This window comes from Rhipicephalus sanguineus, chromosome 11 (assembly GCF_013339695.2).
Source record: "Rhipicephalus sanguineus isolate Rsan-2018 chromosome 11, BIME_Rsan_1.4, whole genome shotgun sequence".
Classification (NCBI taxonomy): domain Eukaryota; kingdom Metazoa; phylum Arthropoda; class Arachnida; order Ixodida; family Ixodidae; genus Rhipicephalus; species Rhipicephalus sanguineus.
The window spans coordinates 78,829,629-78,900,188 of NC_051186.1; the positions used below are offsets into that span (position 1 = coordinate 78,829,629).

The 70,560-nt window shown below is 48.3% G+C and overlaps 2 protein-coding genes across 2 annotated transcripts; both read right to left on the bottom strand.

The window, feature by feature from the left end:
• Positions 1-11,015: 11,015 nt before the first annotated feature.
• On the bottom strand, positions 11,016-20,132 carry LOC119373681 (uncharacterized). Its single transcript, XM_037643743.2, has 5 exons — positions 19,805-20,132; positions 17,683-17,834; positions 15,376-15,443; positions 13,802-13,888; positions 11,016-11,166 (listed from the first exon to the last, which is right to left on the bottom strand). The coding sequence occupies exons 1-5, from the start codon at positions 19,898-19,900 to the stop codon at positions 11,042-11,044; spliced, it is 528 nt and encodes a 175-aa protein (XP_037499671.1). The 5' UTR covers positions 19,901-20,132; the 3' UTR covers positions 11,016-11,041.
• An 11,212-nt stretch (positions 20,133-31,344) lies between these two features.
• LOC119373710 (uncharacterized) lies at positions 31,345-42,798 on the bottom strand. The gene is made up of 5 exons (XM_037643774.2): positions 42,616-42,798; positions 40,393-40,547; positions 37,910-37,977; positions 37,334-37,420; positions 31,345-31,482 (listed from the first exon to the last, which is right to left on the bottom strand). Exons 1-5 carry the CDS (start codon positions 42,715-42,717, stop codon positions 31,355-31,357), a joined length of 540 nt encoding a protein of 179 aa, XP_037499702.1. The 5' UTR covers positions 42,718-42,798; the 3' UTR covers positions 31,345-31,354.
• Positions 42,799-70,560: the final 27,762 nt, after the last annotated feature.

A 70,560-nucleotide genomic window follows, 5' to 3' on the forward strand; every position in this document is an offset into this window, starting at 1 on the left:
GCAGAAAAACAACCATCACCGATGTGACGCTTGAATTCCCTTGAAGACCTCCTAATCATGCCTAGAATCAGAAGTAATCCCGACCATCCTATTCAGCCCTGAAACGAACACCGGTACAATTCATGCAGGAAAAGTGCAGCGGAAGTCTTCATGTTTACACAGACTGCTCAGTTTCATCTGCAAGCACATCAGGAGTTTTGGTCATTTGCACGACATCCTCAGCCATAAAAGTTAAGACATCACATCATCAGCAGCCTGTCTACGCCCACTGCAGGGCAAAAGCCTCTCACATGGGCCGCCAATCAACCCGGTCCTGTGCTTTCTGCTGCCACGTTATACCTACAAACTTCTTAATCTCATCTACCCACCTAATTTTCTGTCTCCCCCTCACGCGTTTGCCATCTCTTGGAATCCAGTCATGCAGTTACCCTTAATCACCACCGGTTATCCTGCCGACGTGCTACGTGCCGGGCGATATCCATTTCCTCTTCTTGATTTCAACTATGATATCCTTAACCCCCCTTTGTTCCCTGACCAACTCTGCTCTCTTCCTGTCTCTTAAGGTTACACCTATCATTTTCCTTTCCATCGCTCGCTGCGACGTCCTCAATTTAAGTTGAACCCTCTTTGTAAGTCTCCAGGTTTCTGCTCCGTAGATAAGTACCGGTAAGATGCAGCTGTTATATACCTTCCTCTTGAGGGATAGTGGTAGACTACCATTCATGATTTGATAATGCTTGCCGGATGAGCCCCATCCCATCCTTATTCTTCTAGTTATTTCAATCTCATGGTTCGGCTCCGCGGTTACTACCTGTCCTAAGTAGGCGTACTCCTTTACAACTTCCAGTGTCTCGCCACCTATCGCAAAGCGCTGTTCTCTGTCAAGATTGTTCCACATTACTTTAGTTTTATGCATATTATTTTGAGACCTACTCTTCTACTTTCCGTATTCAGTTCAGTAATCATGAGCTGCAATTCGTCTCCCGCGTTACTCATCAATGCAATGGCATCAGCGAATCGCAGGTTACTGAGATACTCTCCATTAACTCTTATCCCTAATTCTTCCCAATCTAGGGCCCTCAAAACCTCCTGTAAACACACGGTGAATAACACGAACACACAAAAACTGACATATGAACCGACTTTGAGGATTGTCGTTTTCTATCTCTGTTATTCATTTCTTTAACCATTTTACCCAGAAAAAGGTATCCGGCAGGTATATGAGCCGGGTCATCTCCCTTTCTGTCTATCTATTGTTGTTCCTTCCTACCACCTTGTTTTAAAATCCACGGATTCATCGTTAAGGCTGATGACGTTGGCATGACATCTTTCTAAAACTATCTTGGGTAACCTTGGATGGAAAAATTCTAAAAGCTTCATTGAGTTTTGATATATTTGCTGAAAACGAGGAGCAGTATACTAACAAATTGTTCCTACTTTTATTAGAAGAATCGCTGTTTTAAAGATAAAACATATAGCTAGGGAAATGGTAACAAAATATTTAAATGAAGGCTACAGTTGTGTGTATCACGCAATTTTCTATTTTTTTTTTCATGAGGGCCGAAGAAAAGTTTCAAGGGCAGCATATATTGCAGTTGTGTGATGATAGCTTCCCGGGTGTCATTATGTAAGATCTTTGTCCTTCAATTCCGTTTATTCTGAGGCTGGCTGATGATTGATCTCACCGCCATAGATTTTTATTAGCCAATTAGAAAAGACAGAAAGCATGCAAAAGAAAAATTATATTTCCATGACATTCAGTAATTGTGTTTTCTGACCGGCCGTTGACCCCATACAAGGAGAAGTGTTGCAGTCAGCGAGGCAGCGCAATTGCTAGGCCTTCAAGGCACAGATAAAGTGGTCAGCTAGACCATCATGCTGAGGCAGGCACCACACGTGCTGTATTTCAGCGGTTGCGGGCTTCCGTCTGCTCTGCAGAAAAGCAGTCGGAAAGGCAGGCTTTGAAGGCAGCGCTATCGTTGCCGATAGGGCGTCGGTGTCAAAACGAAGACGATGTCAGCCTTCGTGGCAAAATTCATCACGTGGCTCCCACCGACCTATGGTTTTGCGGCTCAATGCGAAGCATATTCTCGCATCAGCAATCGTGGCAAACTATTTGGTGCTGGAAAGAAAAACTTATTCACTGCCCCCTGTAAAATCTTTCGTTGTTGCTGATGTCATACTCGTGACTAGACCACACCACTCGTTCAATCCCGAGGTGCTTATCATATAGGTATCACAAAAACGACTACTCTATAACTTGAGGCAGACGACTTCCTTCTGAGGTACCTTATGACTTTCAGACATACCGAAGCATTTGTGGCCTCATTGTCTAATATTGGGTTACACTTCTTGAATTGTGCTAGTAGAAAAGAGGGTGTCGAAGTGGCCCCTTCAACAGCAAGAACATGAGGTTCAGCAGGGACGTTCTATAGCAGTGTGGGGGAGCAGCCATCCCCCGCAATATAATTGAGGAAGTGGCAATCAATGGGTGAGGCTCTGAAGAAAATGCAGCAGATCGCACGCCTTGTGAGAATCGGTTTCATGCGAAGCAGGCCGACAGTAGTTACATGCTGGATTCCTTGGCCTTGAGCCAGGCGTTAATTACGAGCTGGATCGACGTGTTTTTGTAAATGGAGGAGTTGTGTGCTCATCGTGGGCCTACCAGGCAGGCCGACTAGACTGACGTCTAAATGATAACTTATGGTCTGACGTAGTATCGGCACTCACGTTAGAGCACAGACGTCTGTGTTATCGAAACGAAGTGCATGTGACGGGGCGATGATGTGAATATCACACGTGTATTTGCTCAGCGTGTACTCCTCCGGGGCCAAGGAACGCTTGAATATAGCTTTCTGAATCATAGGAATACAAATGTAATGCTGATTGGAGTGCTATAAAAGCGGAGCCAACACTGGAGTCACAACTTACGTTAACCCGACATCACGCATGTATCATAGGGATACATATGTATTGTTTATTGCTTTGTTATAAAAATAGATAGCCAGCACTACAACCACAATTGCCGTTGCAGCGACATTGCGCCTGCATAAAGTTTTTTCCAGAGCAGGTAGAATATCTGATGGCCACGCAGAATGCTTGGGTTCGATTCCTGCTGGGAACCTAATGTTTATTCTTTCTTTCGTCGGGTAAACGCTGCCGGTGTCTGTTTTTCTTAGCGCTCTCGCATTTAAAATACCAATGCCTGTTCTCGCCGCCCCTGGGTACATATAAACTGTCCACCACCTGCGGCACATAACCGTATACCACGGGCCGTGGCGTACGGGCATGTACCACACGTATCTGGAGGAAAGGGTTTGACGACGTATGCGACAGCATTTTCACGTTATTCATGTCATGACCACAGTCATATTCGTCAAACCCTCATACCATCCCATGCCAATTTTCGTCTACAGCAAGTTAAAGGGAAGCTGAAGCACTTTAAAAAAATGACTTTGGAATGTGTAATCATAGTGTGATCCTTGCGGAATTCGAAAACCAATGTAAGAGTTCACAGAAGTGAACGGAAATGGCATTTCTTGGCAAAAAAAAACAGTGGCTGCAGCCGCAGGCCTTCTTGACCTGCTGAGCGAAGGCGGTGACGTCAACTTCGTTGTGCCACGTCATCGGTGCCATCAGCTCTGTAAAAGCATGGCCTTCGCGATCAGTTCCACCAACGCGCGCAGCCAGTAGTAGTCACGGAGGCCACGGCTCCGCCAAAACCACGGTGGTAGAATAAAACAGTGGCCCATCGAGCGCCGTGAGCGCGTCGCCGTACTGCTCGAGTTGCTAGCGGCCGCCGCTCGGTTCACGACGAGTTTCTGGGACGAAAGACGCGCCCCGAAAGCTCTCGCTGTGCTGTAAAAACCGGTTTCTCTAGCTAATTTCGAGGCTTTAAACGGTTGTTTGTGCTTTTACTAGCTTGCAGTGGCTGTCTGCGAGCTTCGACGGCAAAAGTAAGAGCGCCAGGCTTTATGAAGCTTAAATTTTTTTTAATCGGCGCGGGTAGTCCCGATATATGTCATGGATGTACGATTACTATCTATGTGTATGTATCATGTCTTTCTTTTGTATATGGAACTTTTATTTATTCATCTTTTTGGGCCCGCAACTAGCCTTTGGCTATGGGTCCAACCAGTTTTGATATTTCTGTATGTTTTACGTCTGCAAATAAAGAATTGAATTGAATTGAATTGACTGTGACAGGGTGCCGATTGCAAGAGACGCGCGTGTATTTTTTTTTTTCGAAAGCGTGAAAATTCCTACCGGCGATTGTACAGTGTAAAAAAAAAAGCATTTGGTTTTCACGTTATCGTATGTATGTCGGAGGACTGTAGCTGGCGGTCTTTCCGTGGAATTGCATTTCTCCACAACTGCAGTCGCTTTTCGTCTTTCGGCGCGGAGAAAAGACACAGCTTTTCTTTGCACGTTTTGTAGTCAGATTTGCAATTTGGAGCGAGGCATTTTCGTCCCATGGTGGCCGCCGCATCAGCGGCACAGATCGAGCCACCGTGGTTTCAACCGTGGTTCCAGCTTACAAAGTGAGCGGAAACACCGATGCGGTTGTGCGCGTTGGTTTGACAGAGCGCAACAAACGCGACGCATCAGAGCGGATCTCAAGCCATGGGATCAGCTAATCGCGACCACCGTGATCTGGCCGTGATCATGACTCGAAGGCTGATTGCGACTTTGCGACGCTGGTTGCGTCGCATAGGGACGCTCTTGCTCTTCGGACGCTTGCACCCACGGACGCCTCCGCATTTATCGAAGATGACCAAGCAGAAAGGAAGAGACGCGGCTGCAACGCTGGTTGCGTTGCATGTTTTCATTAGTGGCGCGTCCGTTCTAAGCGACGGCAACTCTTCAGTGTTGCTCAAGGCCTCTCTGGTGTAATCCGCGGATCTCTTTCTCCAAAGTTAAACATGTAAATTGCAGTTTAAATGCTCACGACGCACGCTGGCCACATGCTTTCAAATGCGTCGGAGCAGAGATATCGGCCCAGAGTGCACCTGCTGCCACCTTGCAGAAAAGCGGCGGCAACTCCATTGTCTCCGTGACACGCGCGACGTATTGGCGGAGCGGCGCGTCGGGCTGGTGTGGCCACCTGTTATTCTACCACCGTACCACCGTGGCCAAAACTACCGACTATGACGTAGTTCCGGTTAGTTCATTTCCACGCCCACACTTTTGGCGCTCGCTTGGGGGGAGCAAGACGAACTTTTATTTCGTGTATTTTAAAGCTCCTGCTGCCACAACAGCAAAAAAATTACGCCATCGTCAACAATAATGTTGGTCCTTGTTAACAACAAAGTTTTACCGAATTGTAAAACCACTTTAGCATCCCTTTAAGGAGGCGATCACGAGAGCACCCAGACGCAGGCGGCTAGATAGATAGATATATACGTATGTAGATGCAAACGCTCAAAGTGCCTACGGTTCGCTAAGAAATGCTTCGCATTTAATACGTGCTAGAGCTATCATCCTTAGCGGTATCGTTCGTGCTGCGTCTGGAAAATTTGGGCGCATATTTCCGAAAACAGCGATTGCGGTGTTCTGGCGCTAAAGCCCCAACGATTTTTTAAAACGATATCATGGTCAGGAGCTTCACTTGAGTGTCTTTATCGTCTTTGCCAATTGACTTGGCTAAAAGTTCCTTGTTCGCGTCTAGCTTGCAGCGGCCTACCTTCGAAAGCGGGAGTTGTAGTATATAGTCTCAGTATGTCGATCAGTGACTACTTTTGCGCGGGTTAGCAGGAAGTACGGAAATGATGAGAAGAGGGAGGAAGAAAACAAAAATACTTGATATAACTTTGACCACCAGTTCGCTGTCTCCGTTTAATGTACATTCATACAGGACTGTTTCTAAGCAAAGTCTTGTGAAACTTACCCTAAAGGCATCCACAGGTCCCCGACTATCCGGGAATACGCTGCCAGCCACCACAGTTGCTAGTGCGATGCATGCTACCAGGTTCAACGAGGCCATTTTCATGCCCCAAGTTCCTTCGATGTTTATTGTTTCACGGGAGGCGTTAATCTGCTGAACCGAAGGACGTGCGTTCTCTCTTATATATGACAACGGGAGATAAAGGTCTCGGGAGGTTCGTGCTGACAATTTATACATATGCGCAAGAAGAAGCTCACTGACACTACCTGTAAACAAAAAGCAACAAGCCACTTCAAGTGTCGTTGCTCAAACCACCGCTTATCTACTTGTCCTTAACATCAGCGTGTTCGTCGCACATTGTGTTTGGGCTTTCTTGTCTTTTCACAACCTGGGCTTTCGATGAATCTTAAGCCACATCTAAGCAACTATGTATAACCTCCCGAGTCCCGGGTTAACGTTAGGTGCACGATATTTTTCAGAAAGTTCAGTATAGCTCGAATAGACCACGTAGTCAAAAAGTGTTAAAGCTTAGCTTAGGAAAAGTTGGGGTTTCTATGTTGTGACCGCTGCCATTTTGGACTAGTATTCCAGGCGCGCCGCTGCATTGATTTTGCCCACACTTGACAGAGTGCGCTAGTAGACGTTGAAAAAACTAAGAAAATACTTTTCAACGGCAAATAGTGGGTGCTGGGGTTGGAGCAGACGACAACGAGTTGTCCAATATATTGGACAGTTCCCCATAGTCGGGACTCAAGAGGATAAACAAGGCGCCACAGCTCTCGTACTTTCTTCTAGTAGCCTGGCTTGCGGTTTTTTTGAAAATAATTGTTTTTCGTGTATGATTTTAATCTCATGAAACAGTCAGTACACGTGAAGAAAAATTAGAACATATTTAAGTCTGGTTATGGAAAGTATGCGTTCGCACTGAATTAACGACTGCTACTGAAGTTTGAATAGGTTATATATGAGTTGCGTGTGAATTAGTATAGTAATGTCGTGATGAATATTCACGTTGCTCGAGATTTCCAATTAACACCAGTATTGCAGCAGCCCCACTACGACATGTTCGAATAGATTCGCTCGCTAAAATAACCTATGAAGTCATGGCGTATGCAACGTAGCGTATTGACATGATACAGCTAGTTTTCGGGAGCTAACATGATCAGAATGAGAACCACATTTTGCTGCTTATTACAAAACACGTCAGAGGCAGCAGTGAATCCGTGGCGCGGAGAAGTCTTCGCGTTTCAATTTCCACCTTTCTTGCCTTGGAAAAATCAAACGTCATCTTAGTTAGCCTTTGTTAACACAAATGCAGAATGTCCATATCAAAAAGACGACATTCGGGCCAGGTTCTAAAACATTTAATGAACATTCTGCAGCGGTTCCAGGTATGCATAAGCGTTGGCGCGCCAAGAAAGGTGGCGTCCGCACGCTGAGACATGGGCGAGGACGTATATTTTGATTATTTATTTGTTTATTTTCACATTCTACAGCCCATTTGGAAAGCTATTGCAGTGATTGGTACAAATGATAAATAACAACAAAAGCCGGTAAACATGCGTGATGCCTTCAGCGTAATCCAAATAGATTCAACGATCAAATAAGCAGAAATATATCAACAATGAAAAGCAGACGGCATACGTAAAAATATTACAGGATTATTGTACACAGCCTGTTAGAGCATTCCAAAACTCGTGTACGGATAATTAACGAATATGATTCCGGATATTGTTTCACATTTCTATGGTCCGATTTGCCTCTGAAGGATGAATGCTTTTGGTGCGTTGCAAAGATTGGACGATCGGCCACACTCCGTACGGATGCTGCTGGAGCACCGTCCTCATCGCTCGTCGGCTCACAAGGCAGATAAATCACTTTTGTGCTTTTTAAGGACTACGGGTAATTTTGACAACTGTACAGTGCAACCGCCACATATGTGTCAGCACATTTACTGATAATTTCCTTCCTTCCTTCCCTCCTCTCTCTCTCGTCTTTCCACTTCCCTTTCGCCCCAGCGAAGGGTAGCCAGCCGGACAGGCGTCTGGTTAACCTGCTTTCTCCCTTCCTCCTATGGCCCGGGGAAAAATTATATTTCAGAAAGTCAGGATGAGAATGAAACACAGATACGCTCAGTACATGGTTGTTTTAGTGAATGTAAATCTGGCATGTGTTTGTGGTTATTTGGGGAATATTGCGGTGGCTTAAAGAGCGGGTGAAAAGGCTTCGAGACTAATAATAATATTATCTGGGGTTTAACGTCCCAAAACCAAGATATGATTATGAGGGACGCCGTAGTGGAGGGCTCCGGAAATTTCGACCCCCTGGGGTTCTTTAACGTGCACCTAAATCTAAGTACACGGGCCTCAAACATTTTCGCCTCTATCGAAAATGCAGCCGCCGCGGCCGGGATTCGATCCCGCGATCTAAGCTTCGAGACTCAGTGTCACGTTTAGAAAGTGAAGTTACACAAAGGTGCGCTAAATGCGATGGTCATGAAAATTACAATATTGCGTCGGTAGGTCAAGCCAATGACTTTTTTTCTGACTTGATTCAATTCGCTATATGTCATCAATGTTATGATGCCAAAAAGCGGGAGCGCGCCCGAGAATTGGTCTGATGAGAGTTTTGCATCTTAGTAATCTTGTTTTCTTGGTAGCTAAACGTAATGAACACTTAAATTATCCAAGCTTTTTCGGGGCTTTGATGGAAGTTATGCTAATGCGATTAGACCTGGATAAGTTCGTGCTAAAAAGATAGCCAAGGTACTTGTATTCGTATACACCGTGTTCTAGGCAATCATTAAATGAATAATTAAGCATTGATGGCAGCGATGGCTGCTGTAATTTGAAAATTAATATTCATCTGCCAGTTCTCACACCAGTTGCAAACGTTTCAAAAGGAGCCATTCAGTGCATGAGGATCATGAGGTCCATTGATTACGTTATACCGAACACAACCATCAATGAAAACACAAATTTTAGTGACTACTACATCTCACGATCATCATAACAATCATCATCAGTCTATTTTACGTGCACTGCAGGACAAAACCATCACAGGTTAAAATGCCGAAGGACGTTATTGGCGAACCAGTGTATTGCTTCGAAATATACCCACATAAGTGTCCCAGACAACGCCCGTAATTTCTGTTATTGTGAAAGGCCTGCAAAATATCACATACAATGGTGTACTTTTTCGAAGAATGTTAACCGAATACTCTCAAACAACCGCATACTAAAGCTGGTTCTTGTGAATTCCTTCATCTTCCCACTGCGTCCTAGTGAAATAAATATTGTTGCGTTACCTATCAACGCAAGTTAACTTCAGATAAGTTCAGGAATAAATGCAAGTACTGCAATTCTAAAAAAAGATGACATTTGCGTCGACTTAAAGGCTATCTATGTACGTAGGTGTCCCCAGGACAGTACCCGTTGTAGGTGTAGGTGATGGGCACAACAGGCCGCGTTTGCTTCACTTTTTCTCTGCAGCGCTGTGAAAAGAATGGAGGTTTCGGCCGCCGAGGTGTACTTTGCATATATCAGCATTGCGTTTACGGTGCTTACGTTGCAAGCTCTAAACAAGAGAACTTGTTGAGCATGTACCGCACTGATATTTTTCCTGCCGCGTACAGGATAAATTGGCACGTATAGGGTTGCACTTAAAATATTGTGGAACTTTCACTCCACATTCTGCTTGAAAACTTAATTTTTCTACATAACCGACATATTCAATCTCCCGGGCGCTTCGAATAGCCAGCGTCAGCACGATTATCGAGCTGCCGTATTAGGAAGGAAGAAACAAGCGGAAAGACAGGGAAGTTAGCCAGTTCTTAGACCGGCTGGCTACCCTGTGCTGGCGAAAGGGGTAAGGGGGATAAAAGACGATAGAAGAGAGATGTTGAAAAAAAGGACAGCAAGAAAAAGAAAAAAAGAGAGGGAAAAAAAGGAAACGAGAATATGACACTACTTAGAGTCTGTCTCTAAGACCAGTTGTCCGCAAGAAGCGCAATAATGCTTTTAAAGTCTTCTGTGCTGTCGACGGACTCGGTCAAGGTCCCAAAACCCTTTGTTCCGACAAAGGGCGATTGTCAAGTTTATCTAGCGCATTCGAAAGTTCTTGTCTTGGTGCACTGAAACGGGGACACTATCACAGAAGATGGGAGATCGTTTCTTCGCAGCTGAAGTAATTACATGTAGAGTTGTTGGCCATTCCAATCAGACAGGAGTAGGCATTCGTGAATGCCACGCCAATCCGCAGGCGGCACAGAAGCGTCTCCTCAGCTCGCGATATTCCTGACGGAAGACGGAGCTGGAGATTGGGATCCAAGCTGTGTGGACGAGCGTTATTTTTTCACTTTGCATTGAGGCAATCAATAGCTAGAGAAGAAAAAAAATGTATGCAGCTTCGTTTGGAAGATATGGTTGGCAACTGAATCTGAAGGGTGAGATTAAATAGAAACAATGCATTGTTTTGGGTTTTTTTTAAATATTAGCTATTCGATCATACTTTTAATATATTATTGGTGATAGCACACTATGTATTTGTGTCTTGTAGTGTTATTTATCTCTTAATTTATTTCTTTTTGCAGAAATGTTACTGTTACATATATTACACTTATTATTTATTTATTTATTCAGGTCTATTCCTTTGTTTTTTACCTGGTTACTTCCTTTAACCTATAGTTTTTATCGGTAAGAAATATTCATGGCACCCCACTACGCAATGTCCGTAAAAGAATCCTCGTATATTTCTGTTATCAGTGGCTCTGGGATATTTCCGGAACCGTCCTTATGATTACGCCGATTCAAGTTTGAATGTCTTATGAGCGAACTGAAAAGTTAATGTGCCGGGGAACCAGAAGATTCTGGCGGATGTCGATCGCCGAGGTCGCCGAGGGAGTCTGCAGAATTGCATCTCTTAACGAATGCCCGACTTCGCGGCAAGCGCATCCATCCCACGGTAAAGATAGCAAAGACAAGCAGCTGTGTGCAGAACGCGCTCGCATTTGAAAGCGAAAATTGGATAAAAAACAAATTGCAGTGACTCTACGTGGTAACACTTCACCTAGAGATTGCCAGCGGTGCATTTCTCGTCTTTTTCGCCACTGCGAAGAGTTAACGAGAGCTCAGTGGAGCACTGCGGAACGCGATTTTATTAGTCGTCCTTGCAGAGGTCGTTCTCATACGTTGGCACTCTGACGTCGCAGTTCTCTTCGTATTTGTCCAAGCAGTTTTGTGGCACTGAGTGAGCGACCCTACGTTTCACCCACAGCATGCAATCTGTAAAAAAATGACCAGAAATGAATAGTTCAGTACAGATGGTGAGAAGAAGCGACAGAACACGAATCCTGACGACTGAATAAAAGCAAGAAGGAAGAGCAAGCGCGAAAACTTCACAAAAGAGGAGTTGCTAATAAACTAACAGTTCCATAATTTCATACCAATATTCCCACATCCAGAAGCTCATGAACATGAATTCAAAATATTTATATAAAGGGTGAATGATTATAGTATGACGACGTACCGAAGGACTCCATCTCTTTCAAAGCTAGGTTCAATAACTTGTTTCTTTTGTCCGTGCATTCAAAACTTCTATCCCCATTACAGACAAAAATCAGCAGTTGTTCCGTGTACGAATACAACTGTTGAGCGAAGCTCCTTAGAAATGGGACGCAAACGACAATGTACGTTTTGAAACTGTTTATTTGCGCCGCGCGCCTTGCTTTTTGCGCAACGCGTGCCGAACGCGCCTTGTTTTTTTGTGTTTTTTTTGCGCCGCGCGCGCCAGACGTCGCCCGCGCTTATTGTCTTTTTGCGCCGGCGCCGGGTGGGGAGAGCGTCTGCTACTACCTTCGAAAAGGCGTCCGTAGTGCGCTAGAATGATGGTTGTCATTTCACAATCTACAATAAAGGTGGTGAAAGCGAAAACGACCATTATAACCGGTTGTGCACAGAGCTTATTTCGTATAACCTCGAATTTCTGGTGCGCTAGAACAAAACCGCTCAAGGCCTAAACATTTCCTCCGAAATCATTGGCCACTGCAACATAAAGCGATGCTTAAGAGAAGTTCATGATGAAACAAGCGCAAAATATACGAAGACTCAGAAAGGACACAGGACGGAGCGCTCCGTCCTGTGTCCTTTCTGAGTCTTCGTATATTTTGCGCTTGTTTCATCATGAACCTATACCAACACGCCCAACTGGCAGTCAGCTTAAGAGAAGGGAGCTTAAACGGTGACGGCGGGGCGCGGGCCTGAGGAGCTTCGCTCCTAAAAATTGTAAGTGTCCTTAACTACGCTTAAGGGAGGTAATGTAGCTAGTTGGACTAATTTCCTGTGATGGCAGCTCTGTTTGTAATGTACAGCTTCTGTAAACTTATGTGCTGTATGATCGCGATAGACCACTAGGACCACAAGTTGTTACCGTCGTACACCTCCATTGTACGCGACCGGAGCGAGTGCAAGCAAGTGCAAGCGCGCACGCGCTTACTCTTTGGGGTATCCGGCCAGGCGACTGCGCATGTGTCTGAATGCGCCAGCGCTAGCGAGCGCCGAACGAGAGCACAGCGAGCAGGGCACGCCACGTGCCTCACTAGCACGTATCATAAGCGCAGTGGATCGTACGGTCGTGCATGGATGGATGGAAGGATGAATGCTATGAGCGTACCCTTTATAATGGGGTGGTGATGTGCGCCACCATGCTCGACAAAAAGGAAAAAAAAGCAATTTTTTTTAAGTTGGCCTAATGCCTTGTCTACTTCAATTAATTCGATCTTACTATAGAAAAAGAAGAACAAATTCACAACCCAGCTCTCTGCCCCTTATACGGCAGAGTGACCTCATTTTTCCAACTATTTATTTTTGTCTTTTCTCTCTATTTCTTCTGCCATCAATACATCAACCTTTTCTTACTTATTTCTATGGCGGATGTGTTCAGCTTTCAATTGTTGTCCCTAAAACCCAAACCTTCATGTAAGCTCGTGCCCAAACGTACACCTGGGGGGATATCTCCACATTCAATGAGAACATGCTCCGTCGTTTCCTTAGCTTCCCTATAGCATGTGCATTTTTAATTACTGAATCTCGCTTTATAACTAAGCGTTCTACTTAGCCGGCACCAGCAAGCGCCGCTACGAGAGCGGTGGAAGCGGTGCACGCTACATGCGGGCGCAGCGAGTGACGTCAACTTTTCCTTACTCTCAACTGCTGACGAATGGTACTAGTACACTGCTCTACTCTGTACTGTTCTACTTGTAAATAATCCTGAAACCCTGTCTTCCAAATCTATTTTCAGCCATGCTATAGAAATTCTACGGTCGAATGAGACACTTAATAATACTACTGAAGTAGTATACTTGGTAAGCGTGGTCCTTCCCAGCCCAACACTTGGGTACTACATACCCACCAAATATAATTTTTCTTTGTGCATATACGGCGGACCTATAGGCACTTTTGTTGCCTTCAGGATATTAGGCTTTAATTAGGCTTTAATAAACTATTCACGAAGCTAAGTAACTTTTTCTTCACTCAACCCAATCCCCATTAAGCTATTTATCTTATATACCATTAACTAGAACCATAGCTACATTTTATAAGGTTTTGTTTTTATTGCGATAGCAATTATGTGGACAGTTTCGGCTGGTTTTTGCCGTCGCCGTCGCTGCCGTCATGCACCATATGTGTATATGTGTATATATACTTATAAAAGCCACAAGGAAAAATAATTCAGAAATACTTTCCCACGCGCGGAATCGAATGGTCAACCTACCGCTTCGCAGCGCGCTGCGTTAGACGGCTAGACCGAGGTTTCACTGTATATATCTCCACTTTCACTACGAATATTGAGAAGAACGTTTGAACAGCCGAATAAATGCCATTTTTTATAAAATAGTAGCAGTGTTGCATTCAATCTTACGATCGTGGCCGCTGTAGGGAACAATCATGATCATGCAGTTCTCGTAGTCGGTGTAATTGTAGTAGGCAGTAAAAGGACGAGTGCGATCTGAAAAAAAAAAAAAAAAAACAGGCGAATGGTTTGTCTCAAGCACGAAAAAGGACGGCTAATTATCAGTAATTTTTTATTTGCAAGTAGATTTCTGGTACTGTGCATCCCTATTGCTTTAAATGTTCAATAACCTAACCTTCATGAGTGTAAAATATGAAGACTATCTTATAACAAAAGTAGTCAATGCAATATACAGGTTGAGTATCACGTAACAACTAGACCTATATCAGCCTAATCTCATTATTTACATTAGCTTTCTTTAAAAGTATGTATGCTCGCGTGTATTACTGCATAATAGACTAGCGAGCAAGCGGTACTTTATCATCCCATCACAAATGAAGCGCCCCAAGAACATCCAGTACTACCCCTTAATATAATAAGCTTTACAATGAACAATTATTAAAATATTCCAAAGATTTCCACCTCTCCAAGTGCCCAGACCAATTTGCTGAAGCCACTTCGACCCACCAGCCATGCTATAGATTCGCGCCGGTGCTGAAAAGACCCGGTTCGTTCTATTACACGAAAATATGACAAATACAAAGACTGCTAGCTTTATGTCCACGACTTGTATTTCCGGTCTTCCTTTCTATCCGCCATCTTTAATCAATTTAAGACAGTGTTGTGACTTCTCGGAAGCTCGTCTAAGATGACTGGGTAACACTGTGGTTTCCGTAGGCTGATGCCTAAAACGTGATGGTGCTAATTGCAATTCTGTGACCATACACGGCAGTATTTTTTGCTAATACTAGGAGTTCTTTCCACACCAATACCAAAATCAGGAGAGAACCCAAATGGATACGATAAGTCTTATATGCTCAGGCTTGCACTTACAGAATTGTGATAGGCAAGTCTTACCTTGAGCGCATTGCTCCCAAACCGGCAAGAAAGTGTCGTGGCCTCTCTAGTGTTTATACCCGCCTTTTGTTTTCTTTAGCACTAAATGCGTCTCAATTCGTACATTAATGGCCGTAACACTTCGAAATTTTCCAGTTATATTTTCATGGTGTCGCGAATTTCGATAGTGTTTGATAAATGCATGTTCGATGAACAGCAGTAATAAAAACTTTGGTTGCTTGTTAGTCTCATCAAAGTGTATAACATAAATTTCTAGCTATGCATACGCGTGAACGTAACCTAATGGTTAACATCACGAAGGCTCCACATCTGCCATAGATGAATAGTTTCTAAACGGTAATTATTTCGACTTTCAGAAAATAAAGCTTTTCAATGCAGAGTAACACCTCACTGAATTATTTTTCTCGTTTACGGATATTCGAGTAGGAAATGGTTAGACAGTCTTACTTTTTTTGGCTGTCATATAATAAACTTTCTGCCACAAGCTCTGAGGCAAGACGGTGATTGTGGCTATGAATATGCATATGGCATGCGCAGCGTTTACGTGAGGCCAACCAACGACAAAAGCACTACTACGTTTACCGCCAGAGGACACTCTCAGAGCATTCAATGCAGGGAATACCCACCACCGTCGACGTAGTAGATGACCTGGTCAATTTCCTTTCCCTCCTCGATGTCAAAGCTTATATTTTTTCTGGAAATGTAAGGTTTTTATTAACAACTCGTTCAACCACAAGAAAACAGACAACCGAAACAATATGAAACAAATACGACCGAACTGGAAATAAAGAAGAAAAATGTAAATACCAAATACTATAGCATCCTCACTGTCATGTGTTATATGGGTCACTCTACTCATAACAATAAGCTCTAAAAAAAGCACGATTAAAAAGGGTGTCTTTTTGTCTCGCAACAATAATCGCCATCTAGCTCGCGTGCCTTGTAATAACTGCGCGCCCGGCATTTCCCGCTCACGAGCTGCACGCGCGTCATCATCGTGACATAGCATTCTTGATAGGAAAGTGGCGAGCACCGAGTTTTCAAGAAAGGAAACGCAAGCGAGCCGAATGGCGATAATTACTGTGAGACAAAAGGAAGCCCTTTTTACTCGATGTTTCTTTGAGTGTAGACGTAGGCAAGCGAATACTGGGCGAGTTTAATAATAATATCTGGGGTCCAGAGGGCCCACGACATCGCGACGGAACTTGGACTTCCAGTCCCATCGTGGGCGGAGCCACCGACTTAATCTGGAAGCCTCCGGCTCCCCAGATTCGAGTTCCTCAGGACTCCAATAAAGTTCTTGTCATGTCATATCATGGGGCTTAACGTCCCAAAACCACGATATGATTATGAGAGACGCCGTAGTGGAGGGCTCCTGAAATTTCGATCACCTGGGGTTCTTTAACGTGCACCTAAATCTAAGTACACGGCCTCAAACATTTTCGCCTCCATCGAAAATGCAGCCGCCGCGGCCGGGATTCGATCCCGCGACCTGCGGGTCAGCAGTCGAGCGCTATAACCACTAGACCACCGTGGCGGGGCACTGGGCGAGTTTGCGCAGATGCATGTATACTGCACATTCCTTGTGACTTCTTATGATAATATAACAGGTTTTTTTTATTTAATGCGTTTTTTTAATTGTCGTTAGAAATTTCCATAATCCAGTGTTTTCTTGAATTTAGCCCGACCGTATCTCTTTACTTAAAAGATATATCAATATAAGATTCGGCAATTTCGTAGATAAGTATGCGAAGAACGTAATACGGAATTTTTGTCGCTCTGCCACAAGGCTTTTTTGAGATAAAGACCTTCTAAGTAAAGAAAAGAATGTTTCCTGGGCCAAATTTGAGGTTTTTTATAAAAACATCTACACTACACATAAAAACTAAAAATACCTGAGCAGAAGCAAAAGCATGCATATATTTCGTTAAAGAAATTTCAGCTACCTAACTTTAATATATGTTGTGCAATTCATAACGAAAGTTGGCTAAAACAGCAGAGCGGATGAGCGCTCCACTCCACCTCTTCGTCATTATTGATTCCCGGCGCTTCGCAAAAATTTTTGGAGGCAAAACAAACTGCGGATCACTTCTTTCCAGTCATCAGGCAATAATATAAAAAATCTTGAAATAAATTTGAGAGGTCGACCAGCCATCGTTTGTTCGATCTTACGTGGGATCACCCAATTCTCTCTCTTGTTGGCTAGTCAGTCCAGTACGAAACCTCCGCTTTCAAATTTTTTTAATGCAGAACTAACACTATGAAACAACTTTCTCTTCCTTTAGACCAAAAGTGTTGGATAATGCTTCTTGTGAGCATTGGGAGTTGGGTTCTTAGAAATTGTTGTCTGCGCACTTGATAGCTTCGTGGAAAGCAATATAGTCATATACAATATGCGCTAGGTACAATAAATAGACCCATAACTGCACTATGCAAAAGCGTAATAAGTATTGCGGAATCGTCTGAATAGGACTATAGCACGCATTCCGTCAGGAAGCGGCATTTGCACCAGTAAGAACCACGAATTTCCAATGAAGGTACCAGCAATGTATTGCGTTTCAGATTCTCACTCATCAGCCGCCTAGCCTTTACCTCTAGCTTTGTTTTCTCTGATGCATTCCAGTATGTTGAAGATGTGACTGTAAGTAACAAGAAAAAGGTTTTCAGTCATGAGGTCGCAATTTACACGGATCCTTCGTGAGTGCTCCGAAACACTTTCGACAATCAATACGTGGTTATGTTTTCATGCGTCCACTTTCCAACTAGGTGCGTCATCAGCGGCCATGAATCGAACCGGCGACTATTCTTCTTTTTTCAGCAACATACAGCGCTTGAGTCACCATGGTAGATTGTGTGGCATTTCGAACGGTTTCAGCAACCACAAAGGAGAACACACGCGCAAGCTCGTAAGGTTAGAAGTGGGAGTAGCTTACTTCACTCTACCATGGTCGTCTCTGAGGCGCCAAACGTAGGTCGCCTTCTTTGCTTCAAGATCGAAGTGCGTGCGGATAGCGCTCAAGCACTTGAAGGACGAGTCGTTGCTGGACGTCGAGATGCTGACAGGTCGCGGAAATGCGCCAATCATCTGAGAGAAGAAAATAAACTTTTGTTTATGCACAGTGGTAATTTGTTTATGCGCCGTAGCAGATAGCCTGAAACCCTACATGTAGTACGGCACCGCGGCGAGATCGGAAACGCGATGTAGACACAACAGCGAGAGACAGAGAGCACATCACTTCAGAAGGGGTGCCATTTTTTTAGTCGGCATTTGTGTTGCCCGATTATCTTCCCTAGTGCCCGTGTGTGACCTCCTTCCATTCTTTCAGGAGAGAGAGAGAGATAATTTTAATGCGAAAGCCTTATACACCTCTTCAAACGCGAATATTGACCGTCGGCGTTGCGTCAGCGTCCCGCGGCAAACCAGCGTGGCAAATATGACAATACACATAGGTGAAAAAAAAAAAACACAGGATAGGCGTTGTCCAACAAATGGATTTAATAACAGCGTTCGAAACGAAAAAAAAAACCGACAAACAGAAATGCTCGAAAAGCTCCAGGTCATATGGGAAAAAACATGTGGCATGTATATTTCAGTCATATGACACTACAAAAGGCTGAATAAGGCCGAAATTAGGAGCAATGAAGATCATGATTAAAGTGACAGTCACGAGGGTACCCGCATAACGCCCCCCACCAACAAGATAGGGCATGCCTCGGGCAATCCGTTATCAAGCCACTCGTGATGAGATGCTTGAACTTGAATGCTATGTTTATTACCATCCAATAAATAAGTTTCACTGTATATGTGGTACTGTATTAATATGTATATATAGGACGCCTTCATTTGCTAACGAAAAGTTTAGGAAACACCCGTGGTATGTAGGACAACTCAATTCTTGCAGAAGAACTTGCGTAGGGGCTAGATGAAACATAATGGTCAGCGCTGCAAAGTTCACAACGACGGCAGACAAGAACGAACAGACTAACTTTTTTGTCATTTTGTTTCATTAAATCAGTTCTTAGATGCGCGTCGTCTGTGTCGTTCCTGTTTGCCGTCTTTGTGAACGTTGCAGCGCTGTTTATAGCATCCATTAATTCTCGCGCAAGGTTTCTTCCAGATGTGCACGCTAGTTGAGCTAATAATCGAAACTTTTATTTGACGAATAAAGCATCGCAGACAAACAATGGACTTCATGCACATTGGTTCGTACTGAAATAAATTCATTGTAGTCATTGTTCTTTCAAATGATTGGATTCAGTAATGTGATGCAGGCTCCGTCACAATGTTGCCAGCAAAGACCAAATTTTAGAATATTGCGTTTTTTGTCTAAGTTATACAGAAGAAACTTAGATTTGGTTATAAAACTGCTTATTTTAATCCCTCCTTATCTCCGTCCTCATTACACAACGAAGGTCTTCAAGTGCAAGGAATTCTAAAGTAATGCGGTAATATCCTTTTATTAGTGGCCACCAGTTTTTTCTTTTTCATTCACAAGCACTGTACGCTGCAGAGGTTCTCTTTCAGATGTATTGCTCGATGTATATCACGCTGATGTATCTAAAAAGAAGGTATAATTGTTCTTTCTCTTTTTGTGAGTATGATTTAGTAATTTGCTGCACATTTTGCATGTGCATACTGCAAGTCTGAAAGGGCTGGCAGTAAAGGATATAAGTAATTTAATCTATTTACAAGATTATAAGAGCAAGCCGCTTTGTTTTTTTCTGTTCTCACAGAAGCACGATTTGTAGCATGTCAGAAGGACTTATATATGTCAATTCTACAAGACGCTTTGTAGGCGTTTTTTTCTTAGCCGCACACAGTAAACTTTTTTCTCATATTTCGCACGTTTAGAGGGTTCAGGCATGAAGTCCGCATTTTTACGTTAGGAAACATAAATCAGCCTTCCAGCTGTATCTCTTGGTGGCGCGGCAAATGTGTAGAAAATAAACTGAATATAAATTTTGACACTTGCCGAGTACTCCTGATGGAGTTGAACTAAAAATGAAGTCAGTCCTTGCGAAATGATACCCATGGCAGAAATCAGGCAAACTCACCCGAAACGCGTCAGTTCTTTCTCGGCGATTGGCAGCGATTATGACACCAACCAGCACAGCTAGCACCACGCACGTTCCCACGTTCGACCAGCCCATTTCGTTCGACCAAGGTCTTCTCTGGGTCCTCGCTGTGCCAGGAAAGACGCGGTACTGGACGAGTGACGGCTTCGATCGAGCAACTTGTTTCTTATGCGGCGGCTCAAGATTATCCCCTCAAGACGCACAGATAAAGATAACCAGACAGAAAGTAATTGGCGGAAGAACTTAAACAAGTAAAAGGAGGCGGCAGCGTTCGTGCCTGCTTTCCATGACAGGACATTCTTAGCCATCCTTCTTAAAGCACCCTTATCAGCCTTCAGGGTCAACAAGACGGGTTCCGAGACGCATGTATCTGTATTTTTTTTTCCCTAAGCACCCCGAATGGCCGGTTCGACAAACCACACGGTGGTCAGAAGCAGGTTTGAGTTGCTTGTTGTTTCTGTGTCGTCTTGATGTGGAGAGTTGCAGTAATACCTTTTTCCCTCTCCCTTTCCTGCTTAGCCTTGCAAAAGCAACTGATAAAAACGTGTCTGGTTCGTCGAAAAGACGACCACCGGAAACTCTTCGTGCAGACGAATGTTGGCAATGTTGGAAGATAACCATGGTAAAGACGCGCATCCTATGAGGAAAAAGGTAACCTTGAACTTTTATCAAAGTTCAATGTCTCGCTGCCTTCTAGCTGAATTCGGCGACACTGCATAAACATTTGCTCTCGTCCCGTGCGCGTGTTCAAATCTATGTATACGGGAAGCGTTCGTGAGATTTAGGTGAGACACATATCACTGTATATGTCTAACAGTTGTAGTGCCTGCAGGTTTTCGGTGTATTTGAGCCTTTTGGAACACTCCCTGAATGCATCTATGTTGTCGGAAAAAAAAGCGTGCCACTTTTGCTCTTTTATTGGCGTCCCCTCACCCGCCCACCCACCTGTATGAGTGGCGCATATTAACATGGCCGCCTTGTCCGCCCTAACCAGCCTAAAATATTCTATGACTGCTCTGAACCGTAGCGGTGTCTATTTCTGCTGGCCGCGACGCGGAAACGACTCGTTCAAGTGCAAGGTAAAAAACAAAGCAAGCACAAGCCCACAAGAAAGAAACGAATTTCACAAGCGCTTTTTTAGGTTCTTACAGGCGTCGTTTTTTACCTTGCGCCATGAACCAAATGAAACTAGCCCAATTTGCAGTCCTCACTAATCCGGGAAGTTTTCGATCAGCTGACAAATTCATTACCGTGGAGGATGTTGACGGAACCCGAAACATGTGGGATAGGCTGTGTTGCCTTATTGTGATCACATTACGCTAAGCTCTGTTAACTGGCAGCCTATGCTATAAGTTTTGTTCACATAGTGAATTCTGGTGATATCTAAAACCCAAGTCCCCGTAGGCGATAATTGGCTTGCCTGATTGAATTATATATGTTATTGGCCGAGGCTCTGTTGCATGGGGCCCTTGCACGCTAGCGAAATCTATACAAAGAGAGACCTCAGTTCTAGATTGATCAAGGTAGCATCATTCACGGTGAAATTTGACCACGGGAGCCCAGATCAGTCGGGCCAGCCGTCGACGACAGGTCATGGCTTGGTTCTGTATGTTTTTGTGCTTCGAAGTGCAGTGCAAATTTAAACTAATGCTACGTAATACACCTCAGACTATTAAATATTATTCATCGTCGACGTTGTGCCCGGCCACGTGCTTCTGCCTCGGCCATGTCCGCATCGTCATCTCCGTGACGAGCTTATGCGGCCGACAGACAACAGTCGCCTCACTTATCTACAATACGACAGTGTCAGTCTACAAATTGCTAGATGCTCCTACACACACCCTTCGCCACTGCGGGCACCGGGCACCAGTTCGTGGTGCTCTACCAGAATAGAAACGAACGACGCTTCACAGCGACGTGCGTTGTAGCACAGCTGCGGCCTCCCTTTTTCGGCGCAATCTCTGCCACTTCTCTGCATTCACACGCCAGATACTCTTGTCGCTTGCTCATACACTCGACTTCCCCAAAATGCGCGTGCGAAAACAGGGACAAGAGTTACTTCTCTCGCGAGAACAAAAAAAAACACGCGAGTGGCAGCCAATTTTCTTCCAGCTCCTTAATTTCCTACTTCTGCTTATGCGCATGCGTCCTAAATGTATGAGGTTGTCACATTAAAGCATTGCGCTTTCTTTCTACTGCATTTTCCGTGGCTTCATATTTATGCAAGCATTGATTAAAGATCAAATAGGAACGAGTTACATTTTCTCTTAAAGACCAAATAAAACGCATTTGTAAGCGAATACAAATTGCTCCTCCGACACTCCTTTATGTCTCCGTTTAATATGACTGGACAAGTTCGTAAAGGTGGATATGTGTTTAACTGGGCAGAGCTTACAGATAGAAAGGGGTGAAGGTCACTTTTGCATCTCAAATTAGTCCGTTTCCCTTTGGGTGTGTTTCGGAGGCTTGAAAGCACAAATATGCTACCATGCAACGGGGCAATAGGTGTAACGCGTTTTGAAGCGACTTCACAGAGTTACACCCAAAAGCAAAATATTAATTTCACGCAAATATCTATCTTTGCCGGTACCTAGGAGTAGCCAGTGCCAGAACGACTGACACGCGGCTATTTACTATTTCTTTCAGGACAAAGCATTTTCCAGCTCTTCCGAAAGATCTTCAGTTCTCTTCGGCCTATTATTGCCATATTTAGTGTGTAAACACATCACATTGGCGTAGTGTTTTCAAGGTTTCGTGACGTCGCGCGATAGACACGAGGTGTTTGCGAGGCCCGAAATTCCTTCAAATAACGGAGGAACGAAAAAAAAACGCAGAATTGCAAACATTTTCTACATTCTAGTTCAAATCTTTGTAAGAACATAAGCAGTGTGCACACGTCATGATATTGTCACGGGTATGCAAAGGTGACTCAGGCACGGGCGCTGAAATGACACCTAATAGAGGAAGACGACAACGTTGTTGTTGTGGGTTTGAGTCTGAGGCTAAAAACTAACCGGTTCTTGGCCAATCCCCCAGTGTGGGTATGAGCCACAGCTTCCAGGCTCTACTCTACTCTACTCTACTACTGCCCTGTTGTCCTACGATCCTGTCCGCTCTGTGCAGCATTAACACGATCAGTATTAACTGAATAAATCATCCCCGTAACATCTTTTTGGTGGAGGTTGCGGGTCTTCCAACAACCGGCTCTGGATCTCCGCAGCGGCCGCCACCTTGGCCCAGCCACGATGCCTGAAGACGGCGCGCAGTCCTCGCAGTCCGCGCCAGCTCCATCCCCTGTCATCCCTTCCCATGTTCTCGACCCTGGCACATTTTGCGGCACCGACTGCACTGACGTCGAAGAATGGCTCGTATTATACGAGCGCGTCAGCAAGCACTACAGGTGGGATCCGACGCTTATGCTGGCAAATATTATTTTCTACCTAAGGGGTACAGCACGTGCATGGTATGAGACGCATGAGGAAGACCTAACGAGCTGGGACGTGTGCAAAGAGAAGCTTAGCGACTTGTTCGGTCGGTCAGTTGCCCGTCAGATGGCTGCCAGGCATGAACTCGCGTCGCGAGTTCAATCGTCCACGGAGTCGTACGTCGCATACATCCAAGACGTGCTAGCCCTCTGCCGTAAGACCGACAAAGACATGACAGAGGTGGACAAGGTCAGCAACGTGCTGAAGGGCATCGCTGACGACGCCTTTAACATCCTAATGTGTAAGAACTGCACCACCGTCGACTCCATCATCTCTGAATGTCGGCGGTTCGAACAGGCTAAAAGCAGGCGGATTACCCACCGCTTCAACCGACTTCCGAACACCGCTGCGACTTCCTCGTGCGAAGATCCTGCGGCGCCACGTCCACTCGCGGCTTCTACCAACATCGCACGGATTGTTCGCCAGGAGCTGGAAGCCATGGCCCCCGCTACCTATCAGTCCCCTGCGCAAGAGAACTTGGTAACAATCTCGCTCATTCAAGCCGTCGTGCGCCAAGAGTTTGCCAACATGGGCGTCCAAACCAACAGCCACACGCCTCAGCCTATCTACACTCCCGCCCATAACGCTGACCACCACGGCGCTCCACTTGTTGCTGCCGCTGCTACTTCCGGTCCTAGGTTCACCCCACGCTACCGCAATCCATTTGAGTGGCACACACCAGACGATAGACCGATCTGCTTTTCTTGCTCTCGTGTTGGGTACATTTCCCGCCATTGCCGAAACAAGTGGTATTCTCGACCCAGTTTTTCAAATGACCGCCGCCAGGGTCGTAGACAGTGTTCTCAGCCCACTTTTCCGGATAACCGCCTTCAGGACCCTTCACCTCGCCGTTCGTCTCCACGCCCTGCACCATCCTACGCAGACGTCGTCGCCCACAGAAATTGGTCGAGCCGCTCGCCGTCGCCTCAGGATCGCCAGTCACGCTCCCCTCAGCACCGTCGCTCTCCGTTGCCGGCTTATTCTGGACACCCCCCGGGAAACTGACGAGTGCAGCTCCTGGAGGTGGCGCTGCATTGACGACTCGGACCGAAAACCCTCTACCGACCACAAATTCAAGACGTAATTTACTTCGTGTGCTCATTGATGGCCTGGCCGTTACTGCTCTAATCGACACTGGTGCCCACTTATCCGTTATGAGTTCTACGCTTCGCTCCCGGCTAAAGAAAGTTCTTACACCTGCTATGTTCCCTACAGTGCGAGTGGCCAACGGAAGCCGAACATCAGTTCTGGGAATGTGCACTGCCCGCGTTACTGTTGCCGGTCACAACACTTCAGTGTTCTTCGCAGTTCTCGACTTTTGCCCGCACGATGTCATTCTTGGCATTGATTTTCTGACCGCTCACTCTGCCCTCACCGATTGTTCTACCGGCATTTTACGGCTTGAGTTGCCCTTGTGCTCTGATGTCCCCTCTACAAGTCGCATTCGGCTACGGTCCGTGGAGTGTCTACGGCTACCGCCCCAGGCTGCTATGTACGTCCCTATGTCGCCGTTACCGTCAGTTACTGATGGAGACTATCTGGTAGCTCCCCTAATTGATTTGACCCTTACCCGCAGCATCGCAATTCCACATACGATAGTAGTTGTTGCCAACAACAGGACGCTTCTTCCTGTTCTCAACTTCTCCACCTCAACCCAGGTTCTTCCTCAAGGGATCACCTTAGCCGACCTTTCAACTCTGGAGGAATGTACGATTTCATCTTTCACCCTTACTCCAAGACCGTAGCCAAACCTGTCATAGCTCCGCAAAATAAGCCATTCTTGGACAAAATGATATCCGATGACCTGTTACCTTCCCAAGTTGAAGCACTCCGCGGTGTTCTGTTTTCTTACCTAGATATTTTTGACATCGACGACCGTCCCCTGGGGCGCACAAGCGTCGTAGCCCACCGTATCGACACCGGTGACGCCGGTCCACTTCACAAACGCCCTTACCGTGTGTCTCACGCTGAGCGCCAAGTTATACAGAAGGAGGTCGAGAAAATGCTCAGCAAAGACGTCATCGAGCCTTCCTCTAGTCCTTGGGCATCACCTGTCGTGTTAGTTAAAAAGAAAGACAACAGCTGGCGCTTTTGCGTCGACTATCGCCATCTCAATCGGATCACCAAGAAGGACGTCTATCCTCTACCTCGAATTGACGATGCGCTCGACTGCCTCCATGGTGCCAAGTATTTCTCATCGCTTGATCTTCGATCTGGATACTGGCAAATTTCCGTCGATGACCGCGACCGTGAGAAGACGGCATTCATCACACCCGACGGCCTTTACCAATTTAAGGTCATGCCTTTTGGGTTGTGCAACGCTCCTGCCACTTTTGAACGCATGATGGACTCTCTCCTACGCGGTTTCAAATGGTCGACCTGCCTTTGTTATCTGGACGACGTCATCATTTTCTCGCCCACCTTTGAAAGCCACCTTCCTCGTCTCTCGGCCATTCTTGACGTTTTTCGCTCTGCTGGCCTTCAGCTCAATTCGTCGAAGTGCACGTTTGGACGCCGGCAGATTAAACTACTTGGCCACCTTGTAGACGCTACTGGTGTCCAACCCGATCCTGACAAAGTCCGCGCTGTCCGCGAATTCCCGGTTCCGCGTTCCACGCAAGAAGTTCGCAGCTTTCTTGGGCTCTGCTCATACTTCCGCCGCTTTGTCATCAACTTCGCGGACATTGCTCGGCCCCTCGCGGATCTCCTCAAAAAGAACGTGGCTTTTTCCTGGGGTGAGGACCAAGAACAGTCCTTTGCGTCGCTGATTACCGCCCTTACATCACCACCTGTGTTGGCTCATTTTGACCCAGCCGCTCGAACAGAGCTTCGCACCGATGCAAGTGGCCATGGCATTGGTGCTATACTCGCACAGATACAGAATGGCACAAACCGTGTAATAGCCTATGCTAGCCGCCTTCTGTCGCAGTCGGAAAAAAATTATTCCATTACTGAGCGAGAATGTCTATCTCTCGTCTGGGCGGTCGCGAAATTCCGTCCGTACTTATACGGACGCCCATTCGCAGTCATCACAGACCATCATGCGCTCTGCTGGCTGTCAACACTTAAACTTAAGGACCCTACCGGAAGACTCGGCCGTTGGGCATTGCGATTACGGGAGTACACGTTCTCGGTAGTGTACAAATCTGGCAAGCTCCATAGCGATGCCGACTGCTTATCCCGACACCCTGTTGATCCACCCAACTCCACCGATTTGGGAGCCGATGCATGCGTCTTTGCCATCACTGACTTTCTGCACGTGGCGGATGAACAACGTCGAGATCCATCGTTGCTCTCCATCATTGACCGCCTTCAATCCGGCAATACCGACCCTTCACTGAGCATGTTCTTGCTTCAAGACAACGTTTTGTACCGCCGCAACCTGCATCCCGCCGGCGCGGAACTTTTACTCGTCGTCCCAAGCCATCTGCGCAAGGATGTCCTGCAACAATTTCACGATGCCCAACTTCCGGACATTTAGGCGTCTCCAGAACCTACGACCGTGTTTGAAGACGGGTATTCTGGAAGGGTCTTTATCGCTCCGTTCGCCGCTACGTTGCAGCTTGCGACCTGTGCCAACGCCGAAAGAAACCTACGGCTCCCCCTGCCGGTCGCCTTCAGCCTATTGAAGTCCCAGCCGAGCCGTTTTATCGAGTGGGGTTGGACTTGTTAGGTCCCTTTCCAACTTCGACAAATGGAAATAAATGGGTTGCAGTAGCCACGGATTATGCCACTCGGTATGCAATCACTCGAGCGATACCGACCAGCTGTGCGACTGACGTTGCAGATTTCCTCCTCTACGACATTATTCTCCAGCATGGCGCTCCTCGTCACCTACTCACAGACCGTGGTCGCTGCTTCCTGTCTCGTGTGGTTGATGACCTACTTCGATCTTGTGCTACTCGTCACAACTTCACCACGTCTTACAACCCCCAGACTAACGGACTTACGGAACGCCTCAACCGCACCCCGACAGACATGCTTTCCATGTATGTACCTGACGACCACACCGATTGGGACATTGCCCTCCCGTTCGTCACCTTCGCCTACAACTCGTCGCGTCATGACACAGCCGGCTACTCACCGTCTTATCTTCTTTTTGGCCGTGATCCGTTACTACCTTTCGACTCCCTGCTTCCGTCTGACCCACCTTCCACCACTTCGTACGCTCAAGATGCCATCGCCCGTGCTCTCATCGCACGTACAGTAACCCGCGCTCGGTTCTCGTCGTCCCAGACTGCACAGAAGTCCCTCTATGATAGCCGACATAGGGATGCCGATTTCCCTCCGGGCTCTCTCGTTCTACTCTGCCTCCCATCCCGTCGTGTTGGCCTGTGCGAGAAGCTTCTGCCGCGATACGTCGGGCCCTACCGAGTCTTGCGCCAGGTGACACCTGTCACCTATGAGATTTCCCCGACCACAAACTCATCGACTGCTACACCCAGAACTGACATCGTGCACGTTTCTCGCCTGAAGCCCTACAACGGTGACACGACCTTCTAACCATAACAGGCACCGGGACGGTGCTTTGCTGGCCGGGGTAATGTCACGGGTATGCAAAGGTGACTCAGGCACAGGCGCTGAAATGACACCTAATGGAGGAAGACGACAACGTTGTTGTTGTGGTTTTGAGTCTGAGGCTGCCCTGTTGTCCTACGATCCTGTCCGCTCTGTGCAGCATTAACTCGATCAGTATTAACTGAATAAATCATCCCCGTAACAATATTATGGGGGTTTGTGCGGTATTCGTTGCATTGCGTGGCCGACAAGCGGAACGGATGTGGCACGGAATATTGTGAACAATCAAGGAGCGACAGTGTCAAAATTGCAGCAGAAAGGGAGCAGAATAATTTTATCACAAACTAAGCCAGGTACCAATCGAAGGCAGTTAAGCTTTGGATTGGTCAACAATGAAAGCTTAGCTAAAAAAACAAAAAAAAACTATAAACAGAAAGACTGCAACTCGACCACGTCCTCAAAAAAAGTCACAGTTTCTCCGCAACGGCGAAGCTATGAACGCGATAGCAACAAATTGGGATGTAACGCGAAGAACGGAAAGCAGCTCGAAATTTCCAGCACGTCACTCAAGCGCAAAGGACGCAAGAAAATAACGCACACAGGACGAGCGCGCACTATCAAGTGTCACAGCTCGACACTTAAACCGCGCTGCTCAAACATAACGAAAGAGGCATGAAACGAACGCACAGGTATACACAGGACGAGCGCGAACTAACAACTATCACAGTTGTTACTTATTTCTGTTTGAACAGCCTGCTCGTTTCGCAAACACGGCCGCTGCAGCGAGCGAAGTGACCTTCGTACGCTTTGTAACTTCAGCGCGGACATCGCGGCGAAAACACAAGACGTACAACTCCCCCACCCTCCCTCCACGAGATAAGCGCACGCGCAGGCGATCATGCCCTGCAGGGCGAAGTACACGGAGGCGTGCACATCGCCCCTCGTGCACATCGCGCCATCTCGCTGGTGAACAAGAAAGCACGCTGGAGTAAATGGTGTATATAAATAGCTCGCCGTTAGCATGCTGAGAGACGGTGCTCTTCGTGGCCTAGCCGTCTAACGCCACGCGCTGCGGAGCGAGAGGTCGTCTGTTCGATTCCGCGCGTCGGAAAGTATTTTTCTGAATTATTGCTCAGTGTGTATCATATATATATATATATATATATATACACAGTCGAAACCCGCGATAACGAAATTCAGAGGGAACGAAATTCTCACCGCAACGAAATATTTTCGGAGCACCGACGCAGGCCCATAGAAGTCAATGCATTTCGTAACTCTCGACTACGAAAGCTATTCATACCGTAGGCCCTCATTAACGAAATATTTGAAACACGAGTGCGCACATAATCTACTCTAGCAACATTAACTAGATTCGAGAACTGCTGAAATGCGTTCATGCTACACTTAAATTGTTCAAGACTATCGCTACAGCGCACTTGAGAAGCAGACGCCATCATTGTTTACAAAAAGAAACATAAAGCTGGTGACAATGATGATGATGATGGCTTGCCGAAACACCTGCTCGGTATGGCGGACTATGTAGCGAAATCCACATTCCTCATCGAGTTTCGTTCGTTGGCTTGGCTCTGTGCTTGGTTTTGTCGGCTTTGCGCGCACATGGTCGCGTGTGTGGAGTCATTTGTGGAGGGTTTGCTTGGTCGCTTGGTGCAACGTGAACTGTGTGTTGTGATTGCTTCGTCCGATTTCGCTGCCTGCGAAGATGCCGTCTCCAACGAAAAAGCGGAAGTTCATCACGCTGGAAGATAAGGCTGCAATCATCAGTGAGGTGGAAAAGGGCAGGAAAAAAATGGACATCGCCGAAGAATTTGGCGTTGCGTGCAGCTCGCTGTCCACGATTCAGCGCTGATCCGCGCTGATCCAGCGGAGCCGGAAGAAGGTTCGCCTGTAGGCGCACTTGCTGACGGTACTGGTGACAGCGCAGTGCCGCCGTCACTGACCAGTGCATGGGGAGAACTTTGTGTCGTGGCAAACGAGATTCCCGATCGAGAGACATGAAACTGCTGCATGGTAATGCCCGCCAAAGCAAACTTACTGACTTTTGGAAATAAAATGTGTTTTTTTTAATTCCATGTTCTGCCGCATTCTCGCGCCAACGAAATTCCCGCATGAGCGAAATTTTGTGCTTTCCCCGCCGATTTTGTTCTTGCGGGTTTCAACTGTATGTGTGTATATATATATATATATATATATATATATATATATATATATATATATATATATATATATATATATATATATATATATATATATATATATATATATATATGTATGTATGTATATATGGGTATAATACAACGGAGGCGTTGTCAACAGTGATATAAATATTTAATTCCCAACAGTTTCGGGAGGGGTCCTCCCTTCTTCGGGGCATGAGTTAAAACTGATGTCGAAGTTCGGTCTTGCTTCTTGCCGCGTCGCTCTCTCGCCTTCAAGGACATTTGAGAGAGTGGGGGAGATAGATTACGAGAAAAAGAAAGAAAATGGAAAAAAAGAAAAAAAAGGAGAGAGAAGAACACCGACGAAGTCAGAAAACGAGGCGAGGAAAAGAAGAAAAAAAAGAAAAAAAACGCTAACTGTGTATGGCATGAAGTCGTTGAAGGTGTTTCTCGGTTCGCGTCGGGCGCAGGGCCACCCAAAATTGTTGTCGCGGAGGGCAGAATGAGGCACCTGAGGGAAGAGCGCCCCCTTAATGGGTCGGCATACCGCCTTTCATCTTCGCCCGCTCCCTGTGAATAGGCTCCAAGTGGTGGAGGAGCGTAAGCACTTTACATTGTACAAGTAGTGAAAAAAAAAACAGAAAAAAAGGGGGGGAGAAGAGAAAAGCAAGAAAGTAAACGACACTGCACTCGTACGAGCCATTCAAGAAACAGGCATGGTCCCAATTATGATATATATATATATATATATATATATATATATATATATATATATATATATATACGGGACATGACGGCGACAAGCAGCCGAGAGTTTCCATATAATTGCTATATCGCAATACCATTTTCGGCTGTAGGCTGAAAATAAATAAAAATAAATTTTATTACGGGATTTTACAGGCGGATGATTTCTTGTTTCTGTTGAGCTACATCTCATTAGTGGAGAAGCTTAGGCTTAATTGTTTCTACTGTTCGTATAAAAATACGTGCATCTTCACGGTATACAGCGGCGTAGGTTGACCGAGGAAAGATTATCCGGGTAGCCAACTGTAATGGATCATTTGCGAATGCGCAAGTGAAAGGATAACGAATAATCTGCATGTTAACATTTCAGATGTGATGTCATTCGGACTGCACGTGAAATATGAGCGTCTACGTTGATTCAGAGCGAAATAAGTGATATTGAGGAGCGATAAGAGAATAAATTTAACAGGTTTTGGTGAATATGTGACCTGAAATTGCCGTAAACTTCACAAAGTGGTGAGAAATCTAACAATGTTTTTGAGTCAATGAAACAACTTCCACGAATGTAAATTAAAAGAAGAGCGTTTATTTTACATGTCTCATCATTCCTGGTGGCCGCACAGGTCATTGTCATACTGTGGTACCCGAACATCGCACGTCTCTTCATAGTGGTCCAAACAGTGCCTAGGTACAGCGTGCGCAACCGCAGGTTTGACCCAGAGTAAACAATCTGGAAGATAAAAAAAGCCATATCATTTGAAATTTTCTGTGTACGTGTACTGCTTGATGGCACTACACAAAAAGGGTAGTGTCCTCTAACGACTGCCCCGCACGTGTGACTGAAATCATGACTGTAGCCATGCAGTGAGCTAATATGTATGCAGTATTGTTTATGGCGTGTTATCGCCGTGTAACATGTCTTAAATGCCCTCTAAAGTCATTAATTTTTCCGGCTGCAACAAAACTCAGAGGGTCTGTTATGCATTCGCTTAAGACGAATCGAAGGTGAAAGCCATCCAACGTGGCAACTTTATCGTAATAAAAATCGCAGTTTTGCCTAAAGGGCGAGGCAGTGAGTGTGACAACAACAAATAGGAATATTATACGAAGTAAGGAGAGCAGCTAACGCCTTTAGGATCCGATCACGTGTAACTCTGCAAAACGTGGACGCAAGAGAATAGAGCCACTCCTGTAGGGGCGAAGCGGTTTTCGTGCCTCAACACGGAGTCAGCAGTGAGAGCACTGCACGTACAAGAGTGGGAGCAGACTTCTGATGTTGTCCAGATTGCACGAGCGACCTCGCCTTTTAGCTCTAAGTTTACAGCTGCTGCCACAGTGGCGCAGCTGTAAAAAACACAGACTTTGCAAATAACTCTATCAGTATAAGGTACACTGAAATGGCAAGGGATACGACATACCGGATGACCTGAACTTCTGTATTGGCCTACATAGTCTCAGGAGATTGATAGATGGGAATTCTCAATCTCCGCGATCGAGAAATGACATCTTACAGCTACACTTTTTTTTTCAAATACGCGGGATATATGCACGTTGTAGTGAGAGTCTAGACTGGTTTCAGGGCTTTTGATTTCTGCTTAAATATACTTGATTATCCATTTTTGAAATGTAAGCGCGAGTATAACGGTTTCATCCCTTGTAACAAAAAACATCTGAGGGGTTCTGTGGTACAATGCTGAATCGCTACGCAGAATAACTGCGTTCAATCCTGGCGCCCTGATTTTCATCATCAGTTTTTATTAAACTCACAAAGATCATATTTGTTTTGTGCAGCACGCCGCGTTTTTCAAGGCCGGCGTCTAATGAGGCACTAAAGCTTTCTCCTTAATTGTTACATATTAGTGTAGAACGGAGCAACTTGGAGCGCGCCATACTCTACCGAAGAAGAGGAAACCGAAGCGGCATCGAGGGCGCGTGCACGTAGCCGGTGCGTCAGTTCGCCTTTAGTATTGCCATTAAACGGACGTCTCTCTTTCACGTCAGGGGAACCAGTCATTTCGTAACATTTGGTGCCGAAACCCGGGATCGAACCAGGGACCTTCAATCGAAAAGTTCAAGTATTTGCTCACGTACTTGACCGGCAGCGCCAGCGGTCCATTGAAGGCATCCGGTTAGCCCAGCAGAATTACGACCTCGCAATCAAGAAGCTTACGGGTCGCTTCGGACGGCGAGATCTTCTCATTAATGAGCCCGTGGACCAACTCTTGGCGTTGATTCCCGTGAAGAGCTCCTCAGACGTTGCCAAGCTTCGTACACACCACGACAGTGTGCAATTCCGAGTGAGCGCATTGGAAGGCCTCGGAGTATCGCCGGATCAGCACATCGTGGTGCTGAATCGTGTTATGATGCGCTGCTTGCCAGACGGTCTGGCTATCATGTATCGGCAGAAGATAAAGATGACGGCGCAACTAGTGGGACTGAGACTCCCGAAGACAGAATACGACGAGCGAAGGACCTTTTAACCTTTCTTCGCATCCAAGTGGAAGTGAGGGAGGAAGGTCGCCTACAGCTTCGTCGCCGTCCATATGAAAGCGAAAATATGAGCATGGCGACAGAGAGCACGGGCGGCGCGGACCACATTCCATCGGCTGCAGCTCTTACAAGTTCAACCGTGTCGGTCAACCAAGTGTACACACTTTGCAACAGCAGCGGGCATGCCATAATTTCCTGCAATGCCACTCAGTCAGCGGACGACAAGCGAGTGATGCTGCGGTATAATAACGGTTGTTTCCGCTGCGGTACACGAAACCACATCGCAAGGCTCTGCAAAAAGTCCTACAGCCTTACCTGGGGTACCTGCCGTCGCCGCCACCTGACTATTCAGTGCGAGCTGTCAAGACCAGTCGAGGGCCTACCGCCTACTGCTGAATCTGTTGCGTTGGGAAGACCCTCTTCGCCAAGTCTTCGAACCGTGACAACCGCCCAAAGTACTCACATCGGATCTACGGCTGTATTGTTGCAGACAGGACGTATATGGGCAGAGTGCGGTAACCGACGACTTCTCGTTCGAGTGCTTTTAGACAGCGGTAGCCAGCGTAGTTACATTCGCGCAGACGCGGCCAGAAAATTTCAATGTTCCGTCGTTGGAAGGGAAGAGCTTTCCCTCATCACCTTTGGAAGCTCCAAATCTCAGAGACGACTATGTGCCTAACGTGTCTACGTGTGACTGCGCAGCCAATTTCACGATGCTGCAGTGGAATTGGAAGCATTAACGATTCCAGAGATATACTCCGTAACGAGTCCACCACTGGAGAACAATATCTTGCAGGCGCTCATCGCCAAGGAATATAAGGTGGCTGACGCATGGCAAGCGGATACGTGGAAAGAAGGCGACATTACCGTTCTCATAGGATCTGACGCCTATTGGAGAGTGACAACCGGAAAAACTGATCGCATCAACTAGAGGCTAACAGCGATCGACACTACCTTTGGATGGATGGTGCAAGGCCCTATTAAGTCCGACTTCCACTTCCCATCAAGCGCCCTGTTCGTCTCGAGCAGCGATTCTTCTGCAGCGGACCTCGATGTACCTTCAATGTGGTGTCTTGACGCCATCGGGATAGATGAAGCGCATTCACAAACCTTAGAGGGTAACCACCACCTGTTTGGATCGGAGCTAAGCATTTCCAAGCGAAACAGGAATCATCAAGTTGACAACGCCTTCGCCGGCGGCGGGAAGGTGGAAGAGGGTGAGACGGCAGGCGCACATGTCGACGCTCGTCTTGGCCGGACGCGTCGTCGTTGGCGGCAGCATGGTGGCGACGCCGGACTTCCGCAGCTTGTCCCAGATCGGCTATTTTTTGTGCAAGCACCACGACGAGGATCGCGTCTTCGAGATTTTTCACGACGAGTACATCACCATCAAGCACGTAAAGAACGTCATGCACCCCATAAGAGTTGGTCCCAAGGATGGAAAGGGGTGCGACAGCCGCAAATCAATGACCGCATTGCACGGGCACTGCCGGAAGCAAAGCGAGCGGCTCGCAGGAATTCGCGTGCTGTCTGCCGATTGCAAAAGCCCGCTCAAGAGCGTTTCGACTGCACAGCACAGAAGGAACGCAAGGGGCGTAACAGTTCCTTCGATGGCGTCTCAACACTCGGACTGGAAGGGACGTGCATGAAACCTTTGCAAGAATCATTCCCAAAAACTACGGAAAGTATTAGCCAATGAAAGCCAATTCCTTTAGAGGAACTGCAATCTCTGGAAGATATGTTCGGCTCAGGGAACCAACCGTTCCCCACTTTGCACAAGGGGACAGAACCGTGGAACTGCCAAATGCTTCCCAAGATGAATTTCGGTATTGGCATAGACACGAACGTCGTACACGTTTACGAGAACAAGGAGAATGCGGTTGCTGAGAAGGCCATGAACTCCTCATACATCAGACTGCTGCATTTAATCAACGACCTGAACATCATAGGCCTCATGATCACGGAAAAACCGCTTAAATCGTCCCGCTACCGCCGGCTCAGTTGGAAGAGCATTAGACCACGAAGACGTCTCGAAAGCAAGCTCGACGAGCTCCAGCAATTGATCGCGTCCCAATTCCTACTGGGAAGTCGACACATCTCGGTACCACAACGTGCTTCCGCCTCGCGGCTCGCGAATGCACTTCCATTGCAACGCAGGGCTCGTCATTGCCAGCGCCTATCAAATGAACTGCGGAAACGACGCCAGTGAGCCTACCTATTTCTGTTCTGGACATGTTATCACCGCTCAAGCTGCACGCTGGACGTGTGCTATTCATATTGGCCCCCCTGGGAGGTTGTTACACAATAGTATAGAACGGAGCAACTTGGAGCGTGCCAGACTCTACCGAAGAAGAGGAAACCGAGGCGGCATCCAGGGCGCGTGCACGTGGCCGGTGCATCAGCTCGTCTTTAGTATTGCCATGAAACGGACGTCTCTCTTTCACGTCAGGGGAACCAGTCATTTCGTAACATTAATATTATAATTTTCAATGGTCTTTCGAATCCTTGTAGTAGTTTCTTACATCTCGTGCATATGCCTCAGCACCACCTATAGAATTAGCAGCTGATGAAGTTAAGTAGAAATTTCTTATACTTCATTAAGATCAGCATCACCTTTTTTTTGGATACGTTTGAGAAGGTCGCCAAAATGCCTGGGACGTTTTGCGCGGAATAATGACGCGTGCGATACTTGCTGTCCGTATTGGAATAATTGTTCGCGTTTAGACCACACGTCGCGGGCGCATAAGGCGCCCTATAAAGAGAGAGAGAAGGAATACAGGAAAGGCAGGGAAATCTTACTATCGTTGCTTTATGGCCTAAGTGTAAGTTTTACAAAGGTTGTGAAATCGAGGCGCGACTGCCACGTAATGACATTCTAAAGTTAAGTGCCAAAAAGCGCAATATCATTACGAGGCACGACGTTTTCTTTTTTTGTGTTCCCGGGATAAATTTGACTATGTGGGTTTCGTTAACCAGAGCAGGTTACAGGGAGGAAAAGCGGTGCAGAATATGTATGTAAGGTGTGTATAGTGGAGCGCTCGGAGGCAGGCATCCGAAGTTGAGTCCAGTCCACGTGACCATCAGAGAGCGCTGTCTTATCTCGTATTGTCTTCATATTCATCTCTGGTAGCGCTTCGTAGCAATACAAGTGCACGGGTGTTTTTGAATTCTGCCCCCATCGAAGTGCGCCCGCCGTGGCTGGGAATCCAACCCGCGCCCCAGTAATCAGCAGTGCTGCACCTCAGCCAATAAGTCACCAGGACATATGCTTAATTGAAGAGTGAGCGACAATGTTATCAAGAAAAAACAGCAACGTCTTTCTGCTTGTAAAGAGAGAAAGAGAGAGACTCTTTATTAGAAAAACAGAGATTTTTGCCGGCGTCTGTATGCCGCTGGCATGCTACTCTGTGTAGGGATGGGGAATGGGATTGACAGAATAAAATAGAGAGGGGAGGAAATAATAATGAGACGAAAGAATATAAAAAAAATGAAATGCACAAGTGAAACTGATAGAAATATTTACGACGAGTGTCCCAGGTAAGTGGAGCCTTTGCTGTATGAAATAATCATGCAATCATTAAAGCTTTCCGACTAGGCCAATTTTTGACAGGTAAATAAACAGTGAATGTAGAACCCGTCGCTGTTTTGAAGGGCCGGGCACTGGGCCTAATATGTTAATTGCGTAACGTTAACTGATCGTGACAGATCATGTCCATTTGTCGCTCAAACAATGCTCTCTCATCGCGGCACGCGGAGCGCTCCAGTAATATGTGTTCCACTGTCTCTATGCTGCCACAGTTATCGCACCAGGGACTAGTGGTACGCCCTATGCGGTACAAATACCTGTTCGTGTATGCCACGTTCAGTCGAAGACGATGGTACAGTGTCTCAAGGTGGCTAGGAAGTATTTTCGCTCTCACTTCTGGGTGAATGCAACGCAAACAGTTGTGCTTGTAAATTTTTATACTGGCAGAAATAATGACTGAAGTGCAACGCTATTGGCGGGCGCGCTAAATGTTGCAAGGTCCTGAAATTATTGTAGATTGCATCTTGCGTGCACCTAACGGTAACAAAGTGACATGAGTACTTACGGCTGTGGTTGTTGTAAGGAACTATGGTGACCATGCAATTATCGTAGTCAGTGTAGTTGTAGTAGGCCGTGAACGGGAGAGTCCGGTCTGAAAGGAACACAGCGCGAATGCAGACAGGTTAAGCAGTGGAAAATTGAATGTGCCACGATATCGCCGTGCATAAACATAGGAATACACAAAATGAGCCCCTGCATACTTGTCGGGATGTCACAGACTGGAACAAAATGTAATTACACTGTATTACGTGGAGACGGTGATCACCTCGCAGATTATTTTCAACGCTTTCAAACCAATGTGTTCATTTCACTATCTGTTCATCACGGTTATGGCTCAAAAAACGGGTACCTCACACATTCAGTGCGCGTAGTAACTTCAGATATATCTGCAGCGTAGATTTAAAGAGCTAATAAAATAAAAAAAGTTTTCTTTGTATTTTCAATGAAAGGTGGCACGGTACTGGCGAGAAAAAAAACTAAAAAAAACAACAACAGACTAGTAATTTGGAATTTAGCACTAACACAGCTGCATTAAATTTAGTGATGGAAAGAAAGCTAGTGCTCAATAAACGTTACTCACCGTTGTCTACAAAGTAAGTTGTCTGGTCAGGCGCATTTCCTGCTTCGATGTCGAATGTAACGTTCCTCCTAGGAAAAGAAATATTAGCTCATAGGTATTGATTTCAAATCCCTGTAGATAATAATAATAAGCCACAAATATGACAGATTACGTCTTTATCTTCAATCCCTCGTGATCTTATATCGGTAGCAAAACAAAGAAAGAATTTGAGGGACCACGTCACGGTGCCCAGTATGATGAACACAACGCATCGAAAACAAAAAAAAATGGCTTACACATTAACAAGCAGGGTCGTAGCCAGGGGGAGGGCGGGGGCTCAAACCCCCCCCCCCCCGAAATTTTTCAGTTTTGCTTGCGTATATATGCACGCGCACATACAAACGCACGCACGAACATACATAAAGTATGGTTGAAACCCCCCCCCCCCCCCCCCCCGAAAAAAATTTCTGGCTGCGCCCCTGTTAACAGGGCTTGTATATGATGACGAGTTGCTTTTGAAAGTACCTGAGTTGCTAAAACACCTTTCGAGAGTGTATAGGCTTTTTCGCAACAAAATTGTTGCACGCTTTTACGTGCATTAGCACTGCCGTGAAATACGCTTGAAAGAATTGGTTATCAAAGACAAACGTTTAGCTGAGCCATACCGTGAATAAAAATAAACCGTGGCCCGCCGTGGTGGCTATGCGGCATAGGTTTCGTGTTGCTAAGGACGAGGACGCGGGTTCGATTCCCGGCAACGGCGGCGGCATTTTGGTGGGGGCGAAATGTGATAAGCACACTTACCCATAGGCGCCTGTTAAACACCCCATGGCGGTCAAAACTCATCGGCATTCTTCCGCTACGGCATTATCGCACCGTGGCTTTTGTGCGTGCAAGTACGTAAATTTGATTTTAATAAAGTCTGCGACAGAAAGGACACAAAAAAAAACATGGCTGATCCCTTCGTCATAGGAATCGGTACAACACGAAAGTGAAACGTGTCTTCACAGAAGTAGTGCTTATTGCGTAGTGATATATGAGAGCTTGTACAATGTCTATTCGTGTTTGGCAGCTATAGCACCGTTCGACGTGGATGCACCCATGTTGACAGCATGTCTCTATCGCAACGAATAACGCCCATGATCATGATTAAACCGTTGTGGTAGCTGACGGCGTGAACATATATTTGGACACAGCGAATCGTGAATCCCGCGTGAGGATGATATCAACAAGCTCATAATCAACACTGGTACCTGGTATGCACTTCTTCAAAGCGTCGTCAATTAAGGAGAGAAACGGCACGGTGTGCGCTTTCTAGTAATGGGTAGCCGACGCCTGTGCTCATGCATACATAACACACGCTGCGCTTCAGCAACACGGGAGGTAGAGGTTCGTAGCCTGAGCCGCAAACGTGTGCGTCCCGCTGGCCTCTGTCTCACAGGCGCTGCTCTCGCTCCACCGAGGCACGACATTCGCCCGTCGAAATCGCGTCCTTTCTGCAACGCATATTGCAGCAGTTTTGTTAGTCGGTGCTCTCGCAATCGAAGCAGTCGGCGGCGGAGAAATCCCGTTGGTGCATGTGGAAGCTGCACTACTCCGATGAGCCGACGCACGCTAACACGAAGCCAAAGGCAGAGAACGTAACAGCGTCAAGGGTGCCTCGGCGACGCCAGCGCGGCCAGACTACCTCTCTGGTATCGAGACGCTTTAACCATGATCTCCGATATCGCGTGCAATCTCGGAGTAAGCGCTAGTAAGTGTCGATCGTGAAGCATTACTTCTTTTCACATGTCATAGACGGCGGCACCACCCCCCTCCGCCCGCCGCGAAAGAGAATGTGTGAAAGATATAAGGCGCGTTCGCGCCGTGTCTAGCATTTCCCGAGTTAGCTTAGTCGATAGGGCGTCGGGCGCTTGCCGTCGCGGCCGCAACGTCGTGGGTTCGATTCCCAGCGGGGTATATTTTTCTTGGTTTTTTTCTTTCATACCCGTTGGCGTCCATTTTATGAACGTCATATCCGTGACGGATGTACTACTTGGCGGACCGCGGCATAAAACACTTTCGTGTTAATTCCGTATGGCCTAGCAAGTCAGAAAATGAGTTCTGCAATGTAGCAAGCAATACTTTAAAAACAGAATACGCGTCCGGTTCATCAAATTGTCCACTGAGTATGGATAGCTTCCGCGAGAACAAAGTATGTCACCGCTGCAGTATATATGCAGACAATGCGAAGATCCTTTTGATTGGTGGCATTATATCGCGCATTTCGTGACAAAAACAAAATTCGGCAGATCCCACGCGCCGTGGAAACCGATGTAACGCGAAGCATGCGGCCGGAAGGTGATTGTGGCGAAATTTTTTACATCGATCGAGACGCTACGAAATTACGCTAAAGATAGGCGCAAATGGTATACGCACACCCATATGTTGAATAGTCGCATATGTGCTATATAACGACTTGTTTGCAGTTGCGTACGTGACAAAAGAAATGCTGATCAGGTTACTTAGCCGTGGCTGCTCGGCTTCCTCCTAAGTGCCACACGTAGACAGCCCTCTTTGCTTCCAAGTCGAAATGAGTTCTTGTCGCAGCCAGGCACTTGAACGAAGTGTCGTTGTTGGAGGAGGATATGGCCACTACACGGGGAAACGCGCCGATCATCTGCAAACAAAAAGAAAAATAACGAATTTGTTCTGACTAGCCGAAGAAGAAGTGACATGATACATGGGAATATGTAATGTGGCAGCCACTTTTTGATAGTTTCACGAGGGATTTGTTGGAATATTGCCAGGTTCGAGTGAGCAGTTCCCTCACGTGAAGTAAAAAGAACTTGAATTGTATTTTTCTTTATTAGTGATGAATACCGATGGGAAATGAAAAGTGCTTGTGAAGACATTTATAGTCGGATACAACTTAAGAAGTCCGGAGAGGCCCCGCCCAGATGACTGAAGTGTGGCAGCCGATCGTCTCTGCCACTAAAGAAATAGCCCCGCTCATGCAGACGGCGACGTTCTCTGAAGGCGGAGTCACCGCCGTTCGGCTCATGACGTCACTCTGCAGTGCGCGCCCATTCTGCAGGCCTGTGTGCATCCGCCTATGAGGAGCAAATGCCGCGGGCTTTTAATGTTGTATCCGAGTATAGGCGCGAAGCGTACCAAGACACACACACACACACACACACACACACACACACACACACACACACACACACACACACACACACACACACACACACAGGCGCGCGCGCGCGCGCACGCACAGACCTGCCTACAGGACGGGCGCCCGTCCTCCCTACACTGATTTTCTTTGTCCTCGTCTGCTTCGGTCCTAGATGTTTGCATAAGTACGTATGACCATGGTCCCTCAATACTAGTATTGAGGGACCATAGTATGACCAACTCGCTCAAGCCAAAGCGTTGCAGCGAAATGAAATGGCTATGCATGTTTCCCTCAGGACGAGTCGACACTCACGCACTACTCTGAGCGAGCAATAGGTCGAGCTGACGTACTCGAATCCAAAAGACTTACACGCCGCACCATTGCACTGCCTAACCCGAAGATGAACAGACGGCTGTCCAGTGACAAGCGCCGACTGTAAACAAACACACACTCAAACTTACACAATCCACAAAATACCGAGCGAGACGAAGGCACCTGGTACGGAGGGTCACCAGCACTGACACACATTACGTACCAGTGTCCTTCGCGTCCCGGTGAGGCAAAGTCCTCACTAATACAAACACACTGCCACATTGGTTGCGGGTGGCGCGACTCTCTGAACAGGCCCTGGGAGGCCAACTCGCTACCTTGTACCAAGACCGGCGAGCCGCTATAGCCAGTGAATGCCTGGACGAAGAGCCCCTGCCCACCCACATTAGATCTGAGGAACATTGCATCGAGTAACTGTTTATTATATATCTCTCCATTCTTACGCATATACATTTAACCAGGCACCTTATATTCACTTCTTTAGGTGCAAGGTGCTCGATTCGCTCGGCTTTGTAAATGCGAGTAATCCTTGGCGAGCTGACGGCTTTGACTGTATCTTCCGGGCATCGTACGTCGTGACGTCACCATATGTACGTAAATAAAGAAACATGAATAAAAACAACTGAGATTTTCGATTCAAGTTGCGGCTCTACTGTATGATTGAATCCAATGCTATAGCCACTGTGCCGCGTGCGGATACCCGAGTAGGAAGGGCAGGGGGGGAAGGATATCCCAAAACATTCTGGGAAATTTCCAGCGCGCACACAGCAGACAAGCACGCGGGGAAAGACGACATGCAAGCGCGCTTGCATGTCGTCTTTCCTCGCGTGCTTGTCTGCTGTGTGCGCGCTGGAAATTTCCCACGATGTATTCATACCAACTCGCCCAGCTATCAATAATTTTAAGATACCCCAAAAATTAACAGTTTCGCCTCGACGGCTAAGCAATTAATGCGATACCAACAAATTGTAATTTTAATGTAAGTAATGGGAGGTAATAGACGAAATAGCATCTTATAGGGCAAAAAAATTGGCTTGTTGAATACTTCCACAGTCCCGTTCCAAAGCTACACAAGTAGCGAACATAATCATGTCGATAGTCGTCATTCATGTTGTAGAGGCACATGGCTTACTCGTTTAATCAAAGAAGCATACAGCTACTACTCGCCTCAGAGCTTATAGTACATACATCACCAAATTATAGGGGTTCTTATAGTACATCGTAATGCAGCGGAACTCACCCTAAATGCGTCGGTTGGCTCGAGAGGAGGAGGATGCGTGACAATGCTTCCGGTGACTAGAGCGGCAAGCGCCATACAAGCTCCGACGTCCAGCCAGCCCATGTTGACAAAACGACACTGAACGGCGAGTTTTCGACAGCAAAGGCGAGATGCGACACTGAAACCCTCGCGGGCTCGCGGCCTCTCTTTTACTCCTCGTCTCTTGGGGCGGAAAGATGAGCCGAGGCAGCGCCATGAAGACATCGGATATCGCGGGGTGACGTCTGCAGGACGGCGATGAAATCTAGTTTGTGTCCTTGACCGACGGGGTTAGGCAAGCATCTCAGTATATCGTTTGGTCCCTGCAAGATACAAAGTCTTTGTTTTTACTGCGGGTTTGTGGAAAAGTTGGGCAAGCCTAAGATTCGACATTTGCGTACGGGTGAACAAGAGGACGGTTATCTGAGAGGCGCTGTCTGGTATCCATTTTCGTGAACCTACATTTCCCCACCTCCTTCTTATCCCGCACGTGCCCTGCCGGCAGGTCATCGTCGCAAAAAGATAATACCCGAGGCCGTGTTTTTGTAGTGCATATCAGGAATGTCTCAAGCAATGCAATAGGCGATAAAATGAGGTTGGAAGGAAACCTCCCCTGCACTTTCAGGTTACGGACAGACACCCCAACATGCTATGATCGCCAGTGATACGACAAGAAGCTCAAAGAGCTACTTTTGCGGAATTCGTAAATAAAGGAAAAAAAAAACTATGGGGGATCCTTAGAACTTTCTAATAACGTGAAGGCGCAAGCCTAGTTGGGCCTGTTAATCTTCTGTTGAGCTCTCTCTTGAACTTTCTGCTGGTCTGCTATTGCAGCAGCTGCCTCTCTCCGCAATAACTGTGCGTTCCCAGAACGTTAGCGTGGCTGCATGGGGCTCTCGTCGGGCCACTGCCACAGATTCCTCCATAGACACTTCCTCCGACAGCAGTTACGAAGTGTGGCGTTTCGAGCTTCTCTTCTACCGCCTTTATGTACTTTGTCGGTCTTTTCTGCCTGCGGCTGTACTGTACCCTGGGGGGGGGGGGGGGGGGAACTAGCTAGACTTGTTGCAAAATGAAAGGATGTAAGAGCGGGCATGTTGGTAGTGATGCATCGCGAAACTTGTAGTGCACAAATAGACACGGGTGAAAAATTTGACGACATTGCCAATGCGCTTTCTTCCTACAGAATGTTTATTAAACAGAGGTGGAAACATGTATGTTGATCAGTTACGCGCAGGCCCTGTGATTCGTGGCTGGGCCGACGCAGCAAAATCAAATGCAACGATAACTAGGGGGGGGGGGGGGGGGAGAAGATTGATTAAAGCACTTGAAATGCTACACATGTACACGTGCGGAGCCACGCCGCTACGCTTCGTTTAAGAACATGAACTCTTTTTCCGTTAGGTCAATAGATGCTGTGCTGATACAAGAAGCTCCCGCTCTCGCGATTTCCACTGCCTCAGTAACCTCGCGGGTTATCTTATTGTTGCTAGTGACGATAACGATGCAGTTATCAAGTGAAGGTGCCCAACCACAGCTCCCGCAATGCCGACCGGCTGCTGCATTCCGAGTACTGCTAAAATGCCAATGAAGTCTGTTATTTAGGCACCTGACGGTTTATGCGACATATTTATTTCCACATAACAGTCGGAAAGAGTACACGACACCTTTCTGGCGCGAAACGAAAGGGCTTCTATGTTTTGCGACGCATGAAAAGCGGACCGATTTATAGCTTGCCTTACAAAGCTTCTAAAGTTTATTCGGTGCGGTCAGCGGGGCCTCGATTGTAGCGTTTCCAATGTCACATCGGCAACAGCAGGCGACCGCTGACGCGCTATCGAATGAAATGTGCAGAAAACTTCGTTTGAGCCCTGCAGAGCAGTTGATGATGCCTGGTTTGTTTCGCCAATCGGTAAATGACCTTTATAATGCTTTGTTGGGATTGCGCAAAAATAAAGAGAAAAGTGTTATTCTGTGAACGTGTCCGTGTTCTTTAGTGCAACGGAAGCTTCGCGATCAGTATGTCTAATCGCGAAATATTAATGCCAAAATGCCGTGAAGCGTTTATAACCGAAAATTGACGATCTGTGGCGACTGCGAAGTGTACACACAACACACGCTGCAAAACAGTGAGGGCTGAGTGGGACAGCAGATCGAGTTTGTGTGTTCCACTAATTGCCACGAAGGCGGCGTCGCTTGTCAGCGTCAACTACTTCTACATTCTAAGATAAAAAAAGAGTCGAAAGAGGGTCACGGCGCCGTGACCCTCTTCGGGTATCCATTTGAACCCTTTTGGAAGGTAGAAGTAGAAACATAGAGTGAGCACTTCTGCAAGTGTCACGCGATTCTCGTGAAGCGCGTTTCGGTTGGCTTCCGTGAAGGAGGCGCCGCCGTATACGCCGTACATATCGCGCGTTTGCCGTTCGGTGCCGTCGTGGCGCCATCCATAGGCGTGCGCAGGGTTCCCCTTCAGGGGAGGGGTCGAAGTTTCATCGCGGCGCCCCCCCCTCCCTATTAAGTCAATGTATGGGGCAGACTTTGCGCCCCCCTCTTCTTAGGTGAATAGGAGAGCCACCGCCCCCTGCCCCCCCCCCCCCCCTGCACACTATGGCGCCATGAATACTCGGAAAGACTGCCGCTCCGGCGTTCCAAGTAATGACGTAATCGCCACCATCTTGAATATTTTGGCTAGTTCGGCGGCCGTTTTAAAGGGCAGTAACTGAAGGCGGAATTGGCGCTAGGGTTGATGGAGATTCAATATCAAAGCAGCCAATGGCAGCCTACAGTCACGCCGCCGTGCCGACAAGGCTGCGCGCGCAGCGACGCTAGTTTAGAATTGCTCGGAAGTTACGTTGTAACATGAGGCGTGCGTTGAGCGCGGGCACCAGGATGGCCGTGCAGGCAAGCTATGTTTGGGGGACATCTGCAAGTCTCCCTTTGAGGTTGGCGGGTCGATGTTCGCTCTTGAGACTTATCGGAGTGGTCGTTATGGTCAGCCGTGCGCTGCCGCCGCCATATCGGAGCCCATCCTAGTCACCGGCCTTGATATGAAGTTTCGTGATGTTCCGTTACGTGAAGCGCGCGTTGGCCGGCGTGTGCAGTTCTTGCGGTGTTTGCGTGTTGTGCGCTCTTGCTGCCGCGATGGTTATGGCACGCACATCATGCAACGGTGCACGGATACTTCAAGACCGGCCGAGTTCAGCAAGATTCTTCCATGTTCCGAAAAACTAAAGGTGAGCATGCGGTTTGCGTTCGCAGCCACACATATACGAATTGCAGTTGGACAACAGTTATTGTTTTTAAATATGGCGAATCGTGAAGCGCACGAAGTTGCAGTTAATATCGCTGGTCCTAGAAGCAGTGTAATTAAAACACTTGATACTCATAGTTTAACTTTTGCGTCTCTGACATGACTGCGTGATGGAAGTGCGTTTTGCTTTTTTTGCCTGTTTATCAATCGCCATCGTTTAAATACGCGTTTCTGAGACTCGATGTATCGCAGCCTCCACTGAGCCGAGACGACGAAACTGCGTTTGCGTGATGCGACTGCGTAATTTTTATCGTTTGAATTCATAGCCTTCAATTGCTTTTCTTGAGGACGGAAACGTTTTCGGAGTACTCAAGCAGGCAAGAATTGGAAGGCACGGAGGGGTTAACAGCTGTAGAACCTGCTGTCTGCGAAGTCTCGATCCACAACTCAAGTGGACCAGCTTTCTTCTGCCCCCAGTGCTCTTTTTTGTGCGTGAATATGCTATGCACTTGCATAGCACACTCCCGTCCCGTCCGTACCGTCCGTTTGCGCTCAATACATATTTCAGAGTGAACCAACGCGCCCAACAAAGTATTTTATTAAGTTACCTTTCCTCTACAGTGGGCCCTGTTTTTTATGTTCCTTCACTCGTCAACGATCTAGCTTTTTTTGGTAAGCCACATTGCCGTTGCTTCGTGTCGCATCAGGTACATCGGTCGTTTCACCTTTTCGTTCTCGTTTTTTTTTCCCGTGTTCTTGTAGTCGTACAACGAACAGGAAAAGAAACACAAACATTCGAACTATTATTTGGCGCACGTTTCACAAAAAATGAAACAATTAGGAAGTAGTGTAAGTAAAGCGCTATAATTTTCTGTCATGCTACAATTATTTTGTCATGTCCTGCTTTGTAAAAAGCACTGCTGCCATTATAGTGGGTGGTGGTGATGAGTACAGCGCTAGCACAAAGTTATGATGCGCTCGAAGATTCTCCCACTCTTCGCGAACGGCTACATGGAGGTCGCCCGCACTCGCCGTGTAAACAGGTGTCGCATCTTGTAGTCGTACAACGAACAGGAAAAGAAACACAAACATTCGAACTATTATTTGGCGCACGTTTCACAAAAAATGAAACAATTAGGAAGTAGTGTAAGTAAAGCGCTATAATTTTCTGTCATGCTACAATTATTTTGTCATGTCCTGCTTTGTAAAAAGCACTGCTGCCATTATAGTGGGTGGTGGTGACGAGTACAGCGCTAGCACAAAGTTATGATGCGCTCGAAGATTCTCCCTCTCTTCGCGAACGGCTACATGGAGGTCGCCCGCACTCGCCATGTAAACAGGTGTCGCACCATGGTTGCTTTTATGTATATTCGAACATATTTTCACGAATGTTCATGCCGAATGTTCATTTTATATGTGCTCTTTGACACCTCTTGCAGTGTGTACCGGCGCCAGGTCATGTTGAAACACAAAATGTGCGTTAGGGAAAGCGTCCAGCTACAAATCAACGATGTTCTTGAGAACGCCAGCAAACGAGATCATATTTTCAAGTTTATTCGTGAATCGTGTGGAACGTAATTGCAAGTGCAACATTGTTACCACTTTGAAGCACACGGCCGGCTTTCTTTCTGCAGTCCGAGTGCAGCAGACGACACGCGCTTCCTTGCCTGACGCAATGCGCGCGACGGCACAATTTTCGCAAGCCGGACGCACTGTGCATGAGCAATGCTGCTCGCTGGCGCCGCTTAGCTGCGCTGGGAGCTCGTAAAGCCACGCGATCTCGTGTTCACTCTCAAAAAGATTGCGACTGTACATTGGCTACTGCCTTCGGAAAGGACTTGTTCCCATTTAGGTGCTCCGACTGTTTGGTTTGATGAAACCTTCACCGAACCATGCAAGGGGGGGGGGGGAGGGTGTGCCTCATTATCCGTTCTGAGGTTGGAAGGCAGACGAGGCTGCTCAACGATTTGCTTCGGGTCACCTGCTACAATAAGTACGGGGAAGTGGTCGGATCTAACGTTTTGCGTTCTTGGCGGCAGCAGGCAGCGACGAGCACCGAGTTCCTTTGGCGCAACACATTGGCACAGTTGGCGAAACGTCAAGAGAAGAGGCAGGAAGTTCAACACGACCCAGTAATCATCGGGTATGTAGTTGTCCCACCTGAGTTTACCACCGTTTTGAAGATGGGACCGAAGTATTCCATTGAACCAAACGTCCCTGTGCATGAACTGCTCGCTATGAACAGAAGAGTTGCCAGCAAGACTGACAAAGAGCAACAGGAAGGGTGCCTACTGGAGGGAGTCGACAGTATTTCCACTGCTTGCTTGAAGAAGCCTGCTCAACGGCCCAAGGTGCCCACAGCCCGACTCGTTGATTTATTCAGAGAAAACAGCATGTGTCTGCCTCAAGCCGACAAGGAAGGCGGCAAATTCGTTGTCCTGTCGTCAGACTGTTTCAATGAAAAAGCAGCCAATGCTTTATCCAAGAACTTCGTTCCGGTGAAAACCAGCTTGGCTAGGACAAAAGCTGCAGCCGTGGAAAAGTGCAGCCAGCTTGAGATGAGTAGACTGGCAAAGAATATTTCCGCATGTAAAGGTAAATGTCTGTTTATATTTTTTACTGCGAAGACCCATAAAGACGGGATACCCTTTAGATCTATTGTAAGCGAGTAGGGATCTTGGCAGTTGTACCTCAGCCGGTACCTTCTGAAGTGTTTAGGTAGTTTGTCTATCGATGACCCTTTTGCAAAGAAAAATTCATTTGAGGTGATTGAATTTGTAAGTGACAATGAGTCGGTGTGTTTTTACTTCTCTGTTGATGTGGAAGACCTGTTTTATTCTATCCCACATAAGGAAATGTTCGTTGCCGTAAGGGAGTGCATTGAAAATTATGGGGGTGCGTTGAAAATTATGGCGACGTACTGTTTCAGAACAGAGCAGGCAGGAGAGTCGAAGACTTTATGTCTCTTTTGGAATTTTACTTAGGTGCTACTGTTGTTTCCTTTGACAGCAAACTTTATGTGCAGAAACGTGGTATCTGCATCGGGTCATGTGTGGCACCGATACTGTGCGGAATTTTTTTGTCAGCTGTAGATAGACGCATTAGATCGTGCTTTTAATTAGGACAAAGTGCTTAAGGTGTGCAGATACGTCGATGATTTTTTAGTTGTTCTTAGGAAGCAGGATTTTAGTGTTTTTAGCGATATTGGTTATGTGTGCGAGGTGTTAGACACTTTCCATCGGTTGGGGTATGGCCTGACATTTACTCATGAACTTCCCTCAGAAGGACACTTGCAATTTTTAGACGTAAAGCTTAACATCTCGGTAAAACTTCTTTTGGGCCTAGTTGGTTCATAATCCTAGAAGTACATTTACAGCGCAAACGTAAAGACGCACCACAAAGAAATAAACGACACACACAAGCGCTGTCTCGCATCTCGCATTCCCATGTTTGCTGGGCCTACAACCTACGCTGCCGCAAACCTCTGCTGCAGTTCAATTCGGCCCACTCTAAGAGCGTTAAGCGAGCAATTGCCTCACTTGTTTTAGAATCCGCGCTCCAGAAGGCTTGCGAACACGCTGCCTCAACCAGTTTCGGCCAGAAAGTGGAACGGCTGCGGTCGTCGGGATATCCGGAAACCATTCTGGTGGCCAATGTGGAGTCGCTGCTTGAGAAAATTAAAGGAAAGGGTAGGAGCAAGGAAAGACAGAAGAGCGCCATCAGGCCCGAGGTACTGCCGTACATAGACAATGTCACGCACAACCTCAAGAGAGTGGCGACTAGGCACAATGTGCCAATCGTCATGTCAGCGCCGAACAAGCTGTCAAAGCTTTGTGCGCGCATAGCAGGAGAGGTAAAAAAGAAAGCGTCTTGTGGACGCTTTCTTTTTTGTGGACATCTGTGAACTTGTGGACACTTGTGAACGCTTTCCTTGTGGACACCCGGCCTTACAGAGGTTGTGCGGAGGCGGTCGTGTATGAGTTGCCACTGAGCTGCGGGAAGTCCGATATCAGACAAACGAGCCGGTGTGTCAACGACCGGGCTCGTGAGCATGAGCTGTCGCTCACAAATGATCGGCGCGCGCACCTTCCGGCGCATTGCGCGGAGTGCGACTGTGAGCCTCTGTTCACTGAACTGAAGGTACTGGGCCGCAGCAGAGACACCGTGGCACGTGAGCTTCTGGAGGCATTTCACATAAAAAAGAAAGGCACCGATTGTGTTAGCCAAACGTCGGTATGCTTGCGGGGGAGTGAGTTTCAGTTGATTCAGCGGAATTTAAGATAACCTTTCGTCTTTTTTATTATTTTTTTCTTCTCACTTGATGTGTGCGCAGGCGCGCTTGTGGCGTACTGTGCTTCATAAGCTCATGTTTTTTTTTCGAATAAAACCAGTTGGTAGTGAGCGCTCGTGTAGTCGTCTTGTCTTCTTCTGTCCCGTCCGTTTGCGCTCACTATATATTACAGTATGCACTTGCAGCTGAAAAAGTGTTCTTCGTGTTTGTGTATTCTCTCCGTAATTACCTATGGAAAAACCGCTTGAAGAATTCATGTGTAGGCTTGTCCAGTGTGCAGAATTTTACTGTTTGTGTTTATCACAGTGAAGTGCTCAGTGTACTCGGCATGACGTCCTCCTTCATTTATATTATATTCGGTTAGGCTTTGTATTACCGGTGAAAGAAAAGCTGCGTAAAGGCTTATTTCACCTGGCCGTTGAGTAATACGCTTTTCTTCGAATGGTTATGTGCTGCTGCATAAACTGACTATCGCCTGCATCCTGTTTCCACCAGCTAACTCTCAAGTAGTGTTCAAAGTACCATATAAGGTGTCTTGCTCTTTTTAGTGCAATGTACTACTTACTCTGTTAAATCTGATCTTTTTCATTTTGTTTATGTAGTGAATGTGTCCAGCATTCCACGAATATTTGTGCCATCTGAGTGAATATGTAACTCGTTGTTTCCTGTTTCGTGTCAGTATAGCGGTTAATAAGTAGATCATTGCATTATTATTTTACGTTTAGATATTTTACGCTTCTTAGAATACCTATTATACGAAGCCCTGTAGGAACTCGAAGGCTAGCTTCCGCGTAAGTTTTGGTTGGGCGTCTCATTTAACTATCCGTACGCGTTCCTTGTAGAAATGGCCTACGCCGGGTGGTGGGAGGGCCTTGTAAGGCCCCTTCCGCCAAATAGTTCCTTCTCCCTATAGGTACTTTCCTCAAAATAGGTGCTTTTGTCAAGTAGTCCAGGCCTTCAGCAAGTGCCCCCCCCCCTCCCCACCCGCTCCCGAAGAAAGCTCCTCGCTACGGGCATGACCACGATATACCTATAACTACTCAAAATGCACAAAGAATTAAGTTGGTTCAACTCGCAATGCTTGACTGAAATCAATGAAAAAATGTGGCAGAGGGACTACTCGCCTGCTGCTTCGCATGACATCGACTTTCAGAATGAGTGGGATCTGCCGAATTGTAATATTTTTCCATTGTAGCGATAACTGTGACGGACACCGGTGGTGGTGGCGGATGAAATGACCACCAATCAGCTGTTGTCGTGAGCTCATAGCTGCTTACGTCTGTAAAACGGGTGCCTTGTGTTTGCTCCGGCTGGCGCAAGTATCAAGCCTCCGTCACGCATTTACCCGATAAATTGATAAGGTGCTCCCGTGCATTGTACGTTCTACCGCAGGTAAAAGCTTGCGAGCGGGGGTGACGAACGCGGCCGAAGCAGACTTCACAGGAGCCGGCCCATTTCCATCGCTCGGAGGGTGCATGCGATAACATCACCCCGCTCGGGAGGCCTGCCGTCGAAGCAGACAGGAAACGCCCCGCCCGTCTTTAGCGAGCCTTAAAAGACGCGAGGGGTGGGGGGTTATCGCGCGAGGATCAACTTGGCACTTTGAATTCAAGGACGCGGTCGCGATCGCTGGCGTGCGCGCTATCTCGAAAGCCATTACAGCGGGCGGCTCGTATACCCTTCTACGTGCTGCGCTCTCAACGCGAAGTAGAGCACTGCACGGGCTCGGGCCTACCCGAAAACCCGGGCCGGGTAAAGTAGTTTTCACACCGGGCCCGGCCCGGGCTCGGGTCTGAAGCTCCGGGCTTAGGGCCGGGCCCGGGTTTGAGGTGGCGGGCTCGGGTCGGGCCGGCCTTGGACTTTGCTCAGTTCTGAAAGGGACACTAAAGTGATGAAATGAATCGGTTAAGACTGATAAAGTGTACTCTGTGAACTCGAATGTAATTAGTTTCACCATCATAAGGAGAAAATAAAGGGCGAAGTCCCATTTTTAAATTTGGCGCCGAAATCTCCGCGCGTGACGTCACGGATTTCAAACTGTATTTGTCGTATTTTGGGGACATTGGTTCAACGCAACTTCATGAAACTTGGTATGTTAAGTGTATGGCGCTCTCAGATGTGAATGTACTTAATTTTTACCGATTAGCAACTACGTAGATCCCAGTAGATGCCGTCAGAACCTATGACGTCACGTTGTTTGTTGCACGATTTTCAAGGTGCGTCGGCAGCCGAATTTTCTTATTGCGCGTTTTCTCGCTTACCAAGACTCTTGTCGCAGCGAGCGTGGTGATTATGGAAGTTTAAAAATAATTTACTGATAATAGCAGAATTGTTTTACATGCGAAGCAGCTCTTTCACTAGCCTGTGTAACGCTGTCCCTCCGTCCGCACAAACGCGAGGCAACGCGCTTCCCTCAGCGCAGGTGTTGGAGTGGTGCCCAGTAGGTCACGACGCAGCTGGACGTTGACGTCACGCTCCCCTCTCAGGTGCGCGCGTACGTCACTCTCTCCCTCACCCGCCGGAGCGCCCGCAGCTGCCGGCTCCAACGCCCGCTCGCCTCCCGTGTCTGCGTTTCAAACAAACGTTTACACCATTAAAGGCTACACCGAGTTTCGCTTCAAACGAATCTTCCAGCGCTCACCGCAGCACCCGCGTTAGCGCCGTTCAACCCGTGACGCCACCCGTGCGCAACGCTGCTGCTTCGCATCCCATCAGGGTTCCCTTCGGGGAGATGGTGCAATTTTTTTTATTTAGTGTCTGTCCCTTGAAGTGTGTTCCTCATACGCTGCGCGTACATAAATGTTTCACATTTTATCTCGATAAAGCTATTGTTGTTGTTTTTATGTGGGGCAAGCTATTTCAAGAAGTGTTATGGGCGACAAGTACTGATCTTCTTTCGCTTCTTGCATACGAGGCTACTTGATTTATCTGAAGCGGGCGAGCTGAAAGTAACTAGACCAGGCGCTTATATAGCTAAAATCTCGCTATTCCGTGCTTTGTTTGCATTCGGTATTATTTTATATTCCGAATATTATTCTGTAATCACAGTAATAAGTGTAATATATTAAATTAATACCAATAAGTTATCATCGCAAGTGCGATCAAGGAGCCCCAGGGCGGGGAAACGTTCTTGAAAGTTCCAGCCCTCCACTAAAACGAAAAGACTGCGCGCAGCCTCGTTGCATAAAATCCCTATAAAGACATTCTTTTGCCGTGGATAAGTCCAGGCTCCCAGTGGTAATGTGACGCTAGATGGACATTCACAGCCTGCTTTGTGTGCCCACATTGTTAACATCTGAGCGTTCGTCTTGTTCCGCTATATCAGGGGTCTCAAACTCGCCTCAGCTAACGGGCCGCATTCACGAATATTTACTTCCGCAAGGGGACAGTTACGAAGGAAGGAGTGGAGAGGGGGGGGGAGGAATAGGTTTTACCAGATGTCAGCTAACGTTGCCATTTTAAAGACGTCTTTAAGAATTCATATATGGGTTATTACTGAAGGGAATTTGGCGGCAAGTTTCCACCAATATATCGATATCTATCTCCGAAATGACTAAAATCTGGACGCCAATACTGCAATATAGAGTTTTGTTTAACGGTTATGTATCAACACATGATGGCTGCAGGCGGTGCCTCACGAAAAGAAAATGCGAGAGAAATCGCGTGTTTGAGACTCCTGCACTCTATAGTGCGAGAGCTACATGATACTGCCACAACAGCGTTGGAATGTGCAGGAATAGCATAAGTCGGTTAAACATGTATATTCATCTTTAAAGGCAAAGCATATCAGCTTGTCGAAATATCTGGCTTCAAATAAGAGAGAGAGGGAGAATGTATTTGAAGGCAGAGAAGTCGGCCTGAGCTAGTCCGCTCTAGCCTGCTACTCTGCACAGGGGAAAAGGGAAATGGGAAAAAAAGGAGTGATGAGGGGTGATGATGGGGAGAGGAAAGAGTTATGCGTATATATATAGTGGTTTCGCTAGAGTATGATCTTAAGAAAATCTATAACAGCCCTGATAGCAACCGGTGATTTTGTCTGGTCGCGCATAGCTGACAAAACACCAGTCTCACTTAGTAATGCCACACCGATTCCTGCCAACGCTGAAGCGAGCGTATTACGTTGCGACACGTAAAGTGGGGAATGGTAAAATAAATGTGCTGTTGTTTCATGCACTTGGCAGCGTTCACAGTTCGGGCTATCCGCACGGCGGATGAGGTGAGCGTAGCTGCGAGTGAATGCAACTCCCAGGCGAATCCGGGGCAGCAAACTGGCGTTGCCTCGGTTCATTCTAGCCGGGAGGCGAAAAGTCATTTCCGGGTCTATTTCCCACAGACGCCTGTATCGATGGTCTGGCTGAGACCAATAAGTCGTTCTGCAATCTCGCATGAGCAACCATAATTAATAAAGAGTTCACTTCACCTCGCGAGTATGGTACTTTCACGTTAGTGGGAGTGTTATAGACAATAAGAATCACGAATTCCATGCCGGGAGATGTCCCCTTACCTCGAATCATACGCATCCGATGAGTAAGCGTCGAGAAGCTTATTCGCACCTTTATTACCAAACTGGAATGAACCCCGAAAATAGACCGCAACACTTCGTCCACCTACTGCCAGTCCTACCAGTGTATTCTTACCAGCGTAGGCCACCTTCTACCGGTGCAACATCGTTAGGAAGGTACACATCAATATATTATGAAAAAAGAGCTCTGTGCAAGCCGTGCATAACAAACCCTGCTGAAAAGTACAAGGAGAAGCCCCCAGAGGATTTATAGATTATATTGAAGAGTGACACAAAGATAGGGAACGAGAGAAATGAAGGGATCAGCTGGACAGCTATTTTCATTCTGCAGGGCTCCAAAAAGACAGTCTAAATTTCCTCCAGCGGTGCTCCAGTGGCGGAAATTAAGAACTACGACTGCCGACGCATTCACATCTCTCAAGGCAGATGTGCGCCCCAGCGGCTAGCGCAAGCAGTCCAAGAAACTTTAACGCGGCAGGACATGTGATGCAACGGCGCATGGTGCGCTTTTGGTGGAATCAATTTATCATTTGATTTTTTACAATAACATGCGATGAAATAAACTATAAACTATGCAACAAAGTCTTATAAACTGTATATAATAGCAGTGGTGTGATATATGAAAATACTGCTATGACAACAGTTGCTTTTTAGATGCGAAGCATCTTATATCGGCGGCATGTCCCGCGGCGTCGGCGTCCGCACTCACACTAAGCATGTGCAACTCTCCTCCTTCCCTCTCTCCAACAGTTGTGCGTTACTCTCTCCACTTCTCTCGTAGCACTTGCTTGAGCTTCTCTTGCGTTCTTGCTTCTGCTCTCGCGGCGCATGCGCTACTCTCCTCCTCTAGTCTCCTCTCCTTCAAGTGTGAATATAATGTGGGTAGAGCGCTGCGCGCGTTCAGTGCAGCGCTTGCTTTGGTTGACTCCGCTTGACACCGTTGATGCTTCCGATGAAGTGTGATGGAAGCAACAGTCCCGTCAGTTAGTGGGTTTGCGCAAGCAAGCGTCAGAGTCAGCCCACCAACTAACAGCAATTTCGTCTGCTTTCTCGTGTCTGTTGTATGTGACCGCGTGCGTGAGCAGCTTGCCTCATGTTTCATGCGCCTGAGTACGGTTTTTAGGTGCGAAGCATTTTATGGCCGAGTTCAATCCGGTGGTGGTGTGCGGCGTGACCACCCTTACTGCGCGTCCTCCTCGCCCTCCTCTCCTACACTCCCCCTCCCTCTCTCTCTCTCCTCTCCTACGCTCCTCCTCTCTTCCGCACCTGTCGACCGCGTTCCCCGCTCGCCCTCAGGCTAGAGAGAAGACACGACGCGCGTAGCGTTCCTCTTCGCGTTCCACGACACGAGCTCGGTAGCATGCCCAACAAACGCCGACGGAATGCGATCGTGCAAATGCTCCGGCTTCGCATCACCTCACGGTCCCCTTTAGCGGGAGATGGTGTAATTTTTTTTAAAGACGATAGTCTTTCTTGGGGAACTTAAACGCAGAAATTTTGGTCTGTCTTTCTGTGTGTCGGCACGTCACTCGACTCAGACGCCCGGCTAAAGTTGAACCACTTGCCCAAGGGCCAGCCATCTTGAAAGGCTGACTAGGTTCATACTTGTGTACATTGTTGATCAAAAAGCAAAGATTACGCATATCTGAGGCGCGAAATCACTAGGTAAGTATTAGGTGTTGTGTTCCTTTAAGAGAAAATACATAGATACGTAATTCTAGAGACCCTACCTTCTTAAGCTGCGCTGAAAATGCGACTGCGCTGAAACTTGCCTTCCTCCGTGCCCTCTGCACGAGCTCACTGTTGTGTTTCGGTTTCGGTTCAGCATTGCACTGTACGAATGCCATGGGGCGCCGCTCTGGCATTCCTGTTTTACCCAGGCGACGAGTAAATAAAAGAGTGTGTGGAGAGTACTCGTTGAGTGCGGACGTTTCTTCTGCTTCGGCGCATCGCGCCAAACCACGTGTTCGGGCTGGCTGGCGTCCCCGCTGGTCGCGTTGGTCACCGCCGGTCTTCGCCTGCTGCTGCGCCGGGACTACCAGCCCGTCTCTCCCTGGAGCGGCCGTATTCTCTTACACCAGCGTTTTGTAGTTACGCGAGATCGGACGCAAAACAGTTAGGTGCCAGCCTCACTTCGTGTGACAGTGCAGCTTGTTGCTATCGCATTCATTGCTTCGCCCTAGGGGCGAAACTGTGGCATTTTTGGTCAGCGCAATAGCCAGAGTGCATTGCTTTACCCATGTTTTACAATACGCGGGCGTGGTTATGTGGTAGGACACTTCACTACCACGGAGATTACCTGGGCTTGATTCGAGCTTGAACCCTGTGTCTTTTTTTCGACGGCGGAGTTGTATCAGGCGACCGTTAGTCCGTGAGCCGTGAACAGAAAATGATCATCATCACGAAGCAAGGTGTGGGAGCGGGCTAGTTGGTATTCCATAATGCTATAACTTTAGCGCTAAACAAGCACAGCGGACAAAGAAACGACGAGGACAAGCGCTAACTTCCAACTATCGCTTGTTAAAGCAACACACACATTAGATTACTTAAATTCACCCGCACGTGTAGGTCCTGCGTACTTTTTGTTACTTCGTATTTATTTAAGCGTCCCCTTTTGCGTTGACTGATATCTGTGTAATCACATGTGACAAGTATATATGTGCGTGTTGCTTTAATAAACGATAGCTGGAAGTTCGCGCTTATCCTCGTCGTTTTCTTTGTCCGCTGTGCTCGTTTTGCGCTAAAGTTTTAGCATCATCATGAATCGGCACACGCTTCCTTCGTCCTCTTCTTCTTCATCGTCGTCGTTTGTCTTCTTCTTCTGCTTCGCTCCCAGAACGTCCGCCGATTTCTCCTGCGCGGGATGCAATAACTACACTATGCTGGGCGAGACAGCGAGTCCAGAGAAGAGAAGGAGAAAGAGAAATAAAGATAGAAAAAGATAGAAATTCTAGGGGAAAAAATTCTTCGCGAGGCGAGATTCGAACTCCCGTACCCATGATGCCAAGGCGAGCGTCTTAAAGGAGTCCTGACACAAAAATTCTCGCCCCGCGTTTTTTTGCTGCAATGTGTTGCTGCTGGCCTGTTAGTCATAACACGGTACATCGTTTGCTGCAGCACGCGACAGATAATTAATTACAAGCTCCTCATTACCGACACAGCCTCAGTTTCGGTTTGACAGAGCTCCAAAAACGACAAGCCGCCGGATGCAACTATCACCACCTAGCGAATGAAACGCTCGGTCACGTGAGCACACAGAACAGTGACGCATTTCCGCGCGGTTTTTCTTTGCCGGGCTCATCGTCGTCTGATGGCGACGATTTTCTTGCGGCAGGGATGGAAGGAATTTTCGACGTGGCGAATCACTTCAGGTTTGACCCGCTGGCGAGGGGCGATTCGTCCGGAAGCGCGTCAAAACAGAAATGGCGGCTACGACGTCATCATAACTTGTACCGGCTGCAACGGTTACGTAGGGGAAGTAGGGGGGTCACCTCGGGTCACCTCCGAGGGTGTCAATGCACTAGGTGCGGCCTGTAATGCTGGATCGCGCTCGCGAACTTCGAAATTCATATAAAATACCTTCCAAGCTTTATTCGCTGCCGATATTTTGCAGATGGTAAATGCACGTGCACGGGAATCGATCCAGCAGGCTATCTCGGCCGCGAAATTTTGTGTCAGTACCCCTTTAACCACTCGGTTATCCAGGCGGGCTAGCACAGCACAGCATAGCCTTGTATAGTATGGTATAGTGTAGTATAGTATAGTATAGTATAGCAAATGGGTGGGAAAGGAAAGTGAGGGTGAGGAGGACAATTGTTAGTTTGAGGGGGAGTCAAAGGAGGAGGGGAGAGAGTAAAGCATAGCATAGAAAGAAAGAGGAAGAGAGAAATAGAGAGAACGAAAGACAGAAAGAGTAAGACGGAGAGAAGGAGAGAGAATCAAAGAAATACAAAGAAATAGAGAGAGAAATAAGTAGTGAGAAAGAGGGAGAGAACGAAAGATGAAAGACCGAGAAAGAGAAAGAAATACATAGAGAGGGAGAGAAAGAGACAAAAAAGCTACACAAAAAAACAAAGAGAAAAGAGAAGAGGAAAGAAGTAGAGGAAAAAATAAAGAAAAAATTTGCAATATTTAGCAAAACAGCAACAGTCGAGACAAGAGCACTGCACGGGCCTGATATTTCGGCCCTGGCCCGACCCGGGCTCGCTTTATGAAGCCTGAGCCCAGCCCGGGCCCGGGCGTACATGACCGAACCCTGCCCGAGCCCGGGCCGGGCCCGTGATTCATTTAGTAATGAACGCCCGGGCCCGGGCGTTCATTACTAAACTTATCCAGGGCGCACGTGTCATGACCAGGCCCTTCCCGCGCCCGCTAGAGGATATTAGTTGTTGATGATGATGATTAATGATGCCTTGCTCTTTGTAGCAGGCGATCGGGCGGAAAATCCGGTGCGTGCATGCATCGAAATGTTGCTTTGCCCGCGGTGGGAGCTCAGCGGTTAAGCTGTTTCGCTGTTAAGTCTTAGGATGTGGGTGCGATTCCCGCGACCATGGCGGCCGCAATTTGATGGGGGCGAAATGCAAGAACACCCGTGTATATACTTATCTTAAGGTGCACGTTAGAGAACTCGAGGTGGTCCAATTTAACCCGGTGCCACTACGGCCTGCCTCGTAATCATATCATGGTTTTGGCACGTGCTAAGGAATATAAATGAAATGTACCGTATGTGTCAGCCTCAAATAAAAGACCAAAAGCTTTATTCTTCCCATGGGAACAACCGTGATCTGGCCCATTGTTAGTGCTGTTAATATATTGCCGCGAGTCTTATATTTCATGAGTGTAAGCTTCACCCACAAAGACTGTGGGCAACGCGCTGCGCGGGCCTCGCCGTGATGTGTAGAAAGCTTCGCGATTGTTTTGGAACAATCTGTTAAGATTGCGCGCCGCACGAGAATATTCCAGCTTTGTCGAGAGATAACGCCGCCACCAGCGATATCGCTGGAAAGTTCGATAGCGCCTGTATAAAAGCCGACGCGCTTGACTGCTTGTCAGTTGATGACGGACGACGCCCTGTTCGCCGCTATCATTGTACAGCGTGTATTGCTGTAGTTCTAGTTCTCATTTTCCCGGCCACAAGTTCGGCCGAATAAACAGTTTCACTCTGCAAACGCCGACTGCTGTCTTCGTCGACGTCACGACCACGTGACATCTGGTGGAGGTGCTGCTTCATGATCCGGACGCCACCGCGGAGCGCTGACCCAAGCCCAAGCCGCGAAGAAGACGACTCTAAGGACAAACCGGATCATCGAACCAGCCGCCGGCAGAAGGGACTACAACCAGAGTACAGGCTCCTTCCCGAAAACGCCAGGCAGCCGAAGACCGTCACATCGACCGCCGAGACGATGACTGACGCAGTGCCCCCTCCGGCGATCGTGATGCAGCCACCCAGGGAGCCGCCGACGTTCCGTGGTTCGCCATGTGAAGACCCCGAGACTTGGCTCGAGACCTTCGAAAGGGTCTCAACATTTAATAACTGAAACTGCGAGGACAAGTTGCGCCACGTATACTTTTACTTAGAAGACGCCGCGAGGACGTGGTTCGAGAACCGAGAATCCGCCCTACAAACATGGGATCTCTTTCGGACGACGTTCCTAAGCACGTTCACGAGCGTGGTCCGCAAGGAACGGGCCGCGGCTATGCCGGAGACCCGTGTGCAGCTACCCAACGAAAATATTGCCATCTACACGGAAGAGATGAATCGCCTGTTTCGACACGCCGACCCAAGTATGCCCGAAGAGAAGAAAGTGAGGTTCCTCATGCAGGGTGTCAAATAGGAACTCTTCGCTGGATTGATAAGGAACCCGTCGAAGACGGTCGCTGCATTTGCATCGGAGGCTTCCACGATCGAGAAAACGCTTGAGATGCGAACGCGGCAATACAACCGCAGCTTCTCGGCTACAAGCTACGCCGACGTTCAAGCCCTAGGACCCGCCGACCTGCGTGAGACGATTCGAGCAATCGTGCAAGAGGAGTTGCGAAAAATTTTACCTCAGTCGCAACCTCAAGTAGAGTCCATCGTCGACGTCGTGCGCCAGGAGATCCAGCATTCACTCGGCGCGCCTCAGCTAGCAGAGCCGCAGGCGCAAGCTATTAGCTATGCTGCTGCAGCCCGCCGTCATGCTCCTCCTCCACGCCCCCGCCAAGACGCCACACCGCTGCAGTACCGTCGCCAGACGCCGCCGCCGCCACCGACGCCCTACCGACCACCTGTCGGCCAGCACAACACCCCGAGGAAGACCGATGTCTGGCGTGCCCCCGACAACCGCCCGCTCTGCTACCACTGCGGAGAGGCCGGCCACACGTACCGCTGCTGCCAGTACCGACAGATGGGACTACGCGGATTCGCTATCAACGCGCCGCGCCCGCAGCCAGGCGAACGGCCGCGCGACATCAACGACTACCTCACCGGAACACAGTGGCAAGAACGACGTCCTTCCTGCTCGCCGTCGCCCGGCCGCTACATGTCACCGCACCGCCGGCCGTACACTGGCCCAAACCGGGGCCAGTCGCCTAGCCCGTATCCGGAAAACTAAGGGCAGCAACCGATGGAGGTTCGGTTGCTGTACGACGAACTACCGAAGATCCTCCGCCGCCGACGACGACGCCGCGACGAAACCTTCAGAACACGACGCGAACCAGACAGACCCCTGACGACGAAATCTCGCGGACTGAAGAAGACCCGACGACGCAAAATGGAAGCAGCGGAACACACCGACGCAGCCGCGACCCCACGCCACGACCTAACTGCAACGCGAGACGACGAACTAGCGACCTCGACGTTCTTATAGACGGCCACAGCGTCACAGCTCTCGTCGACACCGGAGCCGACTATTCTGCCTTCAGTGGACCGTTCGCCACCAAGCTGAAGAAAGTAAAGACCGCTTGGAGTGGACCCGAAATCCGGACAGCTGGAGGCCACCTGATAACGCCGATTGGTGTCTGCACGGCGAGAGTTACCATCAATAACCGAACTTATCCTGCGAGCTTTGTAATCCTACAAAATTGCTCTAGGGATGTGATACTTGGAATGGACTTCCTAAGTGACCACGGCGCCGTCATCGACCTGAGGTCTGAGTCGATAACGCTAACCTCAGACAAAACGCTCCCGCCCCACGCGACGCCAGGGAACCATGCATTGAACGTGATAGAAGAGCAGGTGACCGTCCCGCCGCGCTCCAGCGTCATTATTTCCGTTGGCACCGAAAAACCTGCGAACATTGAAGGCGTCATCGAGGGCGATCAGCAACTACTCTTGAATCGTCAAATTTGCGTCGCAAGAGGTATAGCCGAACTGCGTGACGGTAAAGCAAAGGTAGTGCTGACAAATTTCAGCCACGAATATAGGCACCTCAACATTGGTACGACGGTCGCCTACATCGACGAATGTGTGGCCGCCATCAATGCTTTCGCCCTCTTCGATGCTGCCGAACCTGCTTCAACGAACCGAGGTCCCGAATCAGATTTCAACGTCAATCGGAGCCTCCCGAAGGTCAAGCTAGACCAGCTGAAAAACCCTGCTCCTGCAATACAAGGACTGCTTCTCGTCGTCATCACGAATTCGACAAAGTCCGGTGGCGAACACCGAATTATAACGGAGGAAAGTGCGAGGCCCCTCCGTCAGAGCCCCTACAGAGTTTCGACTCGAGAGCGCGACGCGATAAAGAAACAAGTCGACGAGATGCTACGCGACAACATCATCCAGCCGTCCAAGAGTCCGTGGGCGTCACCCGTGGTGTTAGTGAAGAAGAAGGACGGGACACTGCGGTTCTGCGCTGATTATCGGCGCCTGAACAAAATCACGAAGAAGGACGTGTACCCCCTCCCACGAATAGACGACACCCTGGATCGACTTCACAACGCGACGTACTTTTCGTCGATGGACCTCAAGACCGGCTACTGGCAATCGAAGTCGACGAGAGAGACCGAGAAAAGACTGCCTTTATAACACCCGACGGCCTCTTTGAGTTCAGGTCATGCCTTTCGGTCTTTGCTCGGCACCTGCGACGTTCCAGCGTGTCATGGACACCGTACTGGCCTGATTGAAGTGGCAGACGGCCTTGTGTATTGGACGACGTCGTCGTGTTTTCCTCGACCTTCGACGAGCATCTCCGGCGGCTTGAGGCAGTACTTCAAGCAATCAAGGCCTCTGGACTGACCCTGAAGCCAGAAAAGTGCCGATTCGCGTACGAAGAGCTCTTGTTTTGGGTCATGTGATCAGCAAGTCTGGAGTGCGCCCAGACCCGCGGAAAACAGCTGCCATCGCCGACTTCGCGCCACCCACCGACAAGAAGGCCGTGCGCCGATTTCTCGGCTTATTCGCCTATTACAGACGCTTCGTCAAAAACTTTTCACGTATCGCCGAACCACTGACGCTTCTCACGAAGAATAACGTGGAATTCAGGTGGGAAACGGCGCAAGTGCAAGCCTTTCAAGAACTTAAACGACGCCTGCAGACGCCACCCATACTTGCGCATTTCGACGATTGCGCCGATACGGAAATACACACCGACGCAAGCAGCGTAGGACTCGGTGCCGTCCTTGTACAAAAGACTGACGGGCTTGAAAGGGTTATCAGTTATGCTAGCCGGTCACTATCCAAGGCAGAAGCAAACTATTCCACAACAGAAAAGGAATGCCTTGCCATCCTCTGGGCTACATCAAAGTTTCGCCCCTACCTCTATGGCAGGCCCTTCAAAGTTGTCAGTGACCATCACGCCTTATGTTGGCTAGCTAACTTGAAGGACCCTTCAGGTCGTCTCGCACGATGGAGTCTGAGGCTTCAAGAATTCGACATTACCGTCGTGTACAAGCCGGACGAAAAACTCTGACGCGAGACTGCCTCCCCCCCCGTCGACGCGCCGCCGCAAGACGACGACGATGACTGCTTCCTCGGAACTATAAGTGCCGACGACTTCGCCGAAAGGCAACGGGCCGACGCGGAACTGGGGGGCCTTATGAGTACCTCGAGTGCAAGACCGCCGTTGTTCCGAGGATATTCAAGCGAGGACTGCCGTCGTTTTTCTACGGAACGGCGTTCTCCTGAAAAGAACTTCTCGCCACTGCGAACGGACTACCTTCTTGTCGTGCCCTCATCATTGCGACCAGAAGTCCTCCAGGCCCTACACGACGACCCGACGGCTGGACACCTCGGTGTTTCCCGCACGCTCGCCAGAATACAGGAAAAATACTACTGGCCACGCCTTGCTGCCGACGTCGCCCACTACGTCAAGACTTGCCGAGATTGCCAGCGACGGAAGACACCGCCGACTAAGCCAGCGGGACTTCTGCAGCCAATCGAACCACCGCACCGGCCGTTCCAGCAAATCGGGATGGACCTACTGGGGCCGTTCCCGACGTCGACTTCCGGCAACAAGTGGATTGTCGTAGCGACTGACTACCTCACCCGCTACGCCGAGACAAAGGCCTTGCCCAAAGGCAGTGCCTCCGAGGTAGCCAAGTTCTTCGTGGAGAACATCGTCTTGCGTCATGGCGCCCCAGAGGTCCTTATCACAGACAGAGGTACCGCCTTTACTGCGGACCTAACTCAGGCGATCTTGAAGTACAGCGAGACGAGCCACCGCCGCACCACCGCCTACCACCCGCAGACCAATGGCCTCACCGAGCGTCTAAATAAGACCATCGCCGACATGCTCGCCATGTACGTCGACGTTGAGCACAAGACGTGGGACGCCGTCCTTCCGTACGTGACCTTCGCTTACAACACGGCCGTCCAAGAAACGACGCAGATGACGCCGTACAAGTTGGTCTACGGAAGGGCCCGGCGACGACGCTCGACGCCATGTTACCCAACGTCACCGACGAAGAAAATGTCGACGCCGCCGCTTACTTACAACGTGCCGAAGAAGCTCGACAGCTGGCCCGCCTGCGCATCAAGACCCAGCAGCACACCGACAGCCGTCGCTACAATCTCGACGACGCTTCGTCGAGTACCAGCCCGGTGACCGTGTCTGGGTCTGGACGCCAATACGACGACGCGGACTGAGCGAGAAGCTTCTTCGACGATACTTCGGACCGTACAGGGTACTTCGACGTCTCGGCGCACTCGACTACGAGGTTGTCCCCGACGGCATCACGAACTCCCAGAGGCGCCGAGCTCGACCCGAGGTCGTGCATGTGGTGCGCCTTAAACCGTACTATGCTCGTTAGCGCACCTGAGGACTCTAATGTTTGCTTTCTTTATTAGTTTCTTTAGTATTGCATGTATTCATGTTCTGTTTTTAAGCATCGGGACGATGCTTTTTCAGAGGGGGCATTGCCGCGAGTCTTATATTTCATGAGTGTAAGCTTCACCCACAAAGACTGTGGGCAACGCGCTGCGCAGGCCTCGCCGTGATGTGTAGGAAGCTTCGCGATTGTTTTGGAACAATCTGTTAAGATTGCGCGCCGCACGAGAATGTTCCAGCTTTGTCGAGAGATAACGCCGCCACCAGCGATATCGCTGGAAAGTTCGATAGCGCCTGTATAAAAGCCGACGCGCTTGACTGCTTGTCAGTTGATCGACGGACGACGCCCTGTTCGCCGCTATCATTGTACACGGTGTATTGCTGTAGTTCTAGTTCTCATTTTCCCGGCCACAAGTTCGGCCAAATAAACAGTTTCATCTGCAAACGCCGACTGCTGTCTTCGTCGACGTCACGACCACGTGACAATATATTTATTATTATTATATTATTATATTATTATTATCGTTTATAGTATTATTATTATTATTATTATATTATATGGTTATTAGGATCATTATATGGCAGAGCACTGAAGCGTTGCAACTTGCCGTCCAATTCTTAATCAGACCAAAATTTGTACAATTTGGGGATGGATTAGACAGGGAGATCCTCGAAACTTTTACATTTCGCGCGAAGGGACACGTTCACTAGCAGCGCATGAAGAAAGAGAGATTGCCTTCACGTCGCGGTAGAGCCTTAGCATGTCATGATGGGATACTGCTTTTTTCATGTATAATATTCGTGTTTCTTCGAATAAACTCATTCATAGCTCGCGCTCGTCTGTTGTAAGTGTTTCCTATGGCCTCGTGTTTGTTTGTTTTTTTTGCTTTTTTTTGCGCATCGTTGTTCTGTAGTGATAAATATGGTTACCCGTAGAGAAACGATGAAGAAGGTGGTTGTTGTGGTTGGTGCTCGTGCTGGCTCCGTTTTGGGAACTGACTGCTGTCCCGTCACTGTCCCGCCTATAAGACGCTCACCGTACCTAAACAATTAACGTATACTATCAATTGGTGGAGGTGCTGGGTTCTTCACCCTAGAACTTCGTTCTCGGACTCTACCCCCGCTTGTCAATTCCTGACGACATGGCCCAGCAAGCTGCTACCCCAACATACCTGTTCAGGCATGCCAAGACAGCGGGATCCGGTGATTTTCAACGCCTCCGACGAGCAAGACGCCGAAGACTGGCTATCTTCATACGAAATAGTAAGCGCGCACAATAAGTGGGATCAAGCCGGTAAACTGGCTACCTTCACTTCTATCGCGGCGGTGTGGCACAGCTGTGGTTTAACAAGACCAAGCTGGCATTCCTAACTGGTCGTCCTTTAAGACACGCTTCGCGGAAGTATTCGGCCGACGCGCTGTTCGCAAGCTCCGCGCCGAACAGCGCTTGCGCGGCCGCGCGCAGCGGTCTTGTGAGACCTTCACGTCCTATATCGAGGATGTTGTGGACCTCTGCCGTCGTGTCAGTCCAGACATGTCTGATACTGACAAAATCCGGCACAATATGAAAGGTATCGAGGACAACGACTTCTACATGCTCGTTGCCAAAACCCCCAAACTGTCGCAGACGTAACTCAGTACTGTCAGAGCTACGACGAGCTGCGGAGACAGCACATTTCTACGCGACACCCGAGCTTCGACACGGCCATAACGTCTGCATTAACCGTTGGCGCTGTTTCTACCGAAACAGACCGCGTTAATGCAACAGATACCAGCAGTTCGTCCGCGAAGAAGTGGCGCGACAATTGTCTCTTCTGCCTTACGTTCCGGCCAGTGCGCATACGCTGACCCCAACGCTCAGACAAGCGATAGAGCAGCAAGTCTCTGACGCTCTGCCTTCGAACTACCATCATTCGCCTACCTCCGCACCTCCGACTTACGCTGAGGCCACCAGACGACCATCGCTGTCGCTACGACTCGTCACGGACTCTGCTCGACAGGCTAATGCCTTCCACGCGGCAAGCCGCCTGTAGCCCGGACCGGCCTCCTTTTCGCCGTCCCCCACCACCGTCCTCTAATCCTTGGCGCACACACGACAACAGGCCGATCTGCTACTCCTGCCGTCTCCCTGGCCATGTCGCCCGTTTCTGTCGTCGTCGTGATTTCCGCCAAGGTGCTGGCGAAGAGGTTACGGCTACTATCGTACAGAGCCCCTCAGTCGAGTTCCTTCCACCCCAAGTCGGACACGTCATCGTCAAAATCGTCGCGGCTTCGACAGGCATTGGTCACCCTCACCACGCCGCCGTTTCATTTCGCCTATGGTTCGTCGACCGCCACCCGTCCCAGCGGAAAACTAACCATCGCAGTTCCCGAGGCAAAAGCTGCGCCCATATCGAAAACTTCAAGGCCTCGATTTCTACCCGCCACAAAATAACCGTGTATATTGATCGTGTAGCTGTGCAAGCGCTCGTTGATACTGGTGCTGCTGTGTCTGTGCTGAGTGGTGAACTGTGCCGCAAGTTAAAGAAGGTACGATCCCGCATTCCGGCGTCTCTCTCCGTACGGCAACTTCGCAGCACATCCAACCTTCCGTGGCGCGCACAGCTCGGCTAGTCATACAGAACGTTTTGTATGCAGTTGAATTTGTCGTATTTTCACCATGTTCGCATGACATCATCTTGGGCTGGGACTTCCTTTCCGCTCATCATGCCGTCGTGATTGTGTGCGCGTGCCGAACTAGAGTTGTCAACGATGTGTGAACTGCCGCTGTGTCAAACGTCGATGTATGACGGGCCCTCTGATCTTCTCGAGTCGACGTCCCTGCGGACACTCACATCCCTCCTCTGTCCTGTCTTCTTGTGCCACTCTCTTGCGACGACGCGTCCTCTGTCACTGCCCTGTTTAACCCTCCGAAGCCTTTGGCTCTCGCAAGAGCTTCCTTCCCCACTCGCAGTTGTCACTATAGAAAACTCTGCGGCGCCATCTATATCACACGAACCGTTTTCTTCCCCAGGCCCCTTATTCCGCGGTGAACTCACAGGTCACCTTGAGGAAATAGTTACCACTACCACTTCATCTCTCGAGGCATTCTTCCATCGATTGATTCTGAACTCCCACCTGCTCAGCGTACTTGGCGCTACTTGATCGCTTCAAGACGTCATTCGACCATAACCAACGTTCTTGGGCCGCACGTCTGCCATCGTTCACCGCCTTGACACCGGTACCCATGCACCTTTGCGCCAGCGTCCGTATCAAGTCTCTCACGCTGAACGCCGGGTCATCGACGAGCAGGTGAGCAACATGCTTCAACATGGCGTAATACGACCTTCAAACAGCCTTGGGCCTCCCCGGTTGTGCTGGTAAAAAAAGGGACGGCAGCATCAGATGCTGCATGGATTATAGACGTCTTAATAAAATCACACGAAAAGATGTTTACCCGCTGCCCAGAATCGACGACGCTCTCGATTGCCTGCAAGGGCGGAGTTCTTTTCCTCTTTAGACCTTCCATCGGCTACTGGCAGGCTCCTATGAATGAAGCCGACCGCCCAAAAAACTGCGTTTGTAACTCCTGACGGATTGTACGAGTTCAATGTGATGCCGTTTGCCTCTGTAATGCGCCTGCCACCTTCGAACGTCTGATGGACAACATCCTAAGAGGCCTAAATGGAACACGTGCCTGTGCTATCTGGATGACATCGTCGTTTTCTCGAAGGACTTCGACTGCCACCTCATTCGCCTCGCAAGCGTCCTCACTGGCCTTGCGGACGCGGACTGCAGCTGAACTTGAAGAAGTGCAATTTCGCCGCACGCCAGCTTACCATCTTAGGGCACGTTGTGAGTAAAGATGGGTCCGTCCCGATCCTGCAAAGCTTCGCGCTGTCGCCGACTATTCCAGGCCGTCTACACTAAAAGAACTCCGTAGTCATAGGCCTCTGTTCGCGACAATAATCGCCCCACTCACACAGCTACTTGCCGACAACCAAGACATCTCGGCGTGGTCTTCCGCTTCCGACAAAGCATTCGCCTCTTTACGCCATCTTCTGAGATCCCACCTATCCTACGCACTTTGACCCGGATGCTCCAACCGAAATCCACACGGACGCTATTGGAGTAGACCTCGGCGCTGTTCTTGCCCAGCATAAGTCTGGTTCGATGAGTTTGTCGTTTCCTACGCCAGTCGCACTCTCACTAAAGCGGAAAAGAACTACTCAGTCACGAAAAAAGAAGCCTTGCCATCGTTTGGGCAATCACGAAATTTCGACCTTACGTATATGGCCGCCCATTCGACGTCGTGACTGATCACCACGCTTTGTGTGGCTGTCGTCATTAAAGGACCCATCTGGTCGCCTAGCTCGTTGGTGCTCCGTCTTCAAGATTATGACATCCGTGTCGTCTATCAGTCAGGCCGTAAGCAGTCGGAGCCGACGCCCTTTCTCGTTCGCCACTCCCCCATGAGTATGGTGTTGCGTTTATTTCCATCTGCGATTGGTAATCTCTGAACACGCTGACATGTCATCTGAGCAACGCCTGGATCCACGGATAGCCTTTCTCCTAGAGTATCTGTCTCGGGCGTCTTCACGTACAACCAACCGCTCGCTTCGACGCACTGCTCGCCACTTTGAAATCCGTGACGGCCTCCTGTACCGCCGAACTACCTGTCTGATGGCCGAAATGGTTGCTGGTAATCCCTCGGCATCTACGTTTCGACGTCTGTGCCTCCTTTCTCGCGGATCCGCAATGCGCCCACGCTGGTGTGGTGAAGACATAAGCGCGCCTCCGGATTCGACTACTACTGGCGCGGAATGTACGCTTTGTTCGGAAGTACGTCCGTTCATGCTTCAAGTGCCAACGCCGGAAGAGCTGTCTGCATACGACAACAGGGCGACTCCAGCCACTGCCTTGTCCCTCTCGGCCGTTCGACCGCATCGGGATCGATTTGTACGGTCCTCTGCCATACACACCAGATGGAAACCGCTGGGTGATCGTCGCTGTGGACCACCTCACGCGCTACCTGAAACTTCCGCGCTTCCAGAGGCCACATCGCGTGAAAGTATGCTTGTTCATCACCTTCGAAAGCTCGTTCTTCGGCATGGTCTGCCTCGTGAGCTACTCAGTGACCGCGGACGTTCCTTCTTATCCGAAGCAGTAGAAGCCCTCCTCCGCGAATGCAACGTGTCCATCGAACTACTACCGCATATATCACCCGCAAACCAACGGGATGACCGAGCGCTTCAATCGCACACTCGGCGACATGGTCTCCATGTATGTTTCCGATGACCACACGAATTGGGACCGCATACTGCCGTTTGGGTATGGGCCGGGCACGTAGCACGTCGTCAGGATAACCGGGGTCATTAAGGTAACTGACTGGATTCCAAGAGATGGCAAACGCGTGGAGGGGGGGCGACAGAAAATTAGGTGGGCAGAATGAGATAAAGAAGAAGTTTCGTAGGTATGACGTGGCAGCATAAAGCACAGGACCGGGTTGATGGCGGGAAATGGGAGAGGCCTGCCCTAGTGGGCGCAGAAGGCTGACGATGATGATGATGGACGCACGTTTGTCACGTATGCTTACAAACAGCGCCAATGCAGTCTACCCGGGATTTTCGTCCGTTCTTCC

What these genes read in the sequence shown, in the direction of transcription:
- LOC119373710 (XM_037643774.2), bottom strand. Translation starts at nt 42,717, where the DNA reads ATGGGCTGGCTGGACGTCGGAGCTTGTATGGCGCTTGCCGCTCTAGTC. An exon ending in AGCCAACCGACGCATTTAGG is followed by an intron (nt 40,548 to 42,615) that starts GTGAGTTCCGCT and finishes TTTTGTTTGCAG; the next exon opens with ATGATCGGCGCGTTTCCCCG. An exon ending in TCCTTACAACAACCACAGCC is followed by an intron (nt 31,483 to 37,333) that starts GTAAGTACTCAT and finishes TTTATCTTCCAG; the next exon opens with ATTGTTTACTCTGGGTCAAA.
- LOC119373681 (XM_037643743.2), bottom strand. Translation starts at nt 19,900, where the DNA reads ATGGGCTGGTCGAACGTGGGAACGTGCGTGGTGCTAGCTGTGCTGGTT. An exon ending in AAAGAACTGACGCGTTTCGG is followed by an intron (nt 17,835 to 19,804) that starts GTGAGTTTGCCT and finishes TTCTTCTCTCAG; the next exon opens with ATGATTGGCGCATTTCCGCG. An exon ending in GACGACCATGGTAGAGTGAA is followed by an intron (nt 15,444 to 17,682) that starts GTAAGCTACTCC and finishes TTACATTTCCAG; the next exon opens with AAAAAATATAAGCTTTGACA.